This window comes from Xiphias gladius, chromosome 17, assembly GCF_016859285.1.
Source record: "Xiphias gladius isolate SHS-SW01 ecotype Sanya breed wild chromosome 17, ASM1685928v1, whole genome shotgun sequence".
NCBI classification, from domain to species: domain Eukaryota; kingdom Metazoa; phylum Chordata; class Actinopteri; order Istiophoriformes; family Xiphiidae; genus Xiphias; species Xiphias gladius.
In genome coordinates this window covers 11,210,320-11,262,500 of record NC_053416.1, presented here as the reverse complement: position 1 = coordinate 11,262,500, position 52,181 = coordinate 11,210,320, and the positions used below count along the sequence as shown (strand labels likewise).

The 52,181-nt window shown below is 41.1% G+C and overlaps 3 protein-coding genes across 5 annotated transcripts in view; 1 reads left to right on the top strand and 2 right to left on the bottom strand.

Moving 5' to 3' along the window:
* sept8a (septin 8a) overlaps positions 1 to 6,951 on the bottom strand; it is a 37,070-nt gene extending 30,119 nt beyond the window's left edge. Inside the window, exons 1-2 of one of the 2 annotated variants that reach the window (XM_040149603.1) lie at positions 6,780 to 6,951; positions 6,347 to 6,694 (exon numbers count right to left, since the gene is read on the bottom strand). In XM_040149603.1, coding sequence (XP_040005537.1) covers positions 6,347 to 6,376 — 30 coding nt within the window. In that variant the 5' untranslated portion in view covers positions 6,377 to 6,694; positions 6,780 to 6,951. The remainder of the gene's footprint in view (positions 1 to 6,346; positions 6,695 to 6,779) is intronic. The other variant, XM_040149602.1, reaches the window with a different exon arrangement.
* A 1,461-nt stretch (positions 6,952 to 8,412) lies between these two features.
* Positions 8,413 to 11,284, top strand: LOC120802727 (ankyrin repeat domain-containing protein SOWAHA-like). The gene has a single exon (XM_040150826.1). The coding sequence runs from the start codon at positions 8,518 to 8,520 to the stop codon at positions 9,958 to 9,960; it is 1,443 nt and encodes a 480-aa protein (XP_040006760.1). The 5' UTR covers positions 8,413 to 8,517; the 3' UTR covers positions 9,961 to 11,284.
* A 4,292-nt stretch (positions 11,285 to 15,576) lies between these two features.
* On the bottom strand, positions 15,577 to 51,306 carry shroom1 (shroom family member 1). 2 transcript variants are annotated; one of them, XM_040150491.1, is made up of 9 exons: positions 51,158 to 51,306; positions 24,299 to 27,247; positions 24,002 to 24,188; positions 23,593 to 23,645; positions 22,488 to 23,141; positions 21,723 to 22,319; positions 20,891 to 20,999; positions 19,971 to 20,243; positions 15,577 to 18,402 (listed from the first exon to the last, which is right to left on the bottom strand). In XM_040150491.1, exons 2-9 carry the CDS (start codon positions 27,025 to 27,027, stop codon positions 18,148 to 18,150), a joined length of 4,857 nt encoding a protein of 1,618 aa, XP_040006425.1. In that variant the 5' UTR covers positions 27,028 to 27,247; positions 51,158 to 51,306; the 3' UTR covers positions 15,577 to 18,147. The 2 variants fall into 2 exon arrangements, with proteins under 2 accessions (XP_040006425.1, XP_040006426.1); XM_040150492.1 differs by lacking the exon at positions 51,158 to 51,306 and adding an exon at positions 29,893 to 29,958.
* Between the last annotated feature and the right edge of the window lie 875 nt (positions 51,307 to 52,181).

Here is a 52,181-nt window from a genome sequence, read left to right as displayed (position 1 = left end):
AAATGGCTGCATGGAGTGAAATGAGGCACAAATCATATAGGCTAGTTCACAGCGTTGTCTGTTTGTAGCTGGCTGATGTGAACCCCTTGTCAGCAACAGGCCTTTTTGTGAAGAATATTTTGTCATGCAACAGCAGAAAAAGCACAGGTGTAAGTGATAAAATAAATGACAGCTGAATTCCATTTAGCTACTTCAGTTTCAGGGTCCTTTTATTGTTCATTCTGGCTAACTGTCACATAGTCATGGTTTACTGGGACACTTGAACAGAAAAGAAGCCTTAATAACTATTAATGTTATTAGTGAAACCCAAAAAAATGTCAAATAAAGCAGGCAAGTTTTAAAATTATTTTTAAAATGTGAATTAGCACATCCAGGTATACAGAACAAACACTATGGTACGAAGCCATTAAACCAGTTACTTTTAAGACACAGTTTGGTCACAGTATGTCTTTCTATTAAGATATATTGTGTTTTACTGTATAGAATTTACCCCCCAGCCCGGGAAGTATAATTGCCATTGATGTAGTCGGTTATGTTGTGGGCTACAACTTTGGTTTGTTTTTAGCCTGTATGTGTTTACATTTTGGCGAATCGGCACCATCAAAAGCACCATTAGCTATTAGCATTTCTGATTTGCAAATTACTCATGAATGTGCAGACTCAAATTCACCTCACGCATTATCTTTGCCTAACCTCTCTCCCTCTGTGCTTCCCCTTTAACTCTCCCACACCCCATTGGGGTGGTGCACCTCACAGTTTGAAAAACCTGTGGTCTATGTCAGAAAATAGGGAAAAATTACCACAATTACCCAGAGCCCAAAGTGACACCTTTAAATTCCTTGTTTTTCTAAACCAATAATTCCAAAACCTGAAGAGAAAAGCATAACATTCTCACATTTTTTTTTTTGCTCATTTACTTAAAGGATTAATTATTAAAACTTATCTTTCCAGTGCTGGTCCAGGCTTAAAAAACTAAAGCTCAAAACAATAACAGAAGCATCTAAAAACTTAACAAAAACAAGCAGGCAAGTAAGCTCACAGGGACTCAGCTGTGACAACAACTTTACAAAAGGTTAAATAAATATGTGACACAGATTCAACCTGACATAACTGAGGACAAAACCAAGATCACGGCATGGAAAGAAACCTTTTTTGTTAACAGCCCTGATGTGATCTGAAATTCTCCTATTAGTCCTTATCTCTTTCACCACACACCACTGTTGTCTGTCTATCCCCTCTTGAGCTTCCCTCCAGCCTTTTGGCCTCAACCCCCACCTGACATGTATCTGACCTGTGTTTGCAGCTTGTGTCTGCCTCAATGAGCCTCCACCTGACAGACGGCAGCAACCTGACAGACTGGGACACACATTGCCGATGCTTGCGTACGGGAAATACACATAGAGAAGGCCTTTGAAGAGGCTGCAAATATTTACAGTAACTTGAGGTATACTTTGTGTAGAGCTGGTTTGCCTTTAATGTCGTGTTTTCACATCCAGTTTTAAAAGAGGCCAGGTAATATTCCATATTCCATAAGAGTGTTTTTTTTCTCCCCTGATCACTAAAGTGGTCATTTTCCACTCCCTATATGTATTATTTATATTTATTATTTTTAAGTTATATAGACTCTTAATATACTGAGACATAATTCTAAAGAGTTAATAAATTGTAGCCTGCAAGAATGTTTTTTGGGAGTTTGACAGGTTTTGTTTAGTTGCAATGTGACTGCTTTGTGTGAAAATCTTACTGACTAGAGATGAGGGAGACATTTAAGTGGCATGACTTCGACTTTAGAGGAGTACTGAAACGAATATTCAATAAATCGATACGTCGATCAATCGATAGAAAACTAATCACCAACTACATTAAAGTTATTTATCAAGTACAAATACTAAACATTTGCTGGTTGCAGCTTCTAAAACGTGAGGTTTTGCTCTTTGCCTGTAAATTGAATATATTGGTTTCTGACTTTTAGTCTGACAGAAAATGGTATCTGAAGACGTCATCTTGAGTTCTCACACATTGTGATGTTGTAGCATTTTATATTAAAACTATTAATTGATAATGAAAATAATTGTTTGTTACGTCGCAACAGAGATGTCTTTGTCTTGACTTGGATCCTAGTAGCTTGAGACTAGATTTGGTCTTTAATGTCTTGAGAGTTTTCTATGCTCTTGACTTTGCAAAAAACCTTCTGAAATTCCCAAATGTCTTTTTGTTATTGATCTTGTCTTGTCTTTTAGTTGCTATTGTCTTTTTTTTTTTTTAAATATTTAAACTTGATACCAGCTAATACTAGACAGTAATGGCACAGATCTGCCTATGTATCCTGGACTTCATTTCAACTGAGACCTGTACAAGATATGTACCTCAAGCTAAGCTGAGTCATACCATTACCCTGTTGTGGTTGGTTAACAATGCACATTCGATATACTTCAGATGAGGTTGCTGGTGGCTGTGCTTCCTGTCCAACGAAGGTCATGTAGATTCATTCAAGCGTACCTTGATGTGTTCTTAAGTGTAACCATGTGTGGACTGATACATCATGCTTTTGAGGTCTTGGAGGGTTTTTGTATTAATTCTCGTTATGAATTACAGGACAAAGGATTTTACAACTCATCCTATGTCTTCAAACAAGAAATATACTTGGACAAGATGTTTGTGCAATATTGTCAGCTCTAACCACAGCTATAGAGTTTGCCCTTGTGTGCTGCTATAGCCGTTCTCCTGCTGCTCCTTGCGCTGGCGTTGATGTTGTAATGTTAAAAATGTTGACAGTTGAGATGCAAATGACGTGAGCGATCAGGAATCCACAAGTACAGATATAAAGACTAGTTTTTCTCTGTTTACGGTCTTATTGAATGCACTGTCACTCTCTTTCTTGTCTCACACTCATGCACAACATTTGATTGGCCACATTACTGCTCAGCTTTATCACTCATCTATGCCCAACAGTAAAGGCACAAAAAGAAAATGAGTGAGACAGACAGAAGAAGAGACAGGAACCATTTTACGAGACAGATGTACAGCACACTCTTCTTTACAGGGCCTTTCAGAAATACATTGTTTCCTTTCTATTGCTGAATTGACAAATACAAAATCTGATTAAAAAATATATATAGTTCTGTCAGTTATGTTATTAGCCACAAGCTAAAAATCTTTATGGATTAGACGTAAAACTTGCCTGGATCTGGTAAGCTTTTCTCTTTAACATGCATGTAAAGCTTACATATGCGCTAAGTAAGATAAAAAGCATTCTTGTTTCAAGATTTAGACTAATTATGCTCATTACTGACTGCTGTTAGAAAAGACAATATGAAGGACGCGAACTTGATTTAATCATAAGCTGCACTGCACTTGAAAAAAATGTGGATACTAGTGGAGTGCACTTTAGGTAATGAAAAAAACTCTTTGTGAGTTACTGTGATGTATCTATGTAATGATGGATACCAACTGAAATCTGACATATACAACTCTGGGATTTAAGTGAAATCTATTATTCTGTGCCGTTTTGGCTGCAGTCATTCCTGTTTTGTTAATGTTTCAAATAGTTTTGAGTTAAGAAAACAGTAACCTAATGCATTTTTATCTTTTTCTGGCTTTCTCAGTGACATTTGTAGACATCACAACCAACTGAATATGCAATAGAAATGCTATTTTTAGGTACAAAGTGTCAGATAAATGACATAAATATCCTTTTCTTCACTTTCAGTTTTGTGTTCTTGTCCACCCTGATGGTGCTGGCTCAGCCAAGTCAGCGTGAGGTGAATGAGCTAAGACTGAACTGATCCTAGCATTCAAATGCATGCCTCCGGCAAGTTGCGTTGTTCAGATTCCCAACATCCATGTGGTCAAGATCATAATTGAAAAATAAAAATAAAAATGTAACTACATGCAGCATTTTACTGTCCCGGTCAAACTTGTGACCTACAGATTGTGAGACAGTCTGTAACATCCAGTCTATCCTGTCCCCCGGCTGATCAGTGTGGACAAAAAAAAAAATGGCTGGAAAATACATAATTGAAATGCAGCGGCACTTTTTTTATGTTGAAGATTATTTAGAGCATTATTTTAATCTTAGAGCATCACAACTTTTAGCTCCAAATTGCTCTTTGAGAAAACTCAAGCCGATTCTATAAGTGGATATTGACTCATCACCACAGAGGCTGCAGCTCGGCAGTCATTCCTATCAAGTACTGGATTTGACAAGCTAGCCTCTAGGCAATTCTGGCCTGTATGTTCTCTGTACAGCTAACAACACTGATGACACACAACAGTTGGTAAACCTAACCTACAATCTGACCTAATGAACATACAGATGAACAAAATGTGAAAAGCAGTGGCTAAGGATTAAAGGAATGTGTTTTAAGTCCTAGGATGTGTTTGAAATGAACAAATGCAGACTGATTCTTTTTATTCAGTAAATACATCTGTGACTAGAGCACATATGTGACTAGTGTATTCACAAATTAACATCACACTCAGAACAAACAAGCAAAGCAACTCTTTTAAACTGCAAGCGTCGTCTCCCATCATTCGTCATTCCATGTCTCTTGCCTTTAAGCACTTGATGAAGCTAATTTAATTTTATGCATGCAGGCCTCACGGAAGAGACGATACTCTTCAGGGTCAGTAAGCACTGTACATGCTAAATATGTTATAGGCCAATCCATTACATAACCATTTAAATGAACAGCATCCTTTTCATGCTACGCACTCTAATGCAATCAGTGAGTGAAAAAACAATAGTCGCTGTTGGCTACATTGATCTGGCTCTGGCCTAGAAAGTTATCCCAAAGCTACAAGCTTCCATTGGATGTTACTGATGTGGACCGACAATGCAACCAACCACACATCTCTATCAATAGGTGCACATAATTAACAGCACAAACACAAACTGCCAGATGCACATGTCAGTTGTTCAATATGGTCTCACTTAGTTCAGAAAGTTAGACAGGAAGTTAGACAGTCAGGCAACTATGCTGTTCCTAACACTGGCCTGTTTCACTGCATTCTCAGCATCTTTCTCATTAATCAATCCTCTAATTCTGTATTCCAAAAGAGACGTTTTACAAATCTCTAGTCTGCAATATCTTCTGCAACGTGTACACCCTCTGGGACATGTTCCTTATTTAAGAAAATGCCAACTGTCCAATATCCTCCGCATCCTCTTTTTGGATCCTTTCCTTTCTTCTCAGACATGTGTTATACCAATTTGTGGAAGGAGTGACCCGGAGTGTGTTCTTAATCTCTTTATCCCTGCAGCTCAGTGCTGCTTACTGTCCAATTCACCATTGCAAGGATCTCTTCATGCATCTGCCAAAAAGTTAATCACCCTCTTTAAATCTCCTCCTTTGCATTTGCCTTGTCACTATATTACTGGGTTTTCCATAACACACGCTTTGTTGTATGACCGACTGTGAATTTTTGACAGGAAGAGCTGGCTACCTGTGTGTACAGGGTTACACCTGACTGACAATAAGATATTTAAGTAATGCAAGATGCATTCCGCTCTAATCTACTAGTACGCCCAATCTACTACTACTGTGATATGAAAAATGTACTGCATAGAGAAATACAGGCCATCAGCAAAGTAGCCACAGCCTGTTTAGCATCTGGCTGGTAAAACTAACATGGCCTTAGGGGTAAATATAACATTATGAGTCAAACCAGTTTAATTTTGCGCCCCCTTAACAGGAAGTTACAATGAAACCACATGTCAACACATTGTTAGGTCTGAGGCCCATCATACAGTACTAAGTGCTATCTGATGATTCAAACCAATATTGTAGTTTTACACAACAAAACTGCAATTAATGCATCTCATAGGGACTTCAAGTGTGTCTGTGGTGCACAACATTGACTTTATAGCAACGATATCCTTTGTTATAGTATTTTAATCTGCTAGCTAAACACTGTAATTGTTGTGATATGTTACAGTAACGAACATTTCTTGAATGTGTTGTGTTTATAGACACTTCTAGTCACGTCCACAGTGAACAGTTTAATGGTGCCATACGCTACACCCATATGTTCAGCACCGCACACATGTTTACAATTACGAAAATAAACGTTACAAGACACGACACAGTCAACGATAGCATAGTTGTCTTAATTTGTCTTAACTGAAATCAACCATCATAGAGATCACTTCGACCATCTCGGCTGAGCCAACATCACAGGCTTCAAAAGCAAGGGGGGGGCTTGGTTAGCTACAAACCCACACACAGCAGCTAACACCCACACTTTTACTAATCACAACCGAGTATTCCCCCTGGCTGCACTTGGCAATGTTTTCGCTTCCAAACAGGGGCGAGAAAAGGCGAGGAGCGCCGCGGCTTTCACTTACCGAAAATACGTCAACGTCCGTGGCAGCCATGGTGCGGAATGTGTGGTGTTGGTGAGCCGAGCAGACCGAGCAGAGGCGAAAGGGAGCAGCCCTCGTCTCTCCGTGCTAGCCTGCCAAACTACTGACTGAGCCGAGTTGACAGAGACGAGCGGAGAGGGACACAAGACGGGGGAGAGCTGGTAACTGGGTAGGGAGGCTACCAGCAAGCTGGGGAACAAGAGGACTCCCTGCTACTACGCTTCCCCCTTCGTTCGCTCGGCAGGACTAAATCATTTTTCTTTTTTTTCGTTTTGACCTGGTGCTGAGAGTCCACAAGTGTAGAAGAGAACTCTTGATAATTTAGCTAAACTGTGAAAAAGAAGAAAAAGAAGTCGGTAAAACAGAGTTAACAACAGCGGTTAGGTAAAGAAGATGCTCCTGTTTCGCGCCATACATTTAAGGAACAGTCACGATTTTTTAATAGCAGCTTCTCTTCTCATTAATTATCGAGAGTGCTGGCCGGGTGGCGGCTGATGTATTCAGAATCTGGAGCAGTTTAAAGTCGCCTTGGGTCGGTTTCCAGGCGGTTTTAGGGGGCCGACGCTTCTACGTACGCTACAGAAGGGGGGGCGAACTATCTTGACGTTCCGGTGGCATCTTTGGGCGGGACAGATAGGTTCCAATATGGCCACCTCGCAGGAACTCCGGATCAGTCCAGGAATGTCATGCTGCACACGCTGCAAGCCAGGACAGGAGCGAGCCGAGCTGCGGAGCGACGGCGCGGGTGGAGCGGGGGTGGGGGCGCAGAAGTATGTGCGTCAACGGCGGGGATGTTAGAATACCTAATCATCACTTAAGTGTAGCTAACTGTGGATGTGTCCTTTTACAGTGTGACTCAGCCAATCAGAACAAGCTATTTAATGATTATTCCTGTGTCTAATTTATTCAATTCATAAAACCAGTGTTACTGTATTGGGTGTATCGTACTGTTTGTAAAGTGCATGGAGCCTCGGTGCCCCGGGGACCTGTACACCTGGGACAACTGTGTGTGTTTTTAGGGCCCGACCAGCAGTACTGGGTTTTGGCCGTGATGATGACGTTGATGAAACAAACTTTTTTAAATGAACATTTTATACAAAACAAGGTAACAAAGACAGACAAAGATCACTTCATTTAATAGTAGACCGAACCGAAATTAATTCACATATACACACATGTACAAAATAGGGGGAAAGAGAAAAAAAAAAACACACACACACACACACACACACACACACTCACACACACATACACATCTTAGTGGTTAAGCACAGTAGTAGTCTACTGGTTTCACTAGATTAATAAACTAAATAAAAGTTACAGATAGCCAGGCCAAAGCAACGCATTTTACAACACTTTAATTTGGTTATTTATTAAAATGTGTTGCTCATATTTATTAATATAAACTGAACTGGACATTTTACACACACTTTATGATAGATGATTTCTTTCTTATGCGTGTGTGTGTGTGTGTGTGTGTGTGTGTGTGTGTGTGTGTGTGTGTGTGTGTGTGTGTGTGTGTGTCACGGGAGAGCAAATAGGCCTCCTATTATTGTGTATTATTTTTATCAGTAGTAATGGTGGTAGTTGTAGTATTATTATGATTTTTTGCATTATAATACCCTAAGACCATTACCCTTCGTGTGAGCCTGATAACCTAAAGTAGAAGTAGATGAATTCAGTATAAAATTTCTATTTCTAATTTTTCTCATTTACATGTGCTTGCCTCTAAATGGGAATGAGGGGGTAACGTTTATGTATGAACTTTTAAGGTACTGAGGCTATTAAAGCATGAATTTCTTGCTCAACTGTGATTCTTAAAAAAAGAAAGAAAGAAAGAAAGAAAGAAAAACACCTCCAGAATGACCAGTTTACCAAAGTCAGAACAGAACATAAATTATAAACAACTTGACGTCCTTTAGCCTTCAATTCAAGTCTATTTGCACTTAGCCACTTTGCCTGTAGGGTAACATCTGCATATATTATTCAAATTGTATCCACGTCTGCACTTTTCCCCGGAAAGGGACTCCTCCAGGTGGGGAGGAGAGAAGTGAGCGACAAGGTGAGGGCTACTGCACTGACACCAGGACAAAGGTGTAACGGTAGGAGAACGGGTTTTAACTTTAATCCGCGTAAAGCCCATAGTTTTCATAATGTCTCTTACGCAAGAATCCGTCCTGTCTCTGCTGATAGCGAGGGGGGGCAGAGTGAAGAAGTCCGACTTAGTGGGTAAGTTTAAAGGTTCAATAGACTGCGCCGATCCCGCAGAGAGAGAGCGGAACAGGGAGCTTTTCAAGACCTTTGTCAACAACGTCGCCTTCGTCAGAGAAATCGACGGTGTCCGGTACGTTGTCATCAGGAAAACGTATCAGCATTTGTTGGAGAGTGTCCGCACCGCGGAGGGCCGTGTGGAAAAGACTGAAAATGAAGAGACCCCGCAGACAGGTGAGCAGCAGCGCCCACCTGCGCGGACTGAGAGGACGGAGAGCTCTGCGGCCGAAGGAGGGGAGAGAGCGGCTGCTGCTGAACCTGACCAAGAACAGGCAAGCGAAAGTAGTGACAATCCCACGGAACTGCTGTCTGCTATACAGCTGGCACTGCAGAGGAGCAAATATACAGATAATAGAGTTAAAAGGATGCTGAATTTTGAGATCCAGAAGCAGGAAACAAATGTAGACAGCTGCTCGAGAAGGGGTGCGGTGAATGGGCCCACCACCATCCAGAGCAAACCCTACGCCTTGCCTCTGAGAATGCCACCCAGCGCCACCAGGGTGGAGATCCACAAACTGATGGTGGAGCCAGATGATCCTCCTGAAGGTCCGAAAATGGATGCCTCCAGGAACAAGAGAAGATCCCTGTCAGTCAGCAGCATCAGCTCCCCCCAGCCACGGGGGGCGGTGAAGAGCACCAATGCGTCGGAGGAGCACAAAGACACAAGGATTCCCTCCATGGTTCCCCTTGAGCAGTCAGAGCATGAATGGCTTGTCAAGTGTGCCACCGGCCACTGGAGCCAGGTTTACGGCCTGCTGCTGAGAGACAGCCAGCTGGCCGAGAAGAGGGACTTCATGTCAGGGTTCACCGCTCTGCACTGGGCAGCCAAGTGTGGAAACAGTGAAATGCTTGTGAAGATTATTGACCTATCGAGGAAAGGAGGAGTTGATGTTGACATTAACGCAAAAACACACGGCGGATACACTCCTTTGCACATTGCCGCCTTGCACGACCAGGAGTACATCATGGCCATGCTGGTGGGGGAGTACCAGGCTGATGTAAGTATCAGGGACAATTGCGGGAAGAAGGCCTACCACTATCTGCACAAAGGAATTTCTGGGACTGTGAGAGAGATGCTGGTTGGACCCAAAGCCAGGCAGGCTCGGGACAGGGCCCTGTCTGAGAAGGAAGAGCTGGACCTGTTCCCAGATCTCTCCAAGGGCCTGCATTCAATAAGCCGTCTCTTCCAGCCAAACATGACAGGCCAAAGGAAGAAGCACAAGCAGAGGCCAGGATTTTACTCCCTGAGCGAAGACCCTAGTGAGGAAAGAGAGGACAGCAGCAGCGAATTCAGACAAAGAGTTGTGTCAGATGCCTTAATGTAAAGGAAAAACTCTTCCTAGCCTTGTCATGAGGGAATAGTGTGAAAACTGAACAGGAACCTTCAAAGAATTTGACTGACATCCTTCTGATTTTTGGGCCTTTTTTTAACAATGACAAAAACAGAAAAATAATCAATGATTCCTTTCTTGTGTTTATGTCTTATTTAAATTTTCTGACATTAATTCCCATCAGATATGAGAGGCACACTTTGGTTGTGCGGTGCGAGTGATAATCAAGTTATTCTTTAAGATAAAAGCAACATCTGCAAAAACAGATGTCTCCCTCAAAATGGAAATCAAATCCTCAAGACTTGAACGGCTGATGCCATCGGGTGAAAACTTCTGGAGATGTTTCGTTGACTCTGAATAAGTCGAGTTATAGTTTTTATGTTATCAGTATGAGTTGTATCGTGAGATTGTGTTTCCAGGTGTGAATCAAACATGATTCATAGAACATTACCGTGGGTCCTGTGAGTCATGTTGTTAATCATCACCTATGGCCTGTTGAAGGCGGTATCTTTCCCGTCTGTTTTTCTCTTCAGAACACTGACACTGTGTTCCTTTTATAGTGGATTTTCCATTTGTGTTAATTTTCAACTGCTATGAATTTCCGTTTTTCTAAATTAAGTTTTTTTTTTTTTTTTTACTGTAGCATTCAGTTCACGAAGCACTTAAACCAGTAGGTAGCAGCACAAGTTGGGCTGTTTATTTCATTTATATCACAGAGCTTCCTTTGCCAGTTTGGAAGTGCAATATATTCCCATTAATTGGGATTTTAAATGGACTACAGACTTTTCACAAATCCATTCATAATAAATTAATTTTTAAATGTATATTCTCTTCAATGTATCCTCTCTCAATCTGTTTTTGATTTAAAAAAAAGAATCAGTAACAACAATGTCATTTACGACCAAGACATTTTCATACTGATTGAACAGACAGATCAAGACTTGACTTGTTCTCCTCTGCGTTTTCATCTCTGAGTAAGAACTGAACCGAGAGCGGTGAAGTGGTCATACTCTCGACTTCCAGAGGTAGACATGCATAAACCAAAAAGTGAGGATGTGTTGATTTATGGGTGAATCAAACCTGTAGCAGCAACAAAATAAATTTAAGAATAAGAATAAAAATCTGTGAAATGTTTTTTTCCCTCAGAGGGGGATTTAGAGGACTCGCCTCTTCATTGCTTCACTCCCACTGAAATGCCCTGGGAGAGAAAAAACACTGGATTTCATTGAGTTACAATCAATTTTACTACAAAAGGCAGAGGGTGTATTAATCATAAAGGTGTGTGCAGGTGCTTCATAAATCATTACACTCCCTGTACATGCGTCCATACATGCCAAAATGCGTGTGAAATGTCGCTTGGATCCATTTTCTGGCTTGTTGAGACGGCTGTGATTCATCCAGATAAGCAACTGTCTTGGGATGAGTGTGTGTTTGAATGTGTTTGCACAGGTGTGGCCGAAAGTGTGCGTTGATAGCATCGCTGGCTCCGGCAGGCGGAGCAGCTACATGAAGACGACAAGCGGCAGAAGGAGAAGAGCAGCACTCTAGAGCTGATGTTGCTTCCTTGTTTCCTGTCTGCCTTGGTTCATTTTCCCCAACAGATGAGTTACCAACTAGGAGTCGAAGATGATGTGCTTGGTTACAACTTGTTTGGAAGAGCAAAAAAATCAGAGGCAAAGAATAGCAGCATTTAGTAATCGCATCACCCTCATTCTCCCACTGCTCAACTGTCCCCGCCTCCAGTCGTCTCCCTCTGTTTCTTGCGTGTCTCATGATGTCACTTCCCCAGAAACATGCATTGCCTTTATGTCAAGACGATGTTTCATCGTCAGGCCTCGGGGTTTTACCAAGCAAATGTTCCTTTCTGCTGCTGCTGCTGCGAGGAGCAAGGCCACGACACATGGTCAGGAACAAGAGCCAGAGTGGTGGAAAGAACACTTGAAACCTTTGGATAAAAGAGGCAGCATAACCATAACGTTAAATGACACATAAAAAATTCACTGTTAATACGATGAAGTGTTATGTTTATATAAATATATCGAAGTGTGAGCAGTACCTTCTACTAAGGTTCCAAAAAGTAGAGATACTTGTTTTGAAATGTATTAATTAGTGTTAATTTGCTATCATTTGGACAGAGCCAGGCTAGCTGTTTCCCCCTGCTTCCAGTCTCAATGCTAAGATAAGCTAAGCTAACTGCCTCCTGGCTTCAGTCTGGTACCGAACGCACAGACATGAGAGTGGAATCACTTGGGGGAAATGTGTCCAGTTTGGCATTTTAAAATAAAAATGTTCTGACGGGGCCTCAGAGGATTGCCACAGTATCAGAAAACATTAAGGTAGCATGTTATGTTGACACACTACAACCCTGCATAATTTCTGAATGAAGTTCCAACATTGTGGGAAAATGTCCTTCTTCACTTTCAAGCCGAGAGTTAGATGAAAAGATCAATACCACTCTCATGTCTGTGCCTTCAGTACATAGCTGTAGGCTGCTAGCTGTAGCTTCATATTTATCCTACAGACATTAGAGTGGTAGCAATCTTCTGACTCGGCAAGAAAGTCAATAAATGAATTTTCCAAAATGTCTAACCATCCCTTTATAGGGTAATCAGGTGATCTTAGCAATGTCTGTTAATACTGAGAAGGACTTGATTAAACGTGTCTCCTCTTACTCAAGTATTGGACACAATCCAGTGTTTATCTGTAATGTCTTTAAAGTAAAATTAACGCTACACAAATTAGACCTGAGAGCTACAGTATATTTTGGTGAAGAAAAGAAGTGCCCGTATAGTCCACTAAAGTCCACATGAACTTGGTCGTACACACACGTCCGATCTCCTGCCTATCATGAAATGTATTCTCCGTGGCTCCTTTGCTACGTACAATCTAGTCAGTGCAGTCTAATGCAGTCCAATACAACAGTCCCGCCATAACATCTGTCTTTACAAAGCTCATACCGTTCAGTTTTTTGGTGACAATGTTGAAAATGCATAAATCCTACTACAGGTTTATTACTGAGGTACAGTTAAAGGTCTTTTGTCATTTTTTTTGTCGTTCACATTTACATAGATGAGAGGGGCAGAATATTAGAAGCACCTCTCAATAGCCCAGTACGAAACCACCACTAACTATGACCTCAATGGTAAAACGTCATTTAAATAACACTTCTGTGACAGCATCAAAATAACTGAGTGTAAGGAGGAGGGTGAGGAATGTGTTTTCATTGTAAACTATAATCCCGTGTCAGATAGTTATAAACAGGCATTAACTTAGCTCAGTTAGAGAGGAGATCCCAAAGAAAGAAGAGGCAATAAATCCTGGCGATATAAAACCAGTACAGCTTCACAATCAAATCATTTTGGCTTTTTCATAACTGCGCTGTGTAAGGGGACGGTTGGAGGAGGAGACCGAAGGTGCGCGGACATTCCCGCTTGTGGAGAGTTCAGATTTCAGGTTGAGAAGCGAGCTTTGGGGCCACTAATCTGAGCACCTGGCAGAGTTATCACTGAGTCAGCGGTCTCAAGGAATAACCCTCCTGACCTCCTGCCGACACTGTATATTATGACCATTTTATCACAGTTATTTGGTACCAAAAAAACCCAAACAAACCCTTTTTGCCCCCTTCATGGTGTAGACTCCCAGCTGAAGTTCATGTTGCATCCACCATTTTTCCGTTTCCCTGCATCACTGCTGAGACGGAAGGACTCAGTCGGTGATTATCAGCAGCAAAGCTCCTGATTATCCAGCAGTGCGACAGAACTGCTGCTGCAGTATTCAGGCCATCCTGTTCCCTCCCGTTTATTGTCTGCAGCATGCAAACACCAAATGCTACATCGCCTTCATTGTCTTTATAAAAATGCTAAACCTAATTACCATGCAATTAGCGTCTGACAAAGATTTTGTTTAGAATTCCCTGAGTTGTGTTTTATGGCCCTGATGCCCTCGGTGAGAATATGATTAAAAGTGTTTTGTAGTTCGTAAAGTACACTAAGTGCTGCCCTCCCGGGGTTTTCCTCTCCAATTTGCCTCTGTTCATTCTCTAAGTAAGCATTTGTTGTTGCTGACAAACAAACTGGATAGCCTTCAACTGTAAGGTTGAACAAATGAGGGCAGAGAGGCATACAGAGACAAGAGAGATGGAAGACAGACTGGTTACTGGAAATATACCTCCCTCAACATGTCAAAATCTAATGTTTTTCTTACAGCAGTGGGAGATGTTTTGTGAAATAAGCTTGTTTTTCGCATTGCAGAGAGTTGGATGAGCGGATTGATACCACAGTCGTGTCTGTCTGTTCACCATGAAGCTGGATCCAGCAGCCGGATCGCTTGGCTTAGCTTAGCATACAGACTGGTAGCAGGGGGAAACCGCTAGCCTGGCTTCGTCCGAAGTTAACAAAATCAACCCACCAGCATCTTTAAAGGTCACTAATTGACAAATTATATCTCATTTGTTTAATTTGAACAAAAATGACAAAATATAGAAGGTAGATTTAGTTACCTTTGGACAGAGGCAGACTAACTTTTTTTTTCTGTTTCCAGTCTTTATGCTAAGCTAAGCTAACCTGCTGCTGGCAGCCTCTTCATATTTACCATACAAGCATGAGAGTGGTATCAATCTTCTTATTCTGTAAAGTGCATTTCCCAAAAAGTCAAATTATTCCCTTGAAGCCAACCCTGTTGGCTGTAATTTTCTAGCCTTATTTCACCTTGTTTCAAGATACAGACACATTTATACCCAGCAGTTGCCTCTGTGATGAAACATGTCGGTTTTAAATATGAGACTGAGTGCAGGGGAGTGCAGATTTCAATTATATGACACATTTTCCCACTTTATATAAAACATTTTTAGGATTACCGTAGAGGCAACACTCTCGATATTGAGTTTAAAAACTCACATAATCCAGTTGAGCAAAAGAGCGTCTGAAACTTCTAAAACAATTCTCCTTCTTCCATTCACAGGCATTTTTTCTATCCTCTATATGGGCCTGTCTGTGTACAATATTATTTAAAACACTTGTTTTTTTAAAAGTGTCATTTTTAAAATATAAAAATTTTTTTTAATGAAAATGCAGACAGAGGAAACTGATTACACGAAGATTTCATTGACAGTAAATTACTGGATTCTCAGAGGCAGTGTGTTGATGTGCCTACAGAGGGCAGAGACGAACTCTGACACAAATAACCAAACCTGGAAAGCCTCAACTACTGAGGAAACGTCAGAGCTTTAGTAGAAGGAAGGCCAAAATATGAAAGTTAACAAGAGTATTTAATTGGTTTAACTGAAATAATGTGACAAAATATCAAAACTTCACTGTTCTCACACCTTGAATCCTGCAATATCAGCACCAAACGTAGGTCACTCTTCCCATAAATATTTAATGTAGCCTGTATTCGAAGATCTACGTGTAGTCTGTCATGTCTTGCACTTGATGTGATTCTCCTGTACCATTTGTTTGCTACAGGTCTGGCTGAATGTGTCTGTGTGCATCTGTTTACCGCTCCCAGTGTGTCAAGTGTTTTCTGATTTGGGCAAAAAGGTGCTTGTGACTTTAGACAGGTTCACTGTGGAAGAAAAAGAAGCAATGTAAAACGCCAAGAAGGAGAGGGAGAGCTTAATTTATTCACAATATTACAAACATCATGGAATTTACAACTCCAAACAGGCACGGAAACACAACTCAAACTCGCAACAGAAAACAGTTGTGAAAAACACCAGAAAAAGGGGATTTGGATATTTGTCTGCTGTCATCCCATCAGCTGGGACTCACTGAAATATATCTTTCCTTCTTGGGTTTAAAACAGAATCTGATCGTATCGTTGTCACACGCCTCCAATGTCAGTATTGGGAACAAAATCCCCCAACAAACAAATATAATCCCACTTCAAAAACAGGGCCCTTTTCTGCAACCTCTGTTGATGTCAAATGTTCATTGTATGCACACACACAGCAACAAGTAGAATGAGTATTTATCCATGTGCTGCTCCTTTGTGGAAGCATTTTCCCTGCTTACTCCCCCAGTCACCTCTTTCTCAAAAATGCTGGTCTTTTGCATACTTCAGGAATTCCAGCGGGCTGCAGGGAACAACACGAGAGTCTTTCTAACCCCTCAGCCCTGCGTCAGCACAAAGGCCAAAACAAACATACATTTGTTTAGCAAACTAAGGGACAGAGTCGTAAATCTCCAGAGAAATGTTTTAGGGCTATTGGCGGTGGTGGTAAAACACAAAAACATCTTTAAGGGTAGAAGAGTTTCCTCTTTCCGAAAACCGGCTTTCATTGTTTACTTGTCCACTTGGTTTGACTTTATTTAAAGGATTTTTTTTTTTATGTGGAGGCTTCTAATGATGCTCTGCCTCTTTGTGGTCGTTATTACATAAATATCACATCCGCAAGAGTCAACCCATACACTGGATCACTTTATGACTTCTGATCATTTTATGACTTCATGAGAGTTTTGTTGAAAACGTAACACAGCAAACACCGAGAGAAGTTCTGTCTTTCTGTTCAACATCTTAACCTCTACACGCACAAAATTAAGACATTCACAATCTCGAGCATACACACACACACACACACACACACACACACACACACACACACACACTTGCCGCACATATTCTGATGTCGAGCAACAGCTCACATCACTCTTTAAAAAACTCTTCGATGTGTCTGGTTGAAGATTCAGTACAAAAGAAATTAATACATCTATCAAATCTAATTACAAATATTAACGAGGAAACACAGATGCAATTTAAAAATGTGAGATTCTTTTGTGGGGAAAGTAATTTGATTCAAGAGTGTTTCCATCCAGGGCTATCAAGAAGAGCTTTTTAACTAGACACTAATGTTTATATTTAAATGAACTTAAAGGTTATATGTGTCTAAAAGGGGCAACGCTGAGGAGGTAGTGAATAGAAAATTAGTTTAAGACACCTGAAGTGAAGATTGTGGACTTTCCTATTATTTAAAAAAAAAAAAAAAAAGTATTTCAAGTATCACGTGTCACTTCTGCAACAAAGGGACATTGGGAGAAAAACACCCAGTGATATAATTGCTGCTTACTTATAAACTGCTTTAAATGGGTTTAGCACCTCTGTGTGAGGAACTGTTCCAACATGAAATCATCAAAACTTAATAACATGAAGTATGAATTTAGTTGCAAAACGTATTTGTACACAATCCGCAATCTTGCTGGATGTGCTCATGTACCTTTCATAAAACAAAATGTCAACATTCCTATTTCAAATTATTGACAAAACAAACAAAATAAAATAAAAATATCGTTTAACTGGATGGAGTAAGGCTTTCGCTTGAAATTATTTTGAAAACAAATCTGATTTGAAGAAATGTGCATGCATGTATCATTACAAAGTGCTTTTTTTCATTCACCTTTTTTGGTTTTTAGTGCCTTAATTTGAAACACATTAAAAATAAGAACATTAAAACAACAAAAAAAGATTAAATCTACATCTACTGTACATTTTACTGACATCACCCCCTCTCAGGCCACTCTTTTTCACTGAAGCCTTCTTACTGTTCAAAGTACAATCTTAAAGCTTATAATAGGTTTCCACAGGTGCAGACACAGGGCTGTAGTACTACCATCTTAATGAAAAAAGGACAGGTACTGAATTGCTAACGGGACGCAGAGTTTCCACACAGCAGCGCTAATGGAACATGTTCCACAGCAACACCAACACCAAGGCACACAGGAAAAAAAACAGAAAAGCTCAGTTTTCTGTTTAAAGTCGAAGGAAACATGTACAACAGAAGGGGACGAGTCTTCAGATGCACACTGCAGATTGTGCAGACTGAGAACAGCGCTGGGCGGGTGGGTGAGCCTTCTGGGCACCCTCTGTGAATGACAGAAAGACAACGCGCTTCAGTCTCAACAGTCTCTATTGCTCACCTCATGTACAGCCTATCGCTATGAGAGAAGAGCAGGGTTGGGTTGATGGCTTCCCCCTTTAGCCCGGTCAAACTCTTTTAAAAGGATAAAAGAAAGTTGTGACAGGGTGCAAAGGGTTAGAGATACCAGCTAGACCACTTATAATCCATGTCCTGTGTCTGAATGTGGCAAACTGAACCAGCAAAGCGCAGACAAAACTCTCTACACATCCTCTTTCAAGGCAATTAAAGGATGCAAGGAGAAATCCAGGGTTTTTTTGCCTCTCCTCGCCTCACAGATTCAGGCTGGTGGAAAGAGCCTCCAGCTGCTCCTCTCCCAGCCTCTGCTTCTCCTCCAGGTCCTTCTGCCGGATGAGCAGCGAGGCCTTGGTCTGGACGAAGCGCCGGTAGTCCTGCAGCTGCTCAGCGGACAGCTGGCGCGACAGGAAGGTGGAGACCAGGTTCTCTCTCCGGTCCAGGTTATCCTTCAGATCTTTGGCGTCCTCCCTCTGTTTGCACAGCAGACGGTGGCGACTGTCCAGAGATTGCTGGGTGGACAGATGAAGAGAGGACTAAGATGATAAATCATACCTGACATAGATAATAACCTTATTTCGGTGTCGATTCATTCGGTGTAATGTTCTGAATATAATATGTGCTATACTTATCCAAGGATAGAATATCAAGATATCTTAAACACAATCTGAAAATTAATCATGTCAAAAAGCTTAATTGTCATATTTTTGGGTTTCATTTTTTCACTTAATTGAACGGTAGTTTGTCACTCAAGCCGTGAAAGTTGTTCGATCGTGTTTCAAACAGCCACAGACCACGAGGCGCAGTGTTTCCTTATGTCAACAGAGGGCAGGGTAGATACAAATGTCATCGAAACCGGGCTGGAGTTTCGGTGAGTCAGTGTAAATACCAGTGTTGCTGATAACAGCAAGAAAACAAATGAGCCTCTACCAAGCCCTCAGTATGCAGCACGTTCATGGGCTTTTACAGATGGACAAACTAACAAAGAGACCTTTCAGGGGTAAATCTAGAAATCTAATGCATCCATGCAAACATAAATTGATGCTGAAAATACCGGGACGCATAATAAAACAGGATATTCAGTGGGAAAACAAAGCACAGCTCAGGGCTCAAGTCAGATCCTGTGACACTACTCACAATGATCTTAGATTCTTTGATTAATTCAACAGGAAATAAATAAAATGATATTTGGAATAAAGACCTGAATGACAAACAGTAATCACATTTTCATGAATGGCAGCTACCTAAGATGCAACTGCAGTATATGAAAAATAACCTTCAAATGTCTGATTAATGTTGTGGCTCAAACACAGATAAGATAAAAACGGCCAATTAAACTCAGATAAACCTGACACCATTTTTGGAATTCCACACAGTGGGAAACCTTGACTCCATTAAGGTCGCCCTTCAACTTCCCCCAAGTGGCATGTTTGCTGTTCTAAAAAGGTACACAGAACGAGAGTATAGCTGACGGCATAGGAGCAGCCCCGCACTTCTAACGCTTGGTCGTCTTTTCGCCAGACGTTCTAAATGAGAGGCGGTGAATCGTTTGAGTTATGTTCGCCCAAGAGCGTTCGCTGACAGTATGCTTGTACTCGCATGCATTACTGTGTATGTGTAAACAACCGCAGGGGTAAGAGGCATGATTGTTACTGGGATCATGATATGCTGAGAACATCAGTAAATCATTTTTTAATCACATCTTATTTAACTGATCCAGCTGACTGTTAACCCCAAATATCAGTCAGAGTATGCCTCAAGTTCACATTCACAATATCAGTTCTTTTTACTGTGAGAGAAGGCAAAGGAACAAGGGGCAGCAGTGATGCCTTTAAATTACAGTTATACATTTTTTGCCAGAGATTTACAGCTTGTGTGATGCGAGTTGTGAACAAACACTATGTTTTTGAGAACTAGCAGCCGAAAACACGCTGCTGGCAAGTAGATTACTATCAGACAATTATTCAACATGACAAAAAATTAGAGCAATAAATTCTTTTCTACAGAATCTCAAGACCTAATTTATGAACCAACTGATCCCCGGAAAAGGGGCTGGACAAACAAGGTTTTGGTCCCTCACCTTCTCCTCAGCATCTGTGTGCTGGTCCACGGTGCTCAGGGCGTTCTGCACCCTGGCCAGCCGAGCAGAGAGGCACAAGAGCAGGCTGACTACCCTCTCCAGGTCTCCTATGAAGAGGTTGTACCTCTCCAGCTCCACTGGCAGACAGCGCTCGCTGACCAGCACCTCCAGAGCCTCCCCGCGGGCCATGTTCTCCTGAATCTCTGCCTGGAGGGCGCCACGCATCTCTTCCAGTGAACGCAGACGCTCCTCAATATAAAACACTAATAGATGCTGTTCATTCAAGCAGAGAAGGGAAATGTGTGAGAGATTTTAGGCAATGATGCTACAAAATATTGATAAGTAGAAAAAATGTGGGGGGAGAATACAAAAGTATACTGTAAAAAAAAAGTGAATGTTCAGGTCCGCCAGGAGGAAGGAGGGGGGCTATTTGCTAAATCAAACATTAGACAAGTGGAAGACACCGATAAGAGGCAGACGGTGCATCATGTGATAAGAGAGACAGCTATCTGTGCTTGAAATTAATCTACTTAAGGCCAAATAGCATCTACATGGTATCCATATGAAATCAACACCAAGTTTGTGTTTGAAAAAGAAAAACACAACGAGATGACAGTTCAAAGTGTTTAGTTAAAAGTTCTGTTTGCCCTGCCATCTTGTCTGGTCTGTCTTCATTTTTACGACAGAGAGACAATTTTAGACATATATTGTCTGTATTAGTAAAGCTACACACTGGTCTCATTTATTTTGTTGTGATATCTTTGTATTGGCTTATCTCTGTTCTGATTGTGAAATAATACTTCCAATTCTCTGTCATGAGGAATTGGTAAAGGATTTCATTATTAAAACATACACATTACGTGTGTGGTGAGGAACTTTGGACCAAAACCAACCATTATTTTGAATGAATTAATAATTACCTTCTTCTCAGTGATGTCAGTTTTGCTCTGCAGGTCTGTGTACTGAGGTTTAAGGCTGTCAGGAGCAGAAAGACAAGGAGATGGTTCAGCCCCTTCGACTCCTTCAGCACTAGAAAAAAGAAAGATGTGTTTAGGTCAGGCTAACCTTCTTGCACCCTGATGATATAACAAATACCTATGTCACAATACAGAACGGACATGCTCAAGTGTAAGTCTTGTTTCAGCTGTGCCGCATATGCAGTAGTATCTTCACATGCAGTGCATTCTGGGCACGACCCCAGTGTTTTTTACCTTTAACAAAACACAAATGAATTTGCACATTCGCTATGTATCTGAGGTATGCTTACACTAGCAGAAATCTAAATGCATGTACAGCAGCAAACAGATAGCCAGGTGTGTCTGTACATGTGATGCAACAAATGGTAGCCCAGCCCTTGTTGGAGCTCAGTTCCTTGGCCATTTGAAACCAGTATCAGGTTTCTGAGAGAAACATTAAACTAGGAATCCTACTTAACTTGTCTTTGTCTGCAAATGCACCATGTCAACTCTACAATAGTTTGAAAGGTGTGAGTGAGATGGGTTATTCTTTCCATCTATATCGCTGTGTATATACAAGATAAAAGGTTACGTGAATTACCTGAAAGGATGGAAAGTCAAGGATTGTTATCTTCAATTTCTATTCCAGAAAAGTCATACGCATCAATCCAAGCTAAGTGTTCTCATGAGTTTGCTGTCTTTTCTAACTCAGGTGGTAAAATGCTCTCAACAGACCACTAAAAGTTTATGTATGACTGCAACAGCTGGTGTAATATTCCAGAACATTAACATTTACCTTTCTGCAGCTCCTCTCTGTTCCTGTTTCTTCTTGTAGTGCTCCTCCATCAGCAGCGTGTCCTCTGACAGCAGCTGCTCCATCAGCATCAGCGCCGTTTTACGATTGGCCAGTGGGTAGAGCACTCTGGCCAGTGACTGGTCGGCCATGACCACTGCTTCAACAAGCCCCTCCCACTTAGGTCCCTCACCGGGCCCCTCCGGACTCTCCATCTCTCCCTCTGGTGCTCCCCTCTCCTCCATCTGTTGGTTTTCTCCCGACTTCTTGTCTTCTGTTTCTGTTTTTTTCTCCTCTTCCAACCGCTCAGTGACGTCAGCATCAGAGACGGAGGTGCAGGGAGACACGGAGGTTTCGCTTATCTGCATTTGAGGAGCTGAGCAGGTGGATTCGTCATCAAAAACGTTGTCTGTCAGCAGTGGATTCTGGGCTTCCTGTTTGATCTCTTCTTCTGGAGGGAGGATCCACAGTGATGGATCTGTGGTGACGCCGCAGCTCAGAGACACTTCGTGGTTTGAATCAGGTGGCAGGGTGTCAATGCTTGGTTCATCCACTGACTGCTCTCTCTCTGATCCAGTCACAGAAGAAGAAGTCTTGACTCTATTGGGAGATAAACAAATTATGGTTAAGAATCACAACTGGGAAAAATCATACTTGCAGAATGACAAGCACCTGCTAGAGTTTGTTTTAGTCTAGTGAGTTGCCTGAAGGGTGATACATTCAAATGTCATGAAAGTCTGTCTGCATTGATATGGAGTATAAACTTACCTGAAGCAAGGCCTGTTTTCAGATGGAAGCTTTGTCTGCGCAGGGGTGGACAAGGTGGATTTGATCTCCCTCTCACTGGTCTCTAGACCTCTAGGGGAAGGTGGGTCAGATGAAGTCTCACTGGGCAGTCTGTTGGACCTGAACTCATCTGTGACAGGGCCGTGAGAGCCAGGAGATCCAGAGTGAGCCCTGGCCCGGGAATTGGAGCAGGAGGCTGGAGAGGTGGATCTACTCGAGTTCCTTAGTCTTACTGTTGCATCATCCCCTGGTTCTGAGTTCTGCTTTGACGGGGGCCTTTCCTGGGTTTGGTTTTGTATCGGTCCCTGAGTGTTCTTCTGAACAGCAATCTCTGGTTCCTTTCCCGCTTGCTCCGTTACATGTTGTTTCTTCCTCCCTCTTTCATGTGCCTGGGCTTCTCTGACTTCGGCAATGAATGAAACACTCCTCATGTCTCTTTCCGGTCCTCCTGGTCCAGTCGAATGTCTCCACAGTTGATCCAGTTGCTCAGAACTTTTACTCAGGGCTGATGGTCTTGTTAATTTTGAAGCCCCAAGCTCTTCCATGGACTTCCCCCTCTGTGCAACCACACGGACATGTTGTTGGCCTTCGGACACTGGTTTTACCAAGGAATCCTCAGTGGCATTTTTCTGGGGACTAAAATTGACATTCAGTGTCAAATATGTAGCATAAGCCATGTAATTCATATAAACGATGATTACTTAGGAACAGAAAGTCTTGACTTTTAAATGAAAACAAAACCTGTCACATTTTTATGGGCAAAAACAAATGCATCATAGGAGGACTCAGGAAACTTTTTATCTTAGCACTGGCAATAATAATTTGATATTCCTCAAAACATCACAACATAGTTTTGAGAAAAAGGCCAGCTCCTTGAAAAGGGTTCAGTCGGTGATTCTTGTTTTAAGGTCCTTGCATAAATCTTTCAAAAGGAATGCTGGTTTGCTGGAGCAGGTGGGTGTGAACTTTCCAGTGCCACAGTGAGTCAAGTTGAGATTTATAGTCTGTGCCACAGTCACTGACCTAATACTCTCCTGACCTAAAACCAATAAAAATGTGCCCATTTGTCTGTAGTACTGGTGCATACCTCCAGGTTTCCATAGAATTAACTGGTAAAGGATCCTTCTCGAAGTCGTGTGCCTGCAGACCCAGAAGAAGAACAAAAAGGTACACACTTTAGAGTTTTCCTCTGAGTTCAACAGCAGAGTATGTAAAATGAGTGTGAAATACTACAGTAACAGCCAGATGTGGGTCAAAAAATATCTTGTTTTCTTTGATTTTTTTATACCTTGCTTGCTTGTACAAAGGAGAGATTTTCTATTCATGACAAGGCAAGTTATACTGGAAAATTAATTTAATGTATTTTTGAGTTAGAAAGCTTATTAGACACTGACTTTAACTGATGAAACAATCCCACTTCGGTCGCATTTAGGATAAGTGAAATGGTTAAAGCTAAGGTTTTCCACTAATATTAAGTATCTTTTAAAATTGCTCACATGAAATGCATGTGGTGTGGATATTGATCTGTTCCTGAAGAAACTAGGCGGTTCTGGCTGGTCCAAGAGACTCTCCACTGAGGCAGACTTCCCCTGAGATGGACCTTGGCTCTCCCTCCATCTGGGCTGACTCGACTGGCCACCATATTGGTCTGAACAAGACTGTGCTGAGAAAAACTGTGCATACCTGTGTTGAGAAAATTAAAACAGAATACTTAAATGATTTGATGCATACAAGAAAAAAAAAACAGCATCAGAAGAGTTTTCTTGCACTCTAGCTTTGTTTCTCTTACTTACCTGATGGATCTGGTGGAGGAATCAAGGATGCGGCCTGCAGAGTGGGGTCTATGGAGCTTCTTCTTCGTACTTTTGCCATCATGATTTCCTGATAGAGGCCTGGGACCCCAGTCAAATGGTTTCTCCCCCAGAGAGTGCCTCTGTCTGGGTGGAGGTGGTAACTGAGGCTCTGGTTGCTGTGGCTCAGTCACTTTCTGGCCCGTCTTACGCTCCATGTACTCCACCAGGGCCTTTTGTTGCAGATGTTTTAGGTGCGTCTTTGAGCCACTAGAGGCTGAAAGGGCTCGATCTCTTGTCTCAAACATCTTCCTACGTGCTGCAACCAGTCCCTGCTCTCTTTGCTGCTCATGATCCTCTCTTTCACATTCAGCTGCAAACAGGTTGTCACATTCACTGCCAAAGGAGCGACAAGCCGAGTGGCTGGGGGTACCACCAAGCTGGTTGAGTTTCTCTGGTTCCGAGTAGCACATCTTCTTCTGCTCTGGAGTCAATCGCTTCCTGCCTCCAATGCGTGCCACCTGGGGCTGTGCCACATTTGCTGGTCTCCCGTTTTCCTTTTCAGTCTCTTTGACCATCTCCTTCTGATTCTCCCTGACTTCTTCCTTAATGCTCCCCCTCTCTGTCTCCTCAGAGGTCACAGATGGAGTGAGTGTGTCTGTGGAAGTCTCAGAGTCCTGTGAGCTGGAGAAAGCGTGAATCACTGTAGGCCTCAGCTCAGGTTTTTGCCTGATACGGTGTGGCCATGACAGCTGCAGGTCCCTCCTTTTAAATGAAGTCTCCCTCAGGACTTTAGACTGGGCATCCTTCAGCTTCTCTTTGTAGTACTTTTTAAATGAATCATCCAGAGTGTTACAGGCAGCAGAGATACTGTCCCCTCCGTCGTTATTGCTCATGTCATCTTGTGGAGGTCTCTCATTGTCTTTTACTACCACGTCTCCATGACCAGTTTTGTTTAGGATTGCTTCCTTGCCTTTTATACTGAAGCCAGGATCCTTTTTCGGACGTAAGGCTGCCCTGTTAGCTTCAGTGAGGTGATAGAGCAGCGGGGTCGTTTCTTTGTTTATCCTCTCGCTGGCTACATCCCCCAAAGGCTGCCGTTTCCCTCTCTTTGCCTGCTCCTCTCTCACTTGGTGGTTGGGCTGTTCATTGCTTATTAATGAGGTGACCTCCTTCATTGGCGTCGGTGAATGTGGAGGGCAGTTTCGGTCTGGTCCACAGTAGAATATAGGGTTGTTGGCAGTGTGGCGGCCAATCTCTTGACTCTGGATCATGTCGATATCTTCTATGGCCTCAAAGCTGCGAGAGGACTGCGTCAAGATGAGGGATGGTCTGTGATTCTCCTGATCCTGACTCCTGGAGGACAGGTCTTTGTCCTGGGACACTGAAGTGAAGGTCTCTCTCTCATCTGGAATCGTACCACTGGAAGTTCGAGAACTCTCTTGGAGAGGTCTAAACAAATTATCCATTGTGCTGTGGCTTCTTTCTTTTTCTCTTATCTGATGCTTCTCCAACACAGTGGGGCTCTCACTCCCAACCTCAGACCCACACACAGATGTAGAATATGTCCTCATAAAGGGGTCAGACAGCTTACACACTCCGGTGACAAAGTAGAACTGACCCTTATGTTGAATGCTGCTGTTGATAAAACTCTGACCAGCATTCCAGGGGCTGGCAGCTCGGGTTGGCTTGGACCCAAGCCAATCATGAGCTGAGTGCACCCTTTGGCGCTGACTGTCAAAATGGTTACTGCTACAACTGGACATGTGATGGTCTCCATTACATCCACCACTAGTTGACCGCTGTCTGGGTTTCAGATGCTCAGACAGGCTTGTTCCTTGGGGAGGTGATCCGCCTATGATGTTAGTTGATTTCTGCTGCTCAGGGGCAGCTTTGTTATCCATGATGAGAAGGTATTCTTGGTTCAACGGCACCCTGGTCTGATCATGAGGCTGGAGGTGAGGGCGGTAGCTTGGTGGTTGCTGGACCTGCTGTGGCTGCTGTTGACAGCCCCTCCAGAATGAATAGACTGGGTCAGAATTGAAGTTTGAATTGCCTGTATCTGGGCTAGCCCTCTCAGGGCTTCTGGCATTCAGACCATGGTGCTGTGAATGGAGTTGATTGTAGGTTCTGGGCTGTTGTTGAGGCTTTGGCTGCTGGGGTTGAAACTCAGTACCATGGTGTTGGACCCTGCTGTTCTCCAAGTTTTTAGTGGCTATGAAACTATCCAAGCGTGCTGGGACTGGAGGAGGATGGACAGGAGGGTAAGCACTTTGGGATGGAGCCCCCAAAGGCACCTCTTGTTTAGAGAGTGCTGTGTTGTGGATGTGGAAACTGTCATTGCCATTGTGGTGGTTTAAATTGGTGCTGGTATTGTTGCAATAGTGCTGGGAGATAGCTTCCACAGAGCAATAGAGCTGATCCATGGTCTTTGAATCAGACTGCAGAACCTGGGTGGGATGGTAAAGAGACTTTACATACTTAAGATCAGCATAGTGGCTGAAGGAGCTGGACTGTAGGTCGTCTGGGATGAAGGGAGAAGGGTAGTCTGGGGCAGTGGATCCGCCAGAGAAGGAGCTGTAGGCAGAGTCTCCTTTGCCGTGTTGGTGGTGTGCAAGTTGGTCGACGATGCTGCTGTTGGACTTGGCTGGGGAGAGCCGGCTGACTGACAGGCTCAGAGGATGCAGGTCCACGTTGCTCATTCTCTCAAAGTGGAAGTTGTAGGAATCCATTTAGGACCGGGGCGGATGGCAGGAAGGGAAGGGCAGGGTTTGTAAATGTGCTGTACGTGTGTGCGCGCTGATGCATGTGTGTGCCTTGTGGGTGAAACTGGGGAAATTACCACCAACACATTTGCACCAGCTTGTCCGTCACGCTTGTTGCTAATTAGGTCATTTTCCTGCCTCCTTCTTGTTTACTCAAAGCCTCTTGAGATGGTCTGCTCAGTAGCTCCTGAGGGAGAAAACACAAACACAGCACAAAATGGTTATCAGCCTGAAATTTTTACTCAGTATTCACACTACAGCCCTTCATCTGGGGCAAATGACTGCTCAAGAGTGAAATGGTTTGAAAAACTATGTGCATTCAGACAGCAATTGAAAACAAAAACTTTCAGTGCACGACCGATACTCAACATACCACATGGCCTTCACTAACATACCATTATACATATGTTTTGAGTACTTTGCAATAGCATGACAATTTAACACAAACATGCATGTTTGTGTTAAATTATCAGCTTGGCATATCATGCTAAAAAAGTTGCTTTTTTTAGCATGGTGGTTTGTGCTAAAAACACTATTAAAAAGGTCCCAGAAAGCAGTAAGGCAGCAGTGAAAAATCTGCCTGGCATTTCTAGGTCAAATTCCTATAGTGAGAAATTTTGCTCCATTTGTTATAAAACAAATCATATACCCCTTCACTGGAAATTTTCATTTTTCTGTGTTCCAGTAGAGAACTAGCAGGTTAAAAAAAATGTGTATACCTTCCCAGCAGAGTTGACATGCTGGTACATGACACTACAGGGAGAAAAAACTTTAACTCTACTTATTTAGATTTCAAATGTGTTGAGGCTAATTTCACAGATATTTTTTAAATCACATTTTTTACCACATGTAAAAGTCAAAGAATGTTACAGTTTTAAGGCTGTTTGAAAATGACTAAGTTGGAGCAATATAATGTTCAGCAAGGCTGTGTCAGAATAGTAATTTAAAAGCAATGAAGGTAAGGAATTTAAAGTATATTCCCCAATGCAGCAATAACTACTAAGATCATCATATAAGCAAGATATAAGGTTTTACGTGTGTTTGATGGCTGACACAGTTTACTGTAGCTTGGTTTTGTAGGTCAGTACAGTTAACCACCTGCTGAAAGAGTCTGTCTGCTGTTTCGCATCAACAAGGCCTCTAATTAAGGGCCTTGAGGTTGGTGGTGCACGTTGCAGCACACATGAAAAAATGTCAGGAATTCCATATGGAACTACAGAAATATGGGAAGACTACTCATGTGACAGATTTATAATGCCTTGTTATACAGCACCGTTGCCCATTAAGATTTGTGCACCTTCTCCCCTTAATATTTTTAAGACATTTAAATATTTGCTTTATACATTTTTGTCCAATAATTGGCTAAAATGTAACAATTTAGATATGACTGCACTTTTTCTTAACTACACAAGCATTCATTATGTCTTCCTTTGCTGTAAAACATATATTTATTTGCAGCTGAGACAAAGTCAAGCAAAATAAACCCATAAAATATTTGGAAATACCACATGATCAATAATCTTTGGGCCTTTGAAACTGAATTTGCTGAAGCAGTCATATGGTACAGGTCATTCATTTAGTACTGGGATAAATGGATAAATCTTTTGACAACCAGAAGCCTTATAATCTCAATCCTGATTTCAGTCAGTCTGAATTACAGCAGATTCCTCATAATAGTTTCCTTATTCACTTTAAAAAATACACTGAATTTAATAACTTGCATTATAAAACTGCTGCAGCCTGGTAACACATTGAAACCTTCTGTCGACATCAGTTATCCTGAAAACTCAAGTCATCTTCGGTACAGAAATGAGCTCCTGCAAGTTAATGATAGGTTTAGGTTTTACTCTGGACTCTAATGACAGAGCAAATGGCTTCTCTCTCCCATGACCTGCATGCCTTTCGTTGACTTTGTCATCAAGTTGAAGCTACATACCTGTCATGCAGATGGAAAGGTTAATGTTGCCAATAAAACAAAGACGAGCCAACCAGTTCATCAACTCTGACACTTCAGTATAAAAACTGGGCCTCACCATTGAAGTGCAAGAATTGTTGTCCACATTATGCTTCTTTTCTTTTAAGGGTTTTACCAACCAAAAGCAATCCTAAACAAAAAATTAAAAAAAATCCTGTGGTGAATGGCTACTTAGAAAATTAGACTGACAACTTAAAACTCCCTTATAATTAATTCCAATGAGCAAAATTTTTTCAGTATTGCCAAGCTTGTTGGCTGAGCTGAAAAACCTGAATCAAAGATGATACTAGGTGGTCGTTTTGCATACACACAAAACCCACCTCCCAAGAGCCTTTCAAACTACAGTATTAAGGGGGATTCCATGTGTTTATGAAGGGCCTTCTGATCTGTGGTGTGTCCCTGTGTGTGTGTTTGTGTGGTTATGTTTGTGTGGTTTGTGTGTGTGTGAGTGTGTGTGTGTGTCTGTGTGTGTGTGTGTGTGTGGTTTCCAGCCCTCCTCTTCACTCTGCGCACAGAGAGGCTCCCAAACAGGGGAGCGCTCAAGTGGAAGTGATGGAGGGGACAGGCAGTGACAAAATGTACAGAGAGGAGAGAGGGAGGGAGGGAAGGAGGGAGGGTGGGGCAGAGGGTGACCAGCCCAGACAAATACCCTCACACGCAAACCACAACAACAAGAGACAAGAGAACTGAACAATGATAGCAGGAAAGCTGAACACAAAGTTGGAGGACTGGATCAACAGTCACCACAGCAAGGCAGACTGGGAACTACTTAGGGATCAGCTACTTGCAGACTGGTTTTGAATGAAAGGTTATAAACTTTAGAGAAAAGAGTAAGCGAGAAAAATAGGAAAACTCACCCAAACTTTGAGGCTAAGTCGGTGACCTTCCTGATTTCCATCTGAGAAAGAAATAAGTTTCCTAAATTTCAATTTAAATAGGGATTAGCCAAATGATTTCCGTCCTTGTTTTTCATTCAGAACATCCTTCTTCCTCTGAAGAGAGACCAGACCAAGTAACCAGGAGAGCCAGATATTAGAGGGAAGACTTCTAGCGAGTCCCTTCTCCCCCCACTGAGACCCAAGGCTGCCTAGCGGGAGCCACTGATTGGCCAGCCTATGACGTCCGGCTCTCCGATGCACAATGAGCGCAGCGGAGGGAATATTTCACTGCCGCAGATAGCTGCTAGTGCTGCCGGCGGCCTGAACAACAGAATGAGAGGGGAGAAAAAAAAAAAAAAAAAGAAAAAAAAAAAGAGGCCTCGCATTCCTGGCTGGCTTCAAAGACAGAGCAGAGCCCGGGCGCCATTCATTCCCAAGGCCCTGAGCCCGGCACATGGAGACTGGCCAAGGCAGGAGGGAGAACGGAGGAAAGGAGGGGGTCGTGGTGGTTGGATGGGTGACCTCCCAGCCTCCACCCAAAAAAAAAAAAAAAAGCCACAAAGACCAACTATCCCCCACCATCACCCCCATCCCTTTTCCCTCTTATTTCTAACACCTATTAGTCTCCCCTATTCTTTAAAACCCATGTTGATGACCTGACAGTTATAAAGAAGTTACATAGCAAATCATTAACTGAGAATATAGTATCTACCACTGCAGTAAGACTGCTATGAAGGTCATCATTACTGCAATCTATTTTAGAAACTTTGTTTAATTCACGTAGTAATTGCCATACCAGTGATCAATGGCCTCTTTTCAGTTTTATGGAAATAAAACCATCTCTGTTTGCTACACGAGAATGAACAAAGTCATGATGAGAACTGAAAAGACAGGTGAGGTTTTAGATTTAGTGACAAGTATGCTATCATTACCAATACTGAATTCACACCAATTAGCCATGCCGTAAACCATAATTAACATTTAAACACACCATTTAACACTGATCTGTCTGTTGCATGGGTTAAACTCGCACTTTACGACACCATCAGCTTTCACAACTCCTGTGTGATTGTCTATTGTCAGACGAAGACCCTCGCTGCCTGCTCTATTGTTTTCTATTGTGGCTGGCAGCGCTGGCGCTCAGCTATACATTGTTTTTGTTACTGTTAGCACAGTGTCAGACAAAGTGGAGCAAAGAGCTACATCCAGGTTCTGTTGTTGGTTTTACTGCTGCTGTTACTGACTCCACCTGATGACAACATAACTTTTCTTTGTCATGGACAGATGCTTATGGGGCTGAGAGGTGGAGAGAAAGCATATTAACCTGATTATGAGATTAATTTGTGCAGATGTAGCTTTGATATTATTTTTTAAGTTGCAAAACTAAAGAAAATCTGAGCTGAAACTCTTCATATAAAAAAGGCACGAACTACAGCCAAAGAGTTGTTTTATAGACTACTACTACTTTGAAAAAAATGTGTAGGCCTAGTTTAACGTCTATAATCAAGCTGAGTACACATTGGACACTCAGATTTGTTTCTTGTCCATATTTTAAATAGTTCTTTTTTATTTTATTTTATTGGATACAGTAAAATATGAACACTGCTCATGATGTGGCCAGCGAAGGGGGCTTTCATTTATTTTGAGGGCTGATGACTGATGCCTGAATACTGTGGTGGAATTTAGGATTTATTTATTAACAATTAGATTTTAGTTTTAATTTAATTCTAGTTTTACTAATTTTCCACACTTTTAATAGAAACCCATTAAATAGAAACCTGTTAACAAGGATAACGTCATGACCACTTTCTGCCTGGCAACTGAGCTAAAAACTATCACGGTGGATGGAGGAGAGGGTGAGCCATAAGAATTTAAAGAGGACATGTTAAGAAAAATACTATATGGTCAGGAAAAGTGTCAGGCAAGGACACATTTTCTTGAAGCAGATTGTATTTATTAAGCCAATGAATGAGAGAGAGCGAACACAGGGTGAGTCTGGTGGAGAGAGGGAGGAATGAAGGGTGGGAGGGGGTGTTAAATTCTCTCTTTTTTTTTTTTCGTCTTTCATTGGTGATTATGTGTTCCCGCATGACCTTCACCATGCAGCCACGAGACTGGACCACCAGGCGTCTGAGAAGCAGAAGGAAGATATCGATAGAGAATGAGAGACAGAGACAGGAAGGGTAGGATGACAAAAAGATGCCACAGGACCAAATATACAAAAGGTAATATAAAGGTTGAGAGAGAGGGGAAGAGAGTAAGAGACAGGCAGGGAATTTGAGAAGTTATAGTCGCTGATGCGATGGTAGCCAGCCAATACTTATAATCTTGTTAGCCCCGCTGGGTCTGCTATGTCCGCTGATAAAAACGATGATGGGTTGACGACCATCCAGACCTCTGACTGAGGAGCTAGATAGGTTGGTCATGTCCTCAACAATCTTCTGTTAGCACTGTTGCTCTCAATCAGAAGCTTTCACTGGTGAGAAGCAAGACTTTGAACCTGCTCAGTAGAACTCTGAAACAACTACAAGACCATTTTTACTGCAAAAAGTTTTTACGTGTCCAAGCAGGGGTAATTAATATGATTAATAATGGCTGCATACTGTTTACTGTAACAATAGGGCCGGTTTCACCAAGAGATTTTGGACTGCTCTGTAGAGTCACGCCGATCTTAATTTCTGTTCGCAGATTAGTCTAATGCAAGTTAGACAGTTTCACAAAAATAAGGCGTGAATAATTCTGAGTTAGCCGCCCGCCCCCCAGGCTAACTTAGAGATAAGAGCCATGTTTCCATGGCAACAAGTAATGACTCCTGCTGAACAGTGGCACCAAATGAAAGAAAAGAGCAAAATGTGTCATAACTTGCGAGCAAAGGGAAACCAGCTATCCCGCATAAACTACCATGGGCCTGACTGATGAGTTGGCAGATGTACTGAGCCCAGAGAGAGTTTTTTTCTTTTTTAAACTGGAAATTTACAATCTTTGCTGAATTATCCAAGTAAAATGCCCTTGTCACTATTCAATTTTATCAGTAGACCAGACATTTTCTGCTGGGGTGAACCGAGCTGAGCGGTTTGACAAGGTTACTCGGTCAATTCAAAGGCAAATTAGTCTTACTAGACAGCTTTGTGCAACAGATTAATTCAAACGTCTATCTGGAGTTTGATTATTAGTTCGATTTTGGCTACAGTCAAAGTCTATCTTTGTGATACCGGGCCCTAGGCATTGGTATTGTGCATGCTTACTTATTGGTATGGCTTATTGAGGAATTTAAATGGAGCCATCGTTATTATTTTTAATTATTAATTATTAATTATTAATTGCACCTCTGCTTTTTCTGCTATGACAAGTCAAAATGTCTACTGTGAAAAAGGTCTAAAATGCAATTTTATTTTCCGTTGATTCTAGATTAAAAAAAAAGCAAAACCAAAAAAAAAAAAAAATATATATATATATATATATACATATATATATATATATATATATATATATATATATATATATATATATATATATATATATATATATATACATATATATATATATATATATATACATACAATTACTATATGTCTTTGACTAACTTTTGGAGTGTTAATTACAGTTACTCGGACAACTATAGTTAATTCCAGTTTGATAAATTTTGGGGAGCTCACAATTAGCAAAGCAAAAGGAACAAGCATATTATTACTTTTTTTTTATCTGATCCTGGTCACTTTTAATGAAAATGTATTTATGGGCTTTCATAACCAGCATAATGCACCATGGGAGCAAAACGATGCTGAAGAAGAACAAGCTGCTCTTTAGCTGTACGCAGACACTATTACCCACAACTCCTACCATGTTAGGGAATATTTTAACTGTAACTGAAACTATAGCTGACTAATCTTACAGGAATGAACAGCCATTCTCTCTGAAAAATGTGAAATCATAGCAAACAGACATGATAGTGATTTAACTCAAGGAAAAGAGGACAAGACACTCATAGAGCAGAGCTTTGACTAAAAGTGTAACAAAAAACAAAGCTACCTACATGCAGTAGGTCTTAGTCTTGGGGCATCACGCTTGCTTACAATATTAATGATTTAAGATACTTGCAGAATAAAATTATTCCATTGACCTTTTGGTCAATGAATGCCTTCATCAGACCATGATATATTCTTTACTTTCTCACAGTGTACAGTACACATATTGCTTGACCCTCCAATATCCACCACTGAGGTGCCCTTAACTCCCAAGTAGGCTGAAGAGACCTAACAAAAAGGTCTAAAAACTTTTAACCAGTGTCTTCAAATCAGAAATCTTTAAAACCTTTGAGCATGAAACGGATGAAGGAGGCATCACAACAGCACAAATTCTCGGCTATGACTTCACTTCTGGACTCAAGGCTCCCACAGGACCTGAAAGACATCATTCCCATTGTCTCTGATCAAACAGTAAACGAGAGGAAGCTGTTTTTGAAAAGGTGGAAGTGGTCGGTTGTTGAGTACTGACAGAGCAAAAGCATCTGGTAGCGGGAAAGGGAAAGCCGTGTTGCCATGCGGTGTTATCACCAACGCCTGCAGTGTAATTCCTCTTCTATGTGTGTGTCAAATACAGAAAAAGACAGTGAGATTTAACTGTGTCCATGTGTGCAGGAGAAAGAAACTGTGGCTGTGTGTTGCTGGGCAGTGCTCACACCAGTGTCTAAAATCTCTAGCTGACCAAGACAAGCTGTCACACTCAAATAAGCTCTGCATTCCTGCACCGATCTGGCCTAAATACTTAACTTGAAGATTTTAAAATTTAGTCTACTTGATTTAATGTTGATGTATCTGCCAAAACTTGCATACACCTGAAGAAACTTAGGTGATTAGTTATGTGCAATTGCAACTACAAAACTGCTTCTTCTATATATGCAGGGATGCAAATTACTAATAGCCCTGCCATCTGCGCAGTATGTGGCTTTTAGTTAAACAACTCATGCTTACATAATGACACACACACGCACGCACGCACGCACGCACGCACGCACGCACGCACACGCACACGCACACGCACACGCACACGCACACGCACACCAATTGCAACAAGGTCAATGAGAGCATATTAATAATATTCTCGACAATAAAAAAAACAGTTAAGCATTCTGTATCCTCCCTGATCAACCATTAACCAGGAACTGGTTAACTGGTTAAGAAATGCTGTTGGCAGCATGAGGTTTAAAAATGAACACAGGCCTCTGCGAATGATAAACTTCTTATTGCCTTCAAGTGGCTTCTGAGAAGACAATTACTTTTGTATTAAGGACCCCCCAGGGGGCTGCGATATGATCTAGTCAGGGTGAGTTAAACTGGATACTGTAGGAATTCCTCCGCACTAGAAGAGCACAAGGCTGCAGGCCTTTTTGTGTGCAAGTGTGCCTTCATGTGTGTGTTTAGTTAAAAAATACGCCGTGCAAAGTCATCATTACTGCAGCATGTTGTTTTAACTCTTTGGTATGTGTATTAAAATCTCTGAACATACTAACCTGAGTCAAAGTCAGTTGTGAAATTGCATTGCGTGAGCAATTTGACAATCGGGGACTGTATGCCAAACTAAATGCTGTGGCAATGCTAGCTCACACACTTATGCAGAAACCAACAAACTTGATGCAAGGTGGTAACCATTGATGTCAGTACAGAGATGACCCAGACCCAAGACAGCCAAGACACACCTGACCTCAGAGCTCAAGGATAACATGTCTCACTGGATCAAACAGTGACGGCATCTTACACTATCTTACACGATCTCTATAAAGTAGGAGTTACCTTATTTAGAGGAAAAATGTGATACAACCAACAATAATGGAGCCACAGTGACAAAAGAGGAAAAACACAAAGTGAGAAAGAAGAGACCCGGCCCGGCAGGAAGCTATGGGCAAACATGAGGGGCTGAAAAAAAACAAAAACAAAACAAAAAAAAAAAAACAACCCACACACACACACACACACACACACAATAACAAATGACCCACTTCCTGCTCAAAAAGGTGTGAAAGTCTCAATGACTTCATCATAATGGAAAAATGCTGCCCTGAGAGACATCTATTGTTCTTTGGTCCCCAGTGTTTCGTAAGCACTCATCTCTCAATAGTCCCTAAAGACAAAATGCCAACACCGTTTTGACACCATGACCCATTAGCTGACCTCGTGTTAGCATGGAGGAAAAGAAGACATGAAAAAGACGAGAAAAACAGCAAAGCCACCTTGATTATTTCATCCAAAAAATGACAACACACAATAACTCAGCTTTTTTCTATTTGGAACTGACCACGGTATACTGTATGTTCAAGTCCTTTAAATAGAGTTTTACAGCGTACATTGAAAACCTACAGTAGCATCTCATAAACCACAAGCTGTGTAGACACGGATTAAGACTACTGACCACTTTATACCAGAGTGCACCATGGAGAGCACTTGATCATCCCTACCAGTTAGCTCAGCCCGTGTCAGCTCCTGCCTGTAGCTGACTCTGCCCTGCCAGGCCGCAGCAACCATCTCTGTCCTGTTATATAATGAGCCGTGGTCTGAGCAGCTGACCAAAGACACATAACAGATGCAGGAATTCACTCACTGTGGCCCCTGAACCGGCACTACGACAGCCATGACACGCTGTGAAACTTCACCGGCAAAACATCAGGTTTATCACAGAGACACTGACTTTACAGTACATGTATTGTTCTTGTAATATAGCCAATCATTAATTAATCTCACTATAAATTCTATCTCAAGAGGGAGGGGGTCTGTATTTTTTATTTTCTGAACCAATGAACTGAGTAAATAAAAACAATGCAGCAGATGCTAATATCAGCTAAAACACTGATTATAGGTAAGACCACGTGAGGACGAATGTAATGAAAAAAACTAAATGTATTACAACCATTAATGAGAGCACATGAGCATCAGTTTGTGTTTCATAAAGTGTCAGGCTGACAAGAAATAACGGTAAGCAAAGACGTCCACTGCAAACACACAACGCAGAACAATGAAATGATTGTGCAAGCTGCTATACATTTTCCCCTTCCAAGTATTTATTGCGCTTGCTCATGGAATGTATTAATGCTGGCAAAATCTGACCCAAAAGCTGTTAATGGACTTATCACACCTTATTCAGGGTGGTGTGGCAGAAAGGCCATATGACATGACCTGGTTCTTTGTCATTATTTTTACAATTTGCTTAAATTGACTGCTGTTCTGCTGCTCTTGTTTGCCATGGTAATAATTAACTTAAATCTTTAGTGCCTGGTGTTTATAGAAAGGAAGTTAAATAGCAATAATGTTATGAGCATTAGTGGAGTTTTGTTATTAGTCTTTTTGGGAACAGTACAGAAAAGCAATATAATAAAAAGATGATTTTGAGGTGTAAGCAAAATGTATGCCTTATATTTGATACAACACCCTCTCTTTTAATCGGTCTATGATATTAAACACCTCCCGGGTGTTATTTAGTAGTGAAACATCACCAGTTGTTTGTGCGGAGTACCCACTTTCCTTCAACTTGCCTCATACCTCCACTTCTGTACTGATACTGAGATAGTGCAGTGACAATTATCACAACACTGATTTTGTTTTTACTGTCCCCCTCTATGCAGAGGACAAGGTAAATGTTTAGCCACGCTAGAAGCTGGTCAGAGTTTTTATTATCCGGTGAAACATCTCAACATTGACTGGATGGATTGGGACAAAATTCAGCACACACATTCATGGTTTCCATATTATAAATCCTATTGAATTTGGTGATCCCCTGGCTTTTCCTCTAGCGCCACCCTGAAGTTGACATTTTGGGTTTTAAGTGAAATGTCTCAACAACTATTCGACTGACTACAATGAAATTTAGTACACACATTCATGTTCCCCTCAGGATGAATTGTAACAACTTTGGGGATCTCTTAACTCTTCATGTAGTGCATCATCAGGTCAAAATTTTAAACTGTCATATACTTTGGTTTATGTCCAAATACTTGGTCATAAGGATATTCCCATCAGCCTAAGCTGTACTTGTGTGCTAATTTTCTAATTAGCAAATGTTAGCATGCTAATATGCTAACAAGCTAAACTAAGATGGTGACCACTTGTACCTGCTAAACATGAGCATGTTAGCCTTGTCAGTATGAGCATGTTAGCATGCTGATGTTAGTATTAGGCTCAGAGCACCGCCGTACCTAGGTACAACTTCACAGAAGGGTTCACACTGGATGGCTGTGACTGTTAGTCTTGGTTAAAATGTGGTGGTCCTCTGGCCTTTCTGGTCCTCGAGAAAGAAGAGGAGTTGACAGAGTGAGCGAGACTTACAGCAGAGTTTGTCTGCATGGAAATTCAACAACTAAAACAATAAAACAATCTACTATCTGTACTGGGTAAGCATGGTGACAGTATCTATCAGCAGGCCAAACACCTGACACTTTATGGCAGAATGGCACTCTGACCCTCGGTGCCTTATCACTGACAGGCTGGCTGGTGCGGTTGCTTGGCAGAGGCACATAGAAAGGAATGTGTTTGATAAGCAGATAGGGCAGGTACAGCAGGTAAAGCAAACAGGTTGTTATAGTCAGTACACAGCCCTCAGTTTGACGACTAAAAACTAATAATGCTAATCTTATTCAAAGGTTCTAATTTTGAACTACTTACTTAATGCTCTTCTTGTCTATCACACAACTTGGACCACTGAGAATGGCCCGAAGTGTGGATGTGGTCATGCGTGGATGTGAAAAGTAGTTATTACACAATAGCAACATCAGTCCTCTAGTTCCCAGCTGGACCCCTGCTCTACTCAAGTATCTCTTACACAACTGACGTTTATCTGTGCAATGATCTCACCGGTAATTTACTTTATATACCTGATAAGAGGATAGTCTGCAGGACACTTCCTGGTATAGCAAACAACTGTGCATACAGAAGATCACAGGAATATAAACTTGTGGGGTTACGTGCAATAAAGTAACGTGGTGACTTGTTGCAAAGTGATCCTAGTTTAAATTTTTAAAACTACTTTACTATTTTTAAAAATTTTATTTTCTTGATTAAATCAATCATTTAATAATAAAAAAAAAATGTTGATAATGTCAATCGCAAGTTTTCAAAGTCCAATGTGACATCTTAAAATCTCTTGTTTTGTCTGATCAACAGTCCAAAAACCCAAAGATATCCAGTTTACTATCAAAGAGGACTAAAAAAAAAAAAACAGAAAACATTCCTGTTTGAGAACCTGACACGTTTGATTAATCAGTTATTAAAATAGTTGGAGATAAATTTCCTGTCGATAGCCTAATCTATTAATCGGCCAATCGTTGTGGCTCTATCTTGAGCATATTTGGAGATAAAAAAGCTCAAAGGTATCAGAAACTCGTGTCAGAGTAAATCACTTTTTTTTCCATCCAAATTTTGTAATCCTGCTCTATTTAGTTTTGCCTTTCAAATGTTCACGTCACTTAAAGACAGGAAAAACAGGCGGGGATGTCAAATTCAGTAAGACATCCTGATTATTTCATATCGTGAGTCTTTGTTAGATCATAAGGAGAAAGTCTTAGTTTCAATACCCATGAAGTGATGACATTTGATACTGTATTTAATCCTGTAGTGAATATGGAAGAGAAGAAGTGCCAGGTTAATAACATACCAAGGAGAATTTCTGTAGAGACACCAGTCATAAACGCATGAGTTGCCACTATGTGTTTAGCAACAGGACTGAATGACAGAGTATACTTTGGATTTAGTTGTTCTGACTCAACCAGACCTTCTTCAGGCAATCATTTTGCCCATTTAGCCGCAATAGATGAAGGTACTTTAGCTATAGCCTTGGGTTATTCAGATATTGCACACCAGCTTCTTTCATGGGAAAACACAAAACTTTATCCATATCTTTCTGCAGTCACAAAAATCCTAAGTGTCCACATCAACACACTTCACTTCAAGACACAAAGACTACATAATTAGAACTGGGTGTTTTCCCCTCCTGTAATCGTTTGACCTCCTGGAGTGGAGGTCCGGTTAAAGTCAGGTTACATTACTAAATGACCTGCTGAGCTCCAAGACAACAGCATTCCTTGTCTCGCCTTATTGTTCCCCTAAACCCATCGAATATGAGGCAATTACAGCCAGTGAATGGAGAGTTATAGACCACGGAAAGTAATCCAAGTTATACACTAGTTTTGAAGGAAAAAAAGCAAAAACACACTCTGAAATTATGCAACGTCACAGGGCTCCACCCATGCACTAATAATGCTAAGGTAACACCAGCTTTCAATCCCAGTTCATTTTACCGAGGAACGAGTTGTAAAAGCCCTTAACAGTGCACCCCTACAGGTGTTATTTATTTTGCCAGATTAAACCCGTTCTCAGGACTCAGTGGATGTATATATACTGTGTCTGATCTTCTGTTGCACCTTTGTCATTCTGATTGGTACACTGAGTTTGGTAAGCTTGTGTAATTCCTACCGGCACACAACTTGAACCTGAGCAGTGCTCTAATAAACCAGAATAAATTAAAACGACTGCATGGCTAATTGCAGGGCCGTTAAATTAAATTATAATCAGCACACGCTCAAAAACGTAGCAAAAGCCATTTTGAGCCGATTGTAAATTTCAACCGATGAGTGGAGTAAATTTCAATCATTCGTGAATTCCTGTGGTCATTTTAATGGATGACCTCTCCACAAGGTGCAGCATACACACAAATTGTACACAGTCACTGACATCAGAGGAAAAGGCTTAGTGGCTGCAGGAGTCATTCACGCACAGAGCTCCTGCTGTTGCACGGGCTTGTCGGTGACATCATGTCTGGTAAGGAAGCAGAAACAGCAGAACACAAAGAGAAACATGAGGATAAAAAGGAGAAGGTGTGAGAAACTAGGTCACTGTCCACTATCTAATATGGCATGATGAAAGCGAACTGACATCCCTCTAATCTCTCCTTTTATACCTGCCTGGATGCTTTAAGAAGCATGAAAAAAGACAGTCCAGATACACGATACGCTGCCCTGTACAGCAGCTGCAGCAGGACAAGGAAACATTTGCTCAGTGTTGCACCAGAGATCGGAATTGCAAACTAACGCGGGCCTGTCTGAGGGCCAACAGCTAACATTCCCACTTCCCCCACTGACCCCAACATGGCTTCCACTTAAACCAACAACAGACCTGAGCCAAGCAATATTTTTGAGATTCTGATTATTTATCTACTTGAGGAGATCGTGCTTGGCAACTGTGACCTGCCTGGTGAGTTTAACTAAACTCCAAACGTCAGGTGAAATTAAGCAAATTAAACTGATCGACATTCTCCAGATTTTTGGTTTTGCACAATTGCCCTGGCAGACTGACCTGATTAACCCAAGTGGAAGTGATGATCCATAACTAAGCAGATGTAGACAAGGATGTCTTGTGGGTAACTGGTGTCTAATATGCAGAATGTTTCTTTCAAATACTACTACTCCTCCAAATCCATTAATTTACTGCCCTTGACAGGCTAGGATCAAATCCCACTAAAACGCTTTCTCCTCTGTTAAAACTTCTGTTTCCCCCTCATTCCTCTGACATAGACTAAGGTTAAACCAGATAACGGGGGTACTCTCTGCTTTTCTATAGAGGAGGATGAGTTTCAGGATTCGAGACCAGACTGGAAATTTCCACTTTGCTAACTAAAAGTCTAAATGAAATACTAGACAGAAATATTTACTCTGCATTTATTTACCCGGTCTAGTTTCTTGTGAAACATCAACAGTAAGACACACACAAAACTGGGGCAAATCACTGACTGTTTTCATAGTATCACAGTTACTGCTCAGAGGCTTTAAGTCCAACTTTGGTTCTCTATTCCTACACAAGCTTGTACTTTCATTCAAATAGACTTTAGGTACTGAAACACCAGGGAATTTAGGCAACAAGGCAGATGCTGATGAAGTTTTTAAACTCCTAAAAAAAAAAAAAAAAAAAAAGGTCCAGAGCAGACCATAGCAAATATTTTGCTTGTTACCTTGCGAAGCAAGATTTGATATGGAACAAGCCCAAAGCCCACAAACTGACAGCTGGTCAATCAAATCCCTCAAGGTCACAAAACCTTAACCTGTCGGATAAATAAAATGTATTGCTTGAATTCAGTTAAAAATGATTAGCAGTTTTCGGTCAGACCTGGTTCATGATTTAATGCATTTTTGGACACTTTTATTGATCACAGAAAAAAAGAAAAAAAAAACGAAAACAAACGAACATCGCCAAGTGTTAGCCAAAAGCTATCAGGAGATAAGAATTAGGTCAAAACTAACAAAAGAATCTCAATTACTCAAGATGATCTCTGACCAAATGTTATTATTAAATGAACATGTATTGCAGCAGAGCCTTTGTATTACCCGTTATAACTATAAAAATTCCTAATGTAAGGCCCCATAAAAACAAAGGGAAAGCTTGATAAGAGCCAAACATCTGGCAAATCATTAAGTCACCTCCTCTCTCCTGTTTCGCACTTTCTCAGTCTCCATGTCAAGTCTACTGGGGAATTTTCCTGTAAAATAAACCTAGAATAAATTTGATTTAGTGGATAGCTTAGCACTAGAAAATTAAAACTGCAGTTTAAAGTAGTTTAAAGTGTAAAGATCTCAGCTTTCAACATGTTCCTCAATGGCTTTTCCATGCCCTGACATTGTACAAATCAACACTGCTGCATTTTTAAAAATCACACCAGTACATAGCAGTTATTGTAATATCTACTTCAGCCATGTCGTAGACAGGAAAAAAAGATGTTTGACCTTTCTGGCATTAAAGCACTGACGGCTTTTGACATTTAATTAATCTGTTCCAGGTGGACACTTAGTTAGCATTTAGCTAGTTTTGTCATTCCTCAGGCCATTATGAAGCAGATGATCATTGGTACACAGCCAACATTTTTTTCCATGAATAGGCTGGTAAGTCTGTCAAACTGAGTAATCCTGGGTAAGTGCTTTTTGCCTGAGAAGTTTGCTTTATGCTGCAAAAGGCTATATAATGAAAATAATGTAATAATGAAAAAGAAAATTAGTATTTTATCCGGAATACAGTAGTTCATTGTTAGCTTGCAGTTCCATTATAACATGGATAACTTTTTTTTTTGCATTCATCCCACCTCCATCTGCGTAATTTCAAAGACACAACACATGTTGGAGCTCTACTGAAAGAGCAAATGTGCGTCTAATGTGCTGAAAATTACAGTCCCCACCTACACCTCAGGCTATAGACTACGGGCTGTAGATGATCTCCCATTGTACTGACGCCTCTGCCGAGACGAAACAGTCAGTGTTAACTTTTAATTGTCCTGCTTTTGAAACATATACAGTAACCTAATAGTACTGATCATCACGCCCAGGAGTCAAGTGATTTCTAATCTCCATTGTGTTTCCCAGCACCGAGTCTGGCACCGTGGTTCATTTTGGGGAGCTGATCACAATAGGCTGCTTTTACTGTTGGCAGTGCAGGTTTCCTACTTCAGAGCAGGGGAGGAGGGGTGGTGGTGGAGGTGGCGGCGGTAAGGTGGGGTTTAAGGCTGTAAAACAAATCACACTGAGATTAAACTTAACCAGAAAACAGTGCAACACACTCTGGACTTTGTAACCTGGGAGAGAAAAATGTAGCGCGGTAGTCAGATGTGGTGTTGCCCGAGGAAGCATTGGTGGGATTACTGAGAGGGACCATTACCCTTTCCTGTGATATAATAAAATATACCCTTGTGTTCAGTTCAGTATTTTTTCTTCCACTATTATTTTTGCTTTTTCTACACTGCACTATAAATGACTGTCTGAGTTGGCTGTAAGCAAGTTTTACATTTGTTTTACTTTTTTCTTGTGGTGTTTTTGGTTCATTCAAGTCAGCTGGTAGATTATTGGTCTCAAAGGTCCAATTTGAATGGACCAGACTGCATGTTAAAAAGCATCATTATTTGCAGACAACATCTAAAACAAACGTGTCTGAAATTACTTTAGGGCAGCAACTAACGATTATTCTCATTATTGAATAATCTGCAGATTATTTTTTCTATTGATTGTTAGTCTATTACAAGCCAAAAGACAGTGAACAAATGCCCATAGCAACTTCTCAGAGAGCAAGGTGAAGTCCTGAAATGTCTTATGTTGCCCGACCAACAGTCAAAAAGCAAAGATATTCAGTTTACAAAGATATTAAACAGAGAAAAGCAACAAACCTTCTCATGTTTAACAATTGCCAAAATCACCCTGAATTACTTAAAATTGTGTCATTTCATTTAATTACCTGACTCACTGCTTTTCACCAATCTTCAATTATTAGGCTGATTTATTTCAGTAACTTAGTCTGAAAAAAAAAAAAAAGTCCACATATAACTGAGTCACAACCCAAGTGTCAAGGCCAGTTCCCACTGGACGCACAAAGACACACACAAAAGAAAAAGACATCAAGCCTCCACTTCCAGCCGTGTCTGACAGCTGTAAATGCCTCTTTTATTAGTCAATATCACAGCCATATTACTGCGTCTGTGGCCGGCTCAAGTCTCAGTGACAACCCCTCACCCACACCTTTTCATCAGGGGCTATAAAACCCGAGACGGCCCTCCAGCAGCACTTTTGGCACGGTGTATTATGGTGGTACGGTACACACACACACACACACACACACACACACACACACACACACACACACACACACACACACACACACACACACACACACACACACACACACACACACACACACACACACACACACACACACACACACACACACACATTCTCAAAAGTCTGTCTGCCTTTTTACATTTCCCCTTCAAACACACACAAGGGATGAAGGGATGCTCTGTAGTCCACACTACAGTGAAACAGCAACAATCTCAGGCCTAGTTTTATTCTTCCTCTCTGTGTAGGCCCCTTTTCTGATGCGTCCAAAGGCCTTGATTATCTCAACATCATAATTTTAAAACTTTAAAGTAATAACCTGTGATCAGTGAGGCGTTTTTTTTGAGCATCTCAGTAGAGCAGTGCGTCTTGGATTTGGACTGGATTTTCCCTTATGGACTTTCTGTTCTGCAGGTGGCATTTTTTTTGTCGTTCTGCAATTGTGGCTGTTGCTGCTTGTTCTAACTAAAAAAAAAAAAAATGTTGTCACTGCGGCAAGAAAATAATTAGCATTACTTTCTCTTCACCGGCACAGGAGAATCGTAACCAGTGCTGGGAATGTAGAATACCACTTGTTCAGTTTTAATGATGGTTGAATAACACATATTTATTCATATGAAAACGTTACTTTTTATTAGAGCTAGACTGATAAATCGGCCAGATCAATATATCGTTATTGCAGATATACTGGTAACTGTGTATGTCTACTGAAAAGTAACAAGAAAACACAGTACAGGAATGTCAAACTAGGTTTCAGGTCGTTTAGAAACAGTCCACCAGAGAGCAATGACAGGTTGATTTTTGGGTTGGGTTTAACTTTGTAGAATGTAATAAATCGTGTGTAAATCTCATACAAGGTATCCTGTGGCGTTTTTTTTATCCTTATTATCACAGTATGGTACAGGTTTGTTTTTTGTTTTTTTGTTTTTCTAAATGAATGCGTCCCTGTTTTGTTTGTCTGGTGCATTCACACGTGACGCGAAAAGCAGTGGTTTCATATATTATTCGACTGCTCAATGGTTGGCAGTAATGCACTAAAATACACAGCGACGTGCCAGTAAAGGCAGGGCAGAGGAAAACTTCTACCCAGTAAACATGGATATAAACAATGCAGGTTTAGAAAACTGGCTTTGCAAGTGTTTTATGAGGAAGAAAATGCACAAAACAGTTATTTGATTTAAAAATGCACACAATGCATTTTGTTGGGTAACACAAAGTGAAAACAGAGCTTATATTTGTTTTTATACGAAACTCCACAGGGCACCGTTCACTCCTCTATGATTGTTTAGGCTTTGTTTATATTTGCTTAATTAAAGTGTGTTGTTAATTATTTCTGCAGTGTGTTGCTGCTATGACAGTTGTATGCCTTATCTAACTAGATTTCAGGCAGGTTACTAACACACATGAACACATACCCACATGTCATATGACACTGCCATGCCACAATGAGGGTCCTATAGGGCCATACAATAGCGTAGGTGTGGTCCTGTCAGATAACCAGAATAGGCAGACAGACACATAACCGTACACACTTTCCCACCTGCCCTCGGGGATCTCGTATTATGCAGCGATAACCTCTGGCAGCCATTTGTCTCCTTCACATCCATCTGTTCTAAAAGGACCAGAAGAGGCCTTTCTGTTCCCCTGAAAAAAGAAGGCGGACACTAACTCACAACTGCAGACAAGTGAGTGGTCAAAACGCAGGTAAAAATAAAAAGCCCCTGCCTCTGTCTGGGGAGAAGAGCTCTGAAGTAATAACTGAGGAGAGCAAACGAGACGAAAGGTGGAGAAAGAGACCTGGAGAGGCGGTGAATGTCTGAGTCTGGTGGATGATGTTGGAGATCGTTTCGTTCCTCGAACACAGAGCGTTTTGAAAATCAACCCACGTGCTTCCTGGCCCTCTTCGGGGGACCCACGCAATGTCAGGAATGTCAGTCATGCACGAGGAGGAGGAAAAGTGAGCGCACACATTCAGCCTGGTCCATGCAGGTGCTGGTAAAAGTGAAGGACACGTAGAGGCTTATATTGGCATCTTTACTCACTTGAGCTCTGTGTTGGGGACAGCAGAAACGATCTGTAAAAACAACATCAACATATTGTAACCTCGTAAATTGATATGATGAACTTTTCAAAAAGCTTCTATGTGTCTACATCCATCAGACACTGAGCGAAGTTAGCATTCATTTGGAGTTGTGTTTCTGGCCACCTGAGGAAATTAAGTTTAATATTTACTCTCCTTTCAACTCTGTTTTGCTCTTCACAAACGCCTGAAAGAAATATCTGGCTCTTTAGCTGCTACATAACTTTGTCTGTCTGCTGTATGTGCTTCTGGGCAGGTAGCGTACAGTCAGTGTTTAGATCTTTTTTTTACTAAAACAGCTGGAGCCCACTCCGATGAGAGTGGTGAGCTGGAACCAAAACATCAAATTTGCAGACCATAAAATCAAAACAATGAGCTGAAAGATGCTAAAACACATCAAAAATTCTTTGTGGGTTCACCTTTCACATTAAGAGTGGCCATTTAAGACAATGTTGATATAAAAATATTGATTATAGCGGACTTACGTCAAATGATACTGTCTTTACAATAGGATTGCTCAACATGTTACACAGGTCCTATGCCAATCCAAAATATAAAATTCTTAATCCTAGTTTCAAATTACCTTTTTAATTCCCCACTTCTAAATTCTGTCATAATTAATAACACCAGCAATCTTTCTCACCATTATTATTTAAAGACTTCAGAGAAATCCTTTCATACAATAAAAATGTCATGGTAACCTCTATATAAAAGCCATAATACAGTATATTCCTAACTGAGCCACATCACATTAACTTCCAAAACCATAAAAAATGCACACCTGAACAGGTTTATTTCTGTGAACCCAACCAGAAAAATCTACACGCACATACACTCTTTGATCGGCTCAAGGTCAACCACACTGATGTCATGTTAAAGTAATATTTACTTGCTGCTGCTTTCATCCCGATTATCAATCATGCTATTTAAAATGGTGGCATTTCCCTTTTTTTTCATACTTGCTATTTACAACAAAGTCAGATTTTGCCTCTATTGTTTCCTATTACTTATTATTCCCTGAGGAGAAATTTTAACTTGAATATGGCTTCTTATACATGCTTCTCTCTTCCTCCTCCATGCTCTTAATCTAGAGAATCAAATCATTCACATTGATCTCCTCATCAGTGTTTGAAGTGTTCTTCCTGGTATGATGCCCGCAATGATACCAAACAACGTAAACGTACCTGAATACCTGTACGTTACCATGCATTTTAAAACATGCATCCATCGTTTTATCATCCTTTTCAAGGAAATTATTTTCAAAAAGAGCATGACGTCATGATGAGTCTCAGGAACCACAACACCACACCTTATCCTTCCTAGCCTCCATGCTAGCTACGGTCTAATTATTATGGTATAGTATCAACACAATGTGAAAAAAAAAAAACTTCTAAAATATACAGTTACTTATGCATGACATAATGTCCCGGTCTCATCTCTAGTATCACCAGTTTGTCATCATTAATAGTCTCACTTTATTACCAATTAAACCTGGACTGGAACGAGCATGATGGTCTTAATTTTTTACTTGTAGTGCACAATTTTATTCTTCTGGTATTAAAATATATCCCTGTTCCCACCTGCCCTTTCCTATTAATTAAATTATTTTTACATTCTTAATAAAAACTGCAACTGCTGGTACTTAATTATGGCAGCTGATTCATATTGAAAGCATGCTAAATCACATGCTAGTAGTTTAGACTTAACATCATCACTTCTAATCTGTTCTTATACCCAATTAAAGCCAGTCTGAGTCAATCATTTTACCGTTAAAAAAAAACCAAAAGAAAAAAAAAACCAAACACCACTGAATTCCTGATCCCTTAGAATGAGTCATTCACTGCATCCGCTTTTACCGTGACAAAGACAAGACGCATTCATTTTCCTGACACTAACAACGCCAGTGAAAGCCTCACTGGCATTGCAGGTACAAAGGGAGAGGTGGAATTACGACAATATCCCAATTCTGTTGCGGGAAAATGCAAACACTACAGGCAAGAATAACAAAAGCCAACAGGCAATGAACCTATTTATACCTCTGACACCTTCCTGCTACATCCTTGTCCATTATCTCCCTCTGACACCTTCACTAGAGTTCACAGTGAAACCATACAGAGTGATAATGATTAAATTACAGCAGCATTAGGTCATTTCAAAAAGATTTCTCAGTCTTTTAGCTGCTTTATTTCTAAGATTTCATTAGGTTTTTATTTTTTATTTTATTTTATTCTGAAATCAAATACCAGCTGTGTGTAATCCTAACGTTTCATTTGGATCACTTTCAGCCGCAATTTTGCAAAATAAATTTTGGTGAGTTATTGCTGCTGACATGATCTGAACCCTAATCTAAATTTACTCACGTCGCCAAACCAGTTACTTCATCCTTGCAGAGGTGGGCTGTGCAAAAGGTCACTGAAGGAATGTAAACATCCGAGTCAAAACCACACACCCAAACATAGTATGAGTAATTTTCCACTGTTTAAAGAGACGACCAGGTCCATTAAGTCAAATGACAAGACACCAAATCCAGTCCTCTGACTAGTGCTGTTCTGTGTCTGAAAATTGGGTAATGTTACAACAGAGCAACAAATTTCTGTCCTAAATGACTGCAACCACACAAATGTATTCTCTTTGGTTGGTCAGTTTTTTCTGCAGCACACCTTCAACACCGAGTACACATTTTTTGTTTTCGTTAGAAGGAGGAAGAGAGACAGAGACAGAGAAAGAGATCATGTTTCAACACCCAGGGTAGGATGACATGTATGCCCCATGGCTCTGTGACCCTACTCTATTTTATAGCCTTGCCCTTCCATTAGCTTCCATCTTTTGTCTCTGGCTTGCTTTCCTCTTTCACCTTCCTGCAAACACACACACACACACCAACTACTCACGCTATCATACCTAAAACCACCTGTATGCAACAATAACCAAATGCCACATGTACGTATGTACGTTTTAGCTCCGAGTCAAGTTATCATGCAGTGTGTCGCTGACTCAGTACTTTATCTGACGTCCACTGGCGCATGACTATCCAGATGTAGATATAGACATATAGTAGAGTCGGGTCAGCGGCCTGAGCACGGCATCCACCAGCAGCGCACAGAGAGGTCAGTGTGCTCCCGCTGCTCCCACCATCCGACCAACATGCATGAGTGCTTCAGTTTCAGCCACGGCACAAAACGCCAGTGTCAGGTTTCCCCCACAGCAGCCCTGCCACAGCCGTGGAAACTTTTGTTCCCACTTTAAATAAAACACAGTCCAGCCATTAGGTAGAAAGGCCCTCCTGTGCATAATTCAGAGCCAGGTATCAATTTGAGACAAGCAGATAAGGTTAAGGAAGGCCAACGCTGTGTTGTTCTCACAACACTGGCGAACACCAGACATTGCATAAGTAATTTACAACACAAAAAATATGCCAATGGCAATTAAATGTGCTGATAACAGTAATTTGAGTTGATGTTTGTCTCCCTTCCATCCACACTATCCATTACAGAACTGCAACTAACCATCATTTTCATCACCGATGAACCGTTGTATTTCCCAGAGCCCAAGGTACTGTCTAAAAATTGTTCTGTTTTGTTCCACTAAAAGTCCAAAACACCCCAAATCTTTAAAGTGGAAACAGAGAATTATAGTTTTAAGAGATACATGACTTACACAATTAAACTGATTGTCTAAATTTTTGTCTATTCATTTTCTGTTAACTGATTTATCACATAATCAACTAAATGTTTTGGCAATAATCCATTATAACATTTTTAACAACAGAACACATATAATTTAACATTGAAAAGAAAAATTAATGATTATTTTCATTATTGATTAATCTGATCTTCATCTGCTTTATCGATTATGCAATTAGTTGTTTGGTCTATGAAATGTCAGAAAAATGGGGAAAAAAATGCTCATGAACATTTTTTTTTTTTTTTTGTCTGATAAACGGTCCAAAACTAACAAAACTCAAAATATTCAGTTTGTAATTATATAAAACACAGAAAAAAGAGAAAATCCTAACATGGGAGACGCGTGAACAAACAAATGTTTGCCATTTGAGCTTTAAAAATGACTGAAATGATTGATCGGTTATCAAAACTGCTGCCAATTGATTGTACGTCAATCGGCTGAGTAATCGATCGACCAACTGTTTCAGCTCTACATGCACCGAAAGTACATCTTAAAATGCTATAAAATAATCACTAATATTCACGAAAAGGGTGTCACTGAAAAAATATTCAGGAGCAGGTAGGTCATGTTATGATCACCGGCGAGGAGTAGGTGCCATCTGACATTAGCTCCTGACACAACTGAGCTGAGAGCAGTTGTAGCTTATTCAGGGACAACGTCTATTTTCGCTCCCGTGCTACAACCTACAACAAGACGTCTAGCATGCGGCATTTCCCCCGTTTTTCCTAAAGTTGTCCTGTGACCGTCCTCCCGACTAGAAACGGTGAGCAGCAGGTGGACGGCTGACACACACCGAAACCGAGCTGCCACAGCGATACGGGGTTGCACCTGCTGCTGCCGAAGTCCGCTTCACGTACCTGCCGCTTGTCGGTCTCTTCGCGGTTTTCGGCCTGTGTCCCTCTTGGATTCCTTGTTTCCTCTTCTCGAATGAATAACACTTTCAAAAAAAAACAAACAAAAAAAAACAAAACCATACACTGACAGGGCAGAAATCACTTTTATCTAGTTGGCTGCCGTGTCTCGCAAACACACCCCCCCCCTTCCAATTCCGGTAATGAGCTTTCCTTTTCCTCCTCTCGCCGTTGGTTTACCTTACTCCCTAGCGGGAGACAAGCGGATGAAAGGTAACAGAGGAGCAAGTAGACCAATCAGATGCAGCGTGAGGCGGGCACGTTGGGAGTACAGGACATCCTATTGGTCAGTGCGTGTTGGCGGAGGTGCAGTCGAAACTGGAATTTCTCTGCATCGTTTTCCTGCGCTTCACCTCACTGAAAAGAGTCAGAAGTTGAAACTGAGAAGCGGCCGGTTTTTGTCAGCGGTGGAAGAAGCATTCAAATCATCTACTTAAGTAAAAGTACATGCGGCGGAAGAACTATGCCAGGTACGTTTGCGATTACAGGGAGTTTGACTCCGGTTTTTTTAGTGGTTGTCAATGTACTTACGCACACTACCAATAACAATGTTCAAGAAGATGCACATGGACATACAGAAAAATAAAAAAAAAAAAAGGGACAACAAAGCCGAAGAAAGATAAATAAACATAAAATAAAAATATAGACACGAATATAGTTAAATAAAAGAAAAAACAACAACAGGTGAAAAAAAAAATGCAAATATGTATCAACAACAGTGGACAACAGTATGTTTATAAACAAGTCAAACGGTTTTTGAAAGTTGTCATCAAGAAAAACCAGTGGTGCAAGGTACAGAAGTAATACACATCAATGTACAGTATATACAGTCTGATGGATGATATATACATATTATTGCACAACGTGAGTTTTAAATTGATATAAACATAATCTGTGAAATATAATAGATAATATAGGTCCTGCATTGAAAATGTTACTTAAGTAAAAGTATGTAAATATAATTAGGAAA

Coding starts and splice junctions, on each gene's coding strand:
- LOC120802727 (XM_040150826.1), top strand. CDS start 8,518: ATGTCTCTTACGCAAGAATCCGTCCTGTCTCTGCTGATAGCGAGGGGG.
- shroom1 (XM_040150491.1), bottom strand. CDS start 27,027: ATGGATTCCTACAACTTCCACTTTGAGAGAATGAGCAACGTGGACCTG. Junction 24,189..24,298: donor TCCTCCACCAGATCCATCAG/GTAAGTAAGAGA, acceptor TTCTCAACACAG/GTATGCACAGTTTTTCTCAG. Junction 22,320..22,487: donor GAAAACAGGCCTTGCTTCAG/GTAAGTTTATAC, acceptor ATCTCCCAATAG/AGTCAAGACTTCTTCTTCTG.